The following is a 62,584-nucleotide window of genomic DNA, read 5'->3' on the forward strand; positions in this document are numbered from 1 at the left end:
TTCACAAATGCTATCGATAGCGTATATCGATTTATTAATTTGCTATCGGAACGTGGCAACACTGTGCTTGTGTTTACATATTGCACTAGTTTGCTGGCACAGTGTGGCAGCGCTACGCTTGTGATTACCATACAATATATTTTTGACAGTCTGGCAGCCTAACGCCCAACAGCTATTTCTGGCGCGTAAACTTGGGCTGGAGAAGAATAAACATAAACCAGCTAATTATGAGCTGGCGCTCACGTGTTGTATTAACTGTAAATACAGAACGACATATTCAATTAGCACCAACTCAGGCTACTGTACACCATGGTTGTCGAACAATTAACTGACTAAACCACCTGTATGAAGTTCTCTCGCACACAGCACACAGACATAACACAAACACGAACAATAATACAGAGAACGTTCGCGCGCTCTAAACTTTTACTAGCTTTCGTTTTGGCGCGTGCTTCTGCTCCGGCTCACCGTTTTTTACCGTTGCTCATTCGTATCTCAACTTTCAGACAGAGCGCACGTCCGTTTGCTCGTTGCTCGTTCGGCGGCTCGTTCGTGTGTGTGTGTGTGTTTATTTCTTTGCGTTGTTATTAACTTTTATATTTACTACGTCTACGTTCCTCGTACCTACATATGTACATACATATATATAGTGTGTGTGTCGGTTATATATTTAGTTCTCTACAATTTACGCGCTGCTATTTCAATTCGCCACGCTGCTGCCACCTGTACAGCGTTCGGCCAGTGTCTTCTGCCCGCCCGCCCGCTTGCCCCAGCCTCGCTCCAACAACAGCAATAATAATAATAATAATAATTGGAAACGCTGTCAATGCCGGCTGCATTCAAAGTCGCGTTTTGTGTACGTGTATCTGTATCTCTAACTTGAATTCGTGCAAAAAGCGTCGTCGACACCAGCTGAGGCCACCAAATTACACAAAAATTGTTTCATAAACGTATCTTTTTACAAAGCGACAACAACAACAACAACAACAAAATAGAGTGTATTATCAGTTACCTTGGCAAATGAAAATTTGTGCCAAGCAGCAGCAGTGGGGCAGCCGCGTCGCTGCCGACGTTGACGTCGCGCGTTTGCATTTGTAGTGCGTACAAAAATGTTAATTGAATGCAATAAATAAAAAGTCAAAGCAACAATAACAACAAGAATATTATCAAATTATATCACAACTAATAGTGCACACACAAGCGCACAACAACAATATAATCAAGCGAAACGGCAGATACAAAACAAACACACACAACAATAACAACCAACTAACGGCAGAACGTTTAACGTTTAAGTGAGCATCAGCAGCGACCGCCGCAGCGACAGAGGCAGCGACTGCGACAGCGAAAATAGCAACAAAATGTCGAAAAACTGTTGAGGTTCGTATATATGTATGTATGTGAATGTAATTTTAACTGTGTGTGCGTGTGCTTTATGAATGCTGAGCTCTCTTCCATGTATGTGTGAATACGTGGTTTATTTGCTGCTTCAGTGCATACGCTGGCTTCATGCTGCCCCAATCCCCCTGCGTTCTCTTGCACATTCACTCTCTCTTTCTCTGCCTCGTGCGCTCTTTCCCTCAGTCCACTGTGTGCGAGTTTGGCTTATGCTGCCAGCGTCGCAGTCGACGCAGACTTGGGGTGCTCTACTTATTCTGTTCTTTTGGCATTTTTTGCGCCCCAATAGCGACAGCGACAATGTTGATTACAGCCTATAGCCCAAAATGACCCCCCCCCCCCTACCACCACACACACGCATACAAAGGCAACGACAAGCAACAACAATGGCAGCGGCAACAGCAAAAGTGTGTTGACATTTTTTGTTGTTTTTGCTTTTGTTGTGCTTTTCCGTCTGTTTTGCTCTATATGTATGTAGCTGTATATGTGTGTGTCTCTGCCTGGCAGGGGTAGCGTACGTGTTTAAATTATCAAGCCGAGCTTGTCAGCGCTGGCAGCACGCATGCACATACACACATACGTACATATGTATATGCATGTAAATAGAAATACAGCTGTGTAGCAGTGTGTACACATGTATATAGGCATAAATACATATGTTTGTATGTAACTGTGCCGGTGGGCTGGAACTTGGACTGGAAGTGCGCATAGGGCTTCAATTCACAACTACAATTGACAAATAGACAAACAGACAGATAGACAGATAGACAGACTGACGGTGGGGAGGACGCAACCTATTGATTTTCAATCAATATTTATGGTGGCTTTCCTCACCCCTCGCTCGTGGCAACTGTGTCTTTTGCTTTGTGCTTTGGTCTTTTCAGCTTTTTGTTGTTTTTTTTTTCGTACGTTTTGTTCGATTTTTGAAATTTGTTTTGCATTTGAACTGCTATTGCTTCTTCTGTGGCTTCAGCGCCGACGCCGCTGTCGCTGTGGCTGCTTTCTGCTGCCTCTTCGTTCTCTATTCTCGTTTCACCTTTGAGCGACGCGAGACTCACTCACGCATGCATAATCAACAAATGTGTGTGTGTGAGTGCGACGGCGCTGCCAACTTTGCTGCTGCTGTTGCTTGTGCTGCTGTTGTTGTTACTGTTATTGTTGTTGCTGTTGCTGTCACTGTAATCGCGGCTTTTTTATTATCATTTGATTGCGCTGCTTTTATGGATGCCGTTGTTGTTATTTTCCTGCTGTTTGTCGCCTATTTGTGTGTGTTTTTGTTTTTGTCAATTCCCTTTTTGCAACGCAACCGCAAAACAGTTTTTGGCTTTGTTTTTGTATCAATTAGTCGCTGTCGCTGCGTTGTTCAATTTAACTTTTTGTTTTTTTTTTTTGTTTTTTAATTTGCTTTGTGGCCACGTTTGGTCCTATTTTCACCTGGACGGCGCAAATCATTTGCTGCACATTTTCTTAATTTGTATTTTGTTTTGCCTATTTGTTTGTCTGCTTGTGTCTTGTTTGTTGTTGCAGTTAACAGTTGCGCCGCTTGCCGTTCGCCTGTCGCTTGTTTGTCACGCTTCACCATCGTACCGTTAGGCAGAGTCACCAGCCGTTAATGGGAGCGTGTACTGCATTGGGGGCGACGCACAGTGGTGCAAAATTAAAAGAAATCACGACTTGCATTTTTTTTTGGGCTATGATCTTGCCAAATTAATTGTACGAATTGACGACTAAAATAATGAGTTAACCCTTATTTGTCTATGTTAAAGAACCTTCCAACTGCACCCTATTTGTTTATTCGAAAAACAACTAAATCGGCATTTTCAATGTACCGTTAAAGAGCTCTTAAGCGCTTGTGACTTAGTTTTAAAAAGTATTCAATAGTTTTGGGACTTTTTTTGGCTCGCTTATCTTCACTGTGAATCGATAACAGCACTTGGTATCGATAACTTGCAATCGATTTCGCATTTATTTATAATTATTGAATATCCGTACTCAACTATAATTTGAGATGATTATCCATTAGTCGTTCCACTGTGCTGCCATGCAACTGTCATGTTTGCTTACGAGCGTAGTGTGTCTGTGTGTATGTGTTTGTGTACATGCCTGCCTTTCATTTCCGCCGGCGCTGCAGCTGTCAAATGTGCAGAGACGTCAGGTACCAGCTATCCCTGCCCACGGTCCATTTCCCACACCCTAAACCTCATGGGCTAGCCAGCCGGCGCTTAAGTTGTGTGCGCCTTGTTTTCTCACCACGGCAACCACTTGTTTTCCCAAGCACAACAACAACGCACACACACACACACACACACACACACACACGAGAAAAAAAAAGCGCTCACTCATTCACTCTCTCACACACACACACACACAAACAGTGAATGCCTTGTCATGTGCCAGTGTCCCGTTTAGCTTCAACCCGCCCTGCTTTAAGCAGGACTTTCCGCTCTGTTTGTATGCGTCGCCCGCGTCGGCAGCGGCGCCAGCGTCACAGCTAGCGCCAGCATCTGCGTCGACGCCAGCCGTAGCGGCATTCACATTCCGTTGCGTCTCTTGCGCCGCGGCAACAGATGAAAAAGTTTCACGCGCGCACGCATCGCAAAGTTTAAATAGAATTGCTTTGTTTTTTTGTTTTTAGTTTCGGGAATATTTAATTAAAATTACGCATACGCAGCGCTGCCCGATTCTCAGCCCGTAACTATACTACACTATCGAGCGCGGTCAGGCAACGAGCACGTGCCCATAAACTACAGTAATGTGCAACGAGCTATGCCTCTCTCTCTCTCTCTCTCTCTCTCTACCTCTTGGTGTGCATCTGTGTGCATGTGTGTCTGTGTGTTTGTGGCCGTGTGTGAGGCTGTTGCGCGCGTTTTTTTTTTCTTACTCTGCCGCCTTGGACATCAACATATGGCAGCATAATTGTGTCGATTCTGAAGTCGCAGTCGATTTGTGCATAAATTTTGTTGTTTGTTGTGCAGTTTTGTTGTTTTATTCAACACGTCGTTTATGGTGTTACCCAATTGAACCCAACATCTGGCCTGGTTACCGTTACATACATATGTATGGGGATTGAAACCGAATGTGGAAATTCCCTTTTCGTTATTCAAACTTCCGGTTAAAACTCTGATATTTGACGTTTCCAAACTAAAAAATAACACGTTTCTTAGGTTTTCGTTTTGGGTTTCGATCCATGTGACCTATGTTAAATAAGCTCTTTGTGATGCTATCCCGCCGAAATTTGGTAGACACATTTTTTATACCCCAAATCCATTAAAAATGGGTTAAAAGGTTATAATGTATTTGTGTAAATGTAAGTTACAAGCAGAGGAAGGCATATCCGACTCCATAACAAATATATATTCTTGATCGGCAGTCCGACCGTCCGTCCGTATGTATGAACTCAGGGATCTCAGAACCTATAAGAGCTAGAGACTTGAAATTTGGATCGTAGCTCCGCCAAGCGCCCGCGCAGTACTAGTTTATTTCCGATAATCGATAACTTGCCTCTTTTCCAAGTAATCGATGAAAATCGATATCGAAATCGTGTTTTTTGAGCAAATCTCGTAAGTTATAAAAGCTAGAGTCATCAAATTTGGCATGTAGCTTCTTGAATAGAATATATATATAAATTATCTTTCATTTTATAGCTAAGCTGCTGCACATATCCAAAGATAATTGGATCGAATTGGTATATCATTAAGAGCGATAGGTCGTAGGCTATTTATTCCTCCAGAAATCACATCCAAAATTATCGATACCTAGACACAGTTTTATAGAGATCAGGTATAACAAATACTGTGGCTTAGTATGTAAAGCAATTCGATTTTAAAAGTTCCAAAACTCGACTTAGCATCTATGAGTTATATAGTATAATGTATATACCATATATGAAATACGTGGCTACTCGAGTTAACATTAACCAATTACAAGCTTTGCTGTGTTTTCAGGATTTGTCAATGGAAACTGAGAAAATTGAGTGCGGAGTTCAGAATATTATATTTCGCATTTCTCATATCGCAGAGTATTTCGTTTTGTTTGTTTTCATCTTTATTTTACTGTCATTTCGATTTTCGATCTCACTTATCGATAAACATAATGATGATGATTTAGTCAATTCGATACGCTCAATTAGTCTAAAAGCCCATCAATGGGTGATTAGTGCAGGGTATGCGATCGGAACCCAACCAGCCTTCCACATATCATAACAGACGTGTGTTCGCGAACAAACGAAAGTGAATTAACATAATGAATTCCGTGTACTTTAGTGGAGCTGCGCCGTCGTGCATTTATCATGACAATTGCCAGCGGAGGAGCACGGGGCGTATGCGTGCTGCGGCGGCAGCTGCTGCAACTTGTGCTTTCGCTGACCGCTGCCTGCTGCGCCTGCTGGTCACAGGTGGTCAGCGGCGGCGTCGCCGTCGGATTTCGTGTCAGTCAGTGGGAAAACCTAAAAGCAGTACATTTCATATGCAAGGCTGTCTAGCTGGGGGCGTGGTCGCCACAATTAATATTTTTGCTTTGAAGTACGTGTGTGTGAGTGTGCGTGTAAGCGCGCGCGCTCGTGTGTGTGTGTGCGGCACACTTTGTTGTGGGCGTTGACATTGAGCGTCGTCCGGCGTCACGCCCAACCGTGTACTCCAGACGTGCTGTCGTCGGCCCACTGTCCCTTTGCGACACTGCACTGTGGCTGAAATGTAATCGGTCTCCGTTAAAAACAATAACATTCGAAAGAATTCATTTTTGTTGCAAAAAAATATATTTAACATTACCAGTTTCTGTTAAGACAACAGCTGTTAATGCAAATACTGTAAAATAACAAAATGTTGCATATTGCATAATACATTTAAAAACAAGTAAGAGGTTCTAGTCGGGAGCTCCCGACTAGGGGATACCCTAAACCCTCTTCTTCCAACATCAAATGCATATATATTCTATTTAAGAAGCGATATGTCAAGTTTGGTGACTCTAGTTCTTATTATTTACCAAAATTGCCCAAAAACAGGATATCGATATAGATTTTTATCGATTGCTTGGAAACGGAGTAAGTTATCGATTATCGATCTGCGCGGGAACTAGGAGCATCTACATCTAAAAAATTTCAAGTCTCTAGCTCTTATAAGTTCTGAGATCCTTGCGTTCATACATACGGACGGACGGACGGACAGACAGACGGACATGGCTAGATCGACTCGGCTATTTATGCTGATCAAGAATATATATACTTTATGGGGTCGGAGAAGCTTCCTTCTGCCTGTTACATACATTTGGCTTTCGCACAAATACAATATACCCTTATAATGGGTTCAGGGTATAATAATAAATTTAACATAGCCAATTGCTGTTAAAAAAACAGCTGTATGCTAACATATGTTAGCTTAATATGTTCAAATAAAAGCTGTTAAGCGAAAGGTTGAGAAAAATATTGACAAGCTGCTCTCTTGATGAAATACAGAGAACATCAAACTTGCTTAACAAAGAAGAAGTTAACTTAGCCAATTTCTGTTAAGATAATTTACAGAATTCCTACAAATTGCATATATTATACAATTCTTTTGTTATCGGATTCCAATAAGATACGAAGTCGGCTGTTTGTCAGCCAGAAATCAGGAACTCCGTCTTAAAGTAAATGCTTGAAAAGAGAAACTTTTCAAAAAATATAAACAAAGTATAATTGTTTCGTTTTTTACCCCGTTTATGCCATTGTGCATTGTCCATGTTTGCCCTGCGCTGGGTGGCGGCAATCGTTAATATTTAATGAACAATCGCATTTCACAAAGTTGAAGCGAGTTCGTTTTTTCATTTTCTGCTGGCCAGAACGGGTTGGTTCTAAAGAGAGGGAAGGGGGGGGGGGGTGTTATTCCCATCCAGCTAGCCAGCATTTAGACATCAACCCCATTGACACACTTGAAAGAGGACCTGCGCGTGGCTCGTCGTGCCGCGAAATGCGACATTTATGACCATTAAAGTCGCCAGCTACAACAACAACAGCAAAAACAACAACAACCCCAATAAGGGTTGGGGTTGGGGCTGGAGGGTGGCTTGGGGCTTTTCCATTTTTCATTTAAATGCCATGGAATAATTGCTTTTTCCTGTAGTGCAGCGCACATGTGTTTGTCTTTCTCTCTGTGTGTGTGTATTGGCAAGCGGGGATGGGGCATGTGGACGGGGGAGGCACTGTAAACAAAGCATTACTTGCACACACACACACGCACACGCTTATACACACACACACACACAAATATACCTATATAAAGGTTAATTGTCAACTCTCGTTTTTATGCCCTTCAAAAAAACCGCATAAATATGTTAACTATGTTTCAATCATGCATAAAAAAGAGATTAGATCCCAACAGAAATTAGAGAGTTTTATGTTCCATATAGAAAGCGGTTCTTAGGCGACATCCATATTAAAAAAAATATACAATGTTCGACCAGGAGCAATTTATGATAAAGTATTTCAACTTTAGTCGAAAGTGAACATCAATTTTTGCCAGCTTATTTACATTTTTTATAGTCCTGGAATCTTCAGTTCATAATATATATGACATTAAAGAAGATCAAACAAAAGCTCCCATTCCAGGTCTCTCAAAAAGAGAAGGAAGAAAGAGCAGGAAGAATGTGGAGGAAGAAATAGATGGAAGAAAGATAAGGACGAGAGGGAAGGAAGAAAGAGATGGAAGATAGAGAAGGGAGAAAGAGAAGGAGTAATGCGAAGGAAGAATGCGAAAGAAGAAAGAGAAGGGAGACAGAGTAGAAGAAAAAGAAGGGAGAAAGAGAAAGAAGAAAGCGCAGAAAAAAGAGAAGGAAGAAAGAGAAAGTGGAAAGAGAAGGGAGAAAGAGAAAGAGGAAAGAGAAGGAGGAAAGAGAAAGAAGAAAGAGAAGGGAGAAAGAGAAGGGAGAAAGAGAAGGAAGGAAGAGAAGGAATATGTGTGAGGGCTGCTTGGCTTTAGGGCATCTGCTAGTCGTGCACACCCTGCGGGAGCACTCCCACTTTTCGCAGCTTTTATTTATGTGCCTTCGCACTTGACTTATGTGGCTCGACTTTTTGCATTTACAGCTGGCAACATGGACTCGGCCGCCATGGCCATTGCTGTGGGGGGCGGCGGCGGCAACTCTGGCCCTGGCAGCAGCAGCAGCGCCAGCAGTGGTTATGGCAGTGCCACAACCACGCCCACAACGCCAATAGGCACAGGCGGCGGCCATTATGAGGGAACGGCAACGCCAATGGCCACCATCGCCACGGTGGCGCCCTTCTACAGCGAAGCCCTAACCAGCCTGGATGCCCATCATCAGCGACAGCAGCAGCAGCAGCAGCAGCAACAGCAGCAGCAAACGCACTTTTATCATCAGAATTATAATTATGGAAGCCTGGATGCGTACAACTACAGTGCCTACAATTACAATGCGGCCAGCAACTATTCGAGAAGCTACGAGAAGCTCGCGCCCAAATACAATAACAACAGCAGTGTCGGGGGCGGGACCGGGAGCGGAGTCGGCGGCGGGGTCGGGGTTAACATGATGAGCAGCAGCAAGCCACAGGCGGCAGCCACGCCCTTTTATGCACAACCCCAAGCGCTGGGCATGGCCATGTCCATGCCGAGCAGCTATGCCTACGAGGCCTACAAGTACAAGATGCCGCCGCAGCAGCAGCAGCAGGTGCAGCAGCAGGTGCAACAGCAGGTGCAGCAGCAGCAGCAGGTGCAATATCAGAGCATGGCCATGCAACAGCAGAAGCCAAGCCAACAGCAGCAACAGTTGCTGCCACAACAGCAGCAACAGTTGCAGCAGCAACAGTTGCAGCAGCAACAATTGCAGCTGCAACAGCAACAATTGCCGCCACAACAGCAACAGCAACAACAGTTGCTGCCGCCGCTCGAGCCCAACTATGCCGCCATCAAGCCGAGCAGTCGCTATGGTAATATGCCGCCGGCAGCGGTCTATGCCAGTCCGAACGCACCTGGCAGCGTACCGGCACAGGTAGCCGGCGGCGCCTACTACGACAAATATGCCATGTCCCTTTACTCGCCGAACGGCGCCGGGCTGAGCTTCGGTGCGCCCGCGCCGCCGCTCTACAGTCCGCCGGAGCTGCAGTCGGCGGAGTCCGCCTACCGCAAGTCCAGCTGGAATGTCGACTACAATGCGGCCAATTGTCGCGCCGCGGGCAACGGCAATGGGAATGGAAATGGAGGCGCCTATCATCATGGAACTGGCAGCGATTTGTACTACAAGTACGAGAAGTACCCAACGGGTCAGACGTCGTCGTCGTCGGCGGCGGCGGCGGCGGTGGCGGTGGGCAGCAATCCGTATCAGGCGAACCTGAGCTATGGCGCACGCGGCATGTGGCCGGCAAATCCGGTGGAACAGGCGCCTCCGCCCAGTTCCAGGCAGAGCTGCTGCACGCAGTCGTATCCGCAGCAAAGCTGTTATTATCCGCGTAATGGCTATGGAGCACAGCCGCCTCCTCCACAGTATCCCAGCCAGGTGAGCGGCAGTCACAAGCTCAAGCATCCGACTGATCTCTACGGCAGCTACGAGCCGCTGGGCTATGGCTATGCACAGCCGGGCGGCAATGGCGGCGCGCCCAATCCTGTCACGCCCAGCAATAATAGTCGCGGCTATGTGCCGCAGCTGGGCGTGGGCGTGGGCATGACCATGGGCATGGGCGTGGGCATGGGCTTGGAGGCGAACGTGAGCACCGCCTACTACAATGATCTCGGCAGCCTGGACAGCGGCTATGGCCAGCAAACGCATCGAACGCCGCCCTATCCCCCCGCCGCCGCCGCCGCCGCCGGCTCGCTGGAGTATGCCTATCGCAAGCGGGCAAATCCCAGCAGCAACTGTTATCTGGAGGCGCCCGTGGACAGCTATGTGGGCTACGATCTGCACGCAAACTCCGCCGCGACACATTATGCGCCGCAGCCGCAGTTGCCGCAGCAGCACAAGCCGGAGTCGCCGCCCAGCTCGAATAGCTCCAATATACGTGACTTTCTGTCCAGCTGGAACGATGACGAGGAGGAATTGCCGCCGGCGCCCGTCCGACTCGAAGCTGAGCTACAGCAAACTACGGCAGTTGCTGTGGTTGCGCCCGTGGCAGCTGCTCCAGCTCCGGCTCCATCACTTGCCACGGCGTCCGGCTTTATGTACGAGACGCTGGCGCCAGCTGGTCCGGTGGCCACGCAGGTCAATGATTGCCCTAGCATGAATCTGCCGGACATCATTATCGATCATCATCATGAGAAGTCCAACGTGGGCCAGGTGGAGGACTCCTTTGGCAGCTTTGATGTGGAAAAGGAACTGGACGAGCTGCGCCTGAAAAAGTGCGGCATCGAGGCCAGCGAATCGCAGCCGGGCGACACGGATGCCCTGGCCGAAATACTCCGAGATCCGGTTGTGGCGCAGGAGGAGCCGAGCTTGGAGCTGCCGCTGGCCAGCCCGCTGCTGGACCCGCCCGCCATTGAGTTCGATCAGAGCAACAGCAACTCGAACGGCTCCACGTTCGAGAAGGAGTACGAGACGTTCATACACAAGATCGGCGGCAGCGACAGCGAGGTGGAGGAGCCAAACAATGCCCAGGACGACAGCGAGTATCGCCACAAGTTCTACAAGCGCAAGCGCCGGACAACGGAGCCAGCGGAGCCGACGGAGCTGAGGGAGCCAACGGCTGATGTAGCTCCTGTGGAGTCCGCCCCGGCAGCTGCTCCGATCTCGCTCTCGCCGAAGGCCTCGGCCCGGGCGAGTCGCCAACGGGTGGCGCGACGTCGTCGCAATCGCATCAAAATGCTGAAGATACTCGAATTCGAGAGTCCCAAGATCAAGCATCGCTTCTATTTCCGCACGCTGAAGCTGCTCCGCCGGAGATATGCCCTGAGCCGGATGCGGGAGCAGCGCGGTCAGCGGATGCGGCGACAGCTGGCGCTGCGCACGGCGGAGCATCGCCTGCCGCTGATCAAGCGGCAATATGCCAGGCGGAGTCCACGCAGCCTGAGGGGCTTGGGCGGTACGGAGACCGCCGTTTCGGATCGGGAGACGGTCATCAAGCGTGGCTATGCCTTGCGGGAGCAGCCACAGATCTTGGAGGAACAGCAAAATGGCTGCGACTCGAATCATACGCTGCAGTCCGTGGGCAGCTTCAAGGGCTTCGACGATGTCGAGAATACGCATCTGTCGCCGAAGGCCAAGCTGTGCGCGGACACGGAAACGAAGGTGGATCGGAATGTGGACAAACAGCTGGAAATACAGCGCTGGCTGCATCAGAGTACGGAGCAACCGGCCGCGCAAGAAGTCCCGAGCAATATCCGCTTGAACTCAGCCGCTACCTCCTCCGCCTCCTCCTCTTCCTCCTCCTCCTCCTCTTCGTCCTCGTCTGCCAGCTCGAGCAGCTCCTCGTCCAGCTCCAGCACGAGCAGCAGCAGCGGCGGCAGCTGCTCCGGCGAGGAGAGCGACTTCAATGAGATGGCCGCGCTGGAGAAGGAGCTGTCGCTGCCCAAACCGACGCCGGAGCCGGAACCGGCGCTGCTGCCCAGCAGCAGCAGCGACAGCCGGGCGCAAGTCTCCAACAATGACATAGCCAAGCTCAAGCAAATTCTGGAGAGCGATGACGACCTCGAGGAGGAGCAGCAGCAGCAGCGGGAGCAGGAGCCGACCAACAACGTACCAAAGCTAAGTGACCTTAGTAAAATTGCCTTAAATAGTTCCTTAAAAGTTAGCGACTTAGTCATAAGTGAGCCGGGTGTGTCCATGGAGGCGACGGCGCCGGTTACGCGCGAGCTGAGCGTCGAGGAGGCGCTGGCCGAGATGTATCAGCAAATAGGCGTCACCTCCGATGCGGACGAAACGGAAGATGAAACCGAAATTGTGGCCAAGCAGCTGGAAGGCGCCTCCGCCGCCGCCTCCGTAGCCAATGGACAGGATGTGCTGCTCATTAATCTTGCCGAGATTTTCGATAACAACAGCAGCGATCTGTACGTGGTGCAATGCGACATGAATGAGAACATATTGGGCGTGGTAGCGGACGAACTGCAGCCGGAGCAGCCGGCTCAGCCGGAACAGGAGCAGGTCAATACGCTGCAGCTAATCGAGCTGCTGGCCGAGCCGGAGCCACAGTTTATTCACCACGAGGAGGTGGTGCCGGACAACTACAAGAGCTTCGAGCGGCGACAGTTCCTCAAGTATCTCCACGCCAAATATGTCCAGAACAATATCAGTCGCTTCTACCATGCCCAGCGCGTGCTCAAGAAGTACAGAAGGCGACGCCTGGCTACGTCCAGGAAGACGCGCTGTTAACCAAAGATAGCTGCAACACACACACACACACACTCTCACACAAACACCCGAAATACCCTTCATCAAACGGAGCACTGGGAACAGGATTTGGCGACGGAGTCGTCGGACTTGTCGTTCTAGCGTGAAAAATCAACTTGGCGTGCCTAATGGATTAGAAATTTGAATTCAAATTATCCACACACAAACAAACACACACCCTCACACTCACACACACCCGTACATACCCCTCACACACCCCCTCACACACACACATTTCGAGAATCTCAAAAGACTTGTTTATGTAAAATCAAATTTGTTGGCATTTTTTCAATATGCATATACCCTATATATATGCGCGCATATACCCTATATGCGGGCATATATCCTATATATATTTAACTTATTTTAATAGTTTTTCGCTTATTTAAATTGTATATACATATGAAATAGATATTTCTCAATGCAAATATGGGCATATCCAGAGCCAGGCATTAATATAATGTTATGAAAAAAGGAATTGAAAGGAATTGCTAACTACGGCAAGCCGAAGTTTGTATACCCTAACAGCTTGCAGTTAAGCGAGACAAATTGTTGCAGCTCGTAATATCCATTTATTTGGTTGAGCTACGTTAAAAGACAGCAAAGCCAGATAAACCTTAAATTCTAATTTGCTTTTGCTTAAGCCTAAATTAGTTAATTTCATACTACAACAATTGGTTTTATTGAGCTCTTTAGCCTAACTAACTGAAGATATATCCTATATAATATAATCGCAGACTTTGCCAAAAATTTAAAGCAGGAAAAGCTCTTTCATTTATTTCTAATTCGTTCTGAACATGTGTTTTGCACGCTTTGCTTGCTTTTCTCTAACTTCTCATTGCTTGCCGCTTGTAATTCTCAACAAGTTAAAGCTGTGAAGGCATAAGAACTTGCTTGCAAAAAGTCGTCAGCAAAGTGTGTTGATGAATGAAAGTTTTCCTACCTTGATTAATTATATATATATAATAATCAATATTGATAAGTTGTCTTTGATTGATATTACAATATCTACTCAGATTGATTTTATTCAATTAAATGTTAAATACTTGAGCTTTCTTACCCGTAATTTTCTGATCCATTCATAAGCTGACAATTTTAATTGATTTGTTCTATGTTCACAATGGAATCTGGCCTGGTCTTGCCCATATTTGTCACCCTATATTTGAATGTTAAGCATATAGATTATATATTATTATATATATATATATAAATACTTTAGATAATTGTGCAATATTTTGACATGCAATTAACGTGTTTTTAAATTAATTTTAAAATTACAAACATTACAAATTCGAATCTCGTGCAGCTTAGTACCGGCCAGAGGGCGGGCGCGTACACCTGGCGTATACGCAATTAGCTACCTATGCTTATATGTGTGTTTGTGTATGTGTGCTTGTGTGTGTTGGTGAAGCTCGCGTGCAATTAGGTTTTAAAATCGAGCGCATATGTCATTTCAGCCATATATTAATACTTATCTATGTATACTTATAAATTTGTACGAGAGCGAGCGAGACAGAGAGAACACTAAATATATATTTTTGTTTTTTTTTTTATTTTTTTATTATGTTTTTATCAGTTAAGTGTAACAGCATTTTAGTCGGTGCGGTTAAATTTAAAGTGCCGCTCGTCAGAGGTCAAACAGCAGATAGCGAGAGATAGAGACAGTTACAGATACAGCCAGAGATATCGCGAGAGAGATATATATATATAGGGTATAGTATACTCTGTATGTGTGCGTGTGCGCGTGTGTGTGTGGTCTGTTCCTTGCGTGTTGACACACAAATTGTGTGTAATTATGACCAGGTATAGCCCTTTTTTTTCTTTTTTATTTCAAGTTGATGGCCATGTGGTTTTAAAAAAACAGCTAAGCAGCAATACGCCCCGTTTCCCAGCTGTATACCCTGTTCGGTTAAGTTCAAAGCGAGCTTGTTGCGCTGTCGCTTTTATTTGTGCTGCTTTTAGCTTAAGCTTTACATTTTCTCTAAGCTTTTGATGTTTCTTAAACATACAAAATGTAAAGAAAATATAAATATCAAATATTTACACACACAGACACTGCAGCCAAACAGAGTATCTAGCAGTCGGCTTGCCTCGACTCTCGCATTTTTACTTAGTTTATCATCGTTTTGAAATAGTTGCCTTCGATTTAAGTTAAGATTTTCGCCAACTGCCTTTGTTCAATGAAGGCCACCAAAATGCAGCCTAGACCAAAAATATAAAATTAAACAAAAAAAAAAAAAGAAAAATCAAGAAGGAGGAGAAGAAGAAGAGGTATACAATATATATATAGAACGAAAAACTGTTAGAGTAGCAATTGGTTCAGTTAGTTCTGTGCTTAGTTCAAGACTTTGTTTTTGTTTTAGTGCAATTTATGTTAAGTTGGGAATTGTTGAAAATATAACTAAATATATATATATATATACATATACATATATAGAAATACGTGTATATTTAAAGACTCTTAAATGGCCTTGTTTTTCACAGAGAATCGTTTACAAATATTTACTATATATATTATATATAGTATATGGAGAGCGATCCGGAACTGTAGATAAACCAAATGATTTGTTAATAGAATTCGCAATGCAGCTGCTATTTCGATATGCTATGGCTTATATAAGACTAGAACAGATCGAATATATATAGCTAAACTGCAACAAATCTCTAGCGAAACACACACATTCCAAAGGACCAAAACAATTGAAAAACAAAAACCAAACACTAAGCAAATGTTATTTACATAAATCTATAATTATTATATAATATATTAAGAGGAAAAACTTTCGAGTACACGTTGTTTTTTTTACCTCCTAATTCATCCAAAATTGTGCAATATTTTATTAAAAAGAAAAAGAAGAAAAGCAAATCAAATTAAATAGTTTAATGTAATACGCTTAATTTTAGTACAAAAGCAAATATCAAATGCAAAAATGCCCACTAAATGTAATAATATTTATTCTACTACGATATGATCTATGCAAGCTGTAATATGTATGCCCCATATTAAAACTATATATATAACAACAGTTATATTTATATATGTATATCATCTAAATGTCCTTCACGCCCACATTCTATATCTATATCTATATCTATATATATATATGTGTAAATTTTAATCTATGACTATTTATATGCCGTGTACATCTCGAGAGTTTTTTTGTTCATTAATAGCCTTTTTTAGACCCTAAGCATTATACGATATGTCCAAATTGTGACTATATATATATATATATATATATATATAAATATAAATAATTTTCTGTAAATCTGAGTGTCTTTTTGAGCGTATATTAAAAAAAAAAATATTCAATATATTAGTTGGAAAAATGGAAAAATCCACTAAAAAACAATTGATTGAAATAAATGTTTTATGTACATGTTATTGCAAAATGAAAAAAAAGAGTCTTATTCTTCCTAGTTTTTCTTGCCAAATTGATTTAGAGTCCAAACCATGAACAAAAAGCCAAATCTCGTGAAAATCGGATGAGATTTGACTGAGTTATGGGAGTGGGAAATTTGACCAATGTCTATATGGGATATTTTGGGGTACGATTTACACATGAATTTCGACCAAAAATTATGTTGCCAGATTTTGATGCCAAGTTGATTAAGAGGCAAAATCATGAACAAAAAGCCAAACCTCGTGAAAATCGGATGAGATTTGACTGAGTTATGGGAGTGGGAAATTTGACCAATGTCTATATGGGATATTTTGGGGTACGATTTACACATGAATTTCGACCAAAAATTATGTTGCCAGATTTTGATGCCAAGTTGATTAAGAGGCAAAACCATGAACAAAAAGCCAAACCTCGCGAAAATCGGATGAGATTTGACTGAGTTATGGGGGTGGGAAATTTGACCAATGTCTATATGGGATATTTTGGGGTACGATTTACACATGAATTTCGACCAAAAATTATGTTGCCAGATTTTGATGCCAAGTTGATTAAGAGGCAAAACCATGAACAAAAAGCCAAACCTCGTGAAAATCGGATGAGATTTGACTGAGTTATGGGGGTGGGAAATTTGACCAATGTCTATATGGGATATTTTGGGGTACGATTTACACATGAATTTCGACCAAAAATTATGTTGCCAGATTTTGATGCCAAGTTGATTAAGAGGCAAAACCATGAACAAAAAGCCAAACCTCGTGAAAATCGGATGAGATTTGACTGAGTTATGGGGGTGGGAAATTTGACCAATGTCTATATGGGCTATTTTGGGGTACGATTTACACATGAATTTCGACCAAAAATTATGTTGCCAGATTTTGATGCAAAGTTGATTAAGAGGCAAAACCATGAATAAAAAGCCAAACCTCGTGAAAATCGGATGAGATTTGACTGAGTTATGGGGGTGGGAAATTTGACCAATGTCTATGTGGGATATTTTGGGGTACGATTTACACATGAATTTCGACCAAAAATTATGTTGCCAGATTTTGATGCAAAGTTGATTAAGAGGCAAAACCATGAACAAAAAGCCAAACCTTGTGAAAATCGGATGAGATTTGACTGAATTATGGGGGTGGGAAATTTGACCAATGTCTATATGGGATATTTTGGGGTACGATTTACACATGAATTTTGACCAAAAATTATGTTGCCAGATTTTGATGCCAAGTTGATTAAGAGGCAAAACCATGAACAAAAAGCCAAACCTCGTGAAAATCGGATCAGATTTGACTGAGTTATGGGGGTGGGAAATTTGACCAATGTCTATGTGGGATATTTTGGGGTACGGCTTACACATGAATTTCGACCAAAAATTATGTTGCCAGATTTTGATGCCAAGTTGATTAAGAGGCAAAACCATGAACAAAAAGCCAAACCTTGTGAAAATCGGATGAGATTTGACTGAGTTATGGGAGTGGGAAATTTGACCAATGTCTATATGGGATATTTTGGGGTACGATTTACACATGAATTTCGACCAAAAATTATGTTGCCAGATTTTGATGCCAAGTTGATTAAGAGGCAAAACCATGAACAAAAAGCCAAACCTCGTGAAAATCGGATGAGATTTGACTGAATTATGGGGGTGGGAAATTTGACCAATGTCTATATGGGATATTTTGGGGTACGATTTACACATGAATTTTGACCAAAAATTATGTTGCCAGATTTTGATGCCAAGTTGATTAAGAGGCAAAACCATGAACAAAAAGCCAAACCTCGCGAAAATCGGATGAGATTTGACTGAGTTATGGGGGTGGGAAATTTGACCAATGTCTATATGGGATATTTTGGGGTACGATTTACACATGAATTTCGACCAAAAATTATGTTGCCAGATTTTGATGCCAAGTTGATTAAGAGGCAAAACCATGAACAAAAAGCCAAACCTCGTGAAAATCGGATGAGATTTGACTGAGTTATGGGGGTGGGAAATTTGACCAATGTCTATATGGGATATTTTGGGGTACGATTTACACATGAATTTCGACCAAAAATTATGTTGCCAGATTTTGATGCCAAGTTGATTAAGAGGCAAAACCATGAACAAAAAGCCAAACCTCGTGAAAATCGGATGAGATTTGACTGAGTTATGGGGGTGGGAAATTTGACCAATGTCTATATGGGCTATTTTGGGGTACGATTTACACATGAATTTCGACCAAAAATTATGTTGCCAGATTTTGATGCAAAGTTGATTAAGAGGCAAAACCATGAATAAAAAGCCAAACCTCGTGAAAATCGGATGAGATTTGACTGAGTTATGGGGGTGGGAAATTTGACCAATGTCTATGTGGGATATTTTGGGGTACGGCTTACACATGAATTTCGACCAAAAATTATGTTGCCAGATTTTGATGCCAAGTTGATTAAGAGGCAAAACCATGAACAAAAAGCCAAACCTCGTGAAAATCGGATGAGATTTGACTGAGTTATGGGGGTGGGAAATTTGACCAATGTCTATATGTAATATTTTGGGGTACGGCTTACACATGAATTTCGACCAAAAATTATGTTGCCAGATTTTGATGCCAAGTTGATTAAGAGGCAAAACCATGAACAAAAAGCCAAACCTCGTGAAAATCGGATGAGATTTGACTGAGTTATGGGAGTGGGAAATTTGACCAATGTCTATATGGGATATTTTGGGGTACGATTTACACATGAATTTCGACCAAAAATTATGTTGCCAGATTTTGATGCCAAGTTGATTAAGAGGCAAAACCATGAACAAAAAGCCAAACCTCGTGAAAATCGGATGAGATTTGACTGAATTATGGGGGTGGGAAATTTGACCAATGTCTATATGGGATATTTTGGGGTACGATTTACACATGAATTTTGACCAAAAATTATGTTGCCAGATTTTGATGCCAAGTTGATTAAGAGGCAAAACCATGAACAAAAAGCCAAACCTCGCGAAAATCGGATGAGATTTGACTGAGTTATGGGGGTGGGAAATTTGACCAATGTCTATATGGGATATTTTGGGGTACGATTTACACATGAATTTCGACCAAAAATTATGTTGCCAGATTTTGATGCCAAGTTGATTAAGAGGCAAAACCATGAACAAAAAGCCAAACCTCGCGAAAATCGGATGAGATTTGACTGAGTTATGGGGGTGGGAAATTTGACCAATGTCTATATGGGATATTTTGGGGTACGATTTACACATGAATTTCGACCAAAAATTATGTTGCCAGATTTTGATGCCAAGTTGATTAAGAGGCAAAACCATGAACAAAAAGCCAAACCTCGTGAAAATCGGATGAGATTTGACTGAGTTATGGTTATTTATATAGGTGTGGAAATATCTATATTTGTCTGTGTGTTTGCATGCGTGTGTGTGTATGTTTGTATGTGTATATGTGTGTGGGCGTGTGTGCGTATGTGTATGCATGCATGTATGTATGCATTTGTGTATATATGTATGCATACATGTTTGTTTTCTAATACCAAACGCAGACCAAGCTCATTTGTCGCTGTGCTGCAAATTTAAATAAAACGAACTTCTACCAAGTGCTCTACTCCTCGATTCTCAAAAGTTCAAGTAGGCTCTGCAGGTTTTCATGCTTAGCTAGTAGTGTAGTGCCTTTTTTTTTGGTGTTTTTTTTTTGGTGTTTTTTTTTGGTGCTTTTTTTTTGTTTTTTTTTTGGTATTTTTTTTTTGGTTTTTTTTTTGGTGTTTTTTTTTTGTTTTTTTTGTTGTTTTTTTTGTTGTTTTTTTTTTGTTGTTTTTTTTTTGTTGTTTTTTTTGTGTGTGTGTGTGTGTATGTATGTATGTATGTATGTATGTATGTATGTATGTATGTATGTATGTATGTATGTATGTATGTATGTATGTATGTATGTATGTATGTATGTATGTATGTATGTATGTATGTATGGTATGTATGTATGTATGTATGTATGTATGTATGTATGTATGTATGTATGTATGTATGTATGTATGTATGTATGTATGTATGTATGTATGTATGTATGCATGTATGTATGTATGTATGTATGTATGTATGTATGTATGTATGTATGTATGTATGTATGTATGTATGTATGTATGTATGTATGTATGTATGTATGTATGTATGTATGTATGTATGTATGTTTGCATGCTTGTCTGTATGTATGTATATGCACCAAGGAGGGATGCACTTTTCGGGAAGTGTGAAATGATTGGACGGTATTCAAAGAAATTTCTTACAAGCGTTTTTGCGATTTATCCACACATGCAAGTGGAATTTCCTGGAACTCCGCCTTAACGTGCGCCATCATCACACGAGGTAACTACAGTTATATTAATAATAACAATAATTTCACATTTTCTTCATAATATAGCAATATATTGCGATTTTATTCGATTGTTTTCTTTTTTTGTAGAATTCAAAAATACAGCACAGTTCACAAATCTAGAATTTGCAGGCTAAAGTAAAAAACCAACTGGGTTTAGGTTGTTCTCTCGCTCTATCCTTCTCTCTCTCTCTCTCTCTCTCTCTCTCTCTCACGCTGTCGCTCTCTGCAACTCTTTGGTCTCTCTTTCTACTCGTACTTGTCGAAGTAGCGCTTCTTCAGATCCGGCGGATAGGTGACATATATGTAGTGCTCATTCTGTCCACCTACCTCGCTCTGCACAATCTCGTGCGTGGAGGAGGAGCCACGCAGCGATTGCTGCGAGGCGCCCACATGACGGTGTCGCGTGTCCAGCGGCCGCGGATGCGTATTGTAGTGACGCGGCGGCTCACCAGAGACACCACCAGACGTGCTGACATTGCTCACCACGCTTGTGGCTATGGGCCGGCCGGAGCTATTTGTATAGTCGCGTCGGTCTAAAATGTCCTGTGGGTAGACCAGGCTGGTCGAGTGTCGATGCAGCGGCGTGTTGGCGTTGGATGACGAGCCCCCCACTTGCCGGCCGCCTGCCGACGAGCTGGTTGGCGTGCCCTGACCCCCCGACGCCACCACCGACCCCGCCGCTGGACACTGATCGGCGATGTACGTGTGACGCGGACTGTGCCGATGATATTGCACTGGTTCGGGGTACAAGTCGCGCGCCTGCTGCTGTTGCTGTTGCTGGTAGTAGAACTGTTGCTGCTGCTGCTGCTGCTGTAGGTCGGCAGTCCGACCAGGTGTCGCGCCGGCGTCCAGCTGCAGCTCTTGCTGGGTGGCATAGTCGTGCTGGTAGTGGTGCGAGGGATGGGGCATGTATATGCTGCCGCCGGTTCCGACGCCGGCATAGTGGTTGGCATTGATTGTCGTTTCTTCGGAGCTGAAACAAATGACTTGGGGTTGGCTCAATCTCAAATGGGCTGGGGGCTATTGCTGCGGCCGTGCCACACTTACTCAAACAGTATCCAAATGATGTAGTAGCAGAAACAGATGCCCGTCGATAGCACGAATATGAGTATGACAATTAGACCCCAGGGAAAGGCACGTGGTTCCAGCGGGCCATCCTCCCAGTACCGATCGCATGTCAGATACCAGCAGACCGCCTTGTTCATCTCCTCCTCCATCTCCTTGAACGACTGATCCGACATAGCCAGCAATAGGCCGCCAATGCAGCTACGTAGCAGCAGCTCGCAGCGTGCCTTCAGCTTGCTCAGCTCCTCCGGCTTGCAGTTGACGCGCACCTTGGCCTGGCCGTTGCCAGCGTCCGAGCTCTTGGCGGCATCTGGCTGACCGCTGCCCTCTCCGTCGCCGCTCTGTTCCGCTTCCGCTGTCGCGTTCTTCTTGGACTCGGTCGCCGGTGCGGCCTGTGCCGCACGCTTCAGATGCGTCTGACTCAACTCCTTTAGCTTCATTAGCAGCTTCTCACCGGCGGATTTGGGCTTAGCCGCAGAGCCATCCTCGGCGCTGTTGGCATCTGCGGCCAACGGTTGCTCCTTGCTGGGACTTGGCTTCTCTTGGAGTAATTGACGATTTTGTACTTTAGCTGCACGTGTGGCACTCAATGTGGAAGTTCTGCAAGGAATTGGTTCAGCAAACAATTCTATTGAAATATCTGAGACTTGCCTTGGTATTAAACTCAAGTATGCGGCATTCGCTTTGGCCAGTGCGGAGTTCTGACCCAGAGAGTCACCCCAAACTTCGATATCGGTGACAATGTGCTGATCCCCAAACTTAAGGCTAGAAGCGTCCTCCGTTTGGAATACCTCGCAGCGCATTATATCGCAAAAGTCGGCCAGGCAAACGGCCTCCTCTGCCTAAAAGGAGTTGAACTTTAGATGGATACACTTTCCCAGTTAATCAAGCCTTACCTCATTGATGATGTGCTTGTGGCGCGTATCAAAGTGCAAGTCCAGATACTTTTCCTGATAGAAACTCTTGCCACAAAGCCGACAGGTCCACTGTGTGGGCCGATCCCGCTGCTTCTCATCCTGACGCGGCGCAAACACATCTCTCAGCGGATGCAGCGGACACTCCAAGGGCAGCTTCACCTGTGCGAAACACCTGCATCAGTACGGCTCTTTTTAATATTATTTTGTTTATCGACTTTACCTGATGCTTATCCAATATGGGCGTCCACTTGGAGCGCACAATCTTGCGCACCAGACGGCTGTTATCTCGCGAGCAGAGTATCTTGATGACGTTGGATGGCGGCCATGGTAACAGCAACAGAACAAAGATCAGAAATTGCCTGGATGTCATCAAGTGGAGCAAGTGGACGAATGCAATCTGTAATGGTTGGGCAAATGCAATGCGGCTGTGGGCCAGGACCTACTGACCAACTGGCCAATTAATAACGAATGCCGCCCACTTAGTAGCCCTGGGCACGCAATTGCCGCCGGTTGCCACCCCTGGGCAGCCTGCCTGCTTCTGAGTCTTTACTTTTTTTTTGGGTCAGCTCAAGCAAAAGGGGCAACGCGCACAGAAAATCGATAAAGGAATGCGGTCGAGCGGGTGAAAGCGGGCGGGGGGGTGGGTGGACTGGCAGGCAGGCAGGCAGTTAAAGCCAAGCGTTACTTGGCAGGCCTTTAAAAATTGGCATCGACTAGCATAAGCACTCACCTTGAATTGGTGTATAATCAGGCGACATGCATTACTTTTATGCAATTTGTTGTTGCTGCAGAATGGTTGCTCTTGAATTTTTAATGCAAATCTTGAGCAGCCCTTTTTTTTGAGGTTAGGTGCACTTGTAACGGTACTGCCTGCCAAATGCAACCAAGCCACTTAAATGTTTACGACAAACTAATTCAAATTAACAGTTGTTAAGTAGCGTTTTCTTGTTTTTCTTTTTTCTTTCGTTCTGTTATAAATTAAAGCTGCAGCGCCGTTGCTGAACGTCCGCACTGCTGAAAATTTCTGCGCTCTTTAGCCCGCAAGCCGCGCGCTCTCTTGCCCCCCTCTCTCACACTCTCTTACTCAAGCTCCAGCGCCTTTTTGTCCTGCGCCGAATTTAACAGCTGTTGGCCAGCGTTGCCAGAAAGTTAGCGCAGCATACCCTGTACACGAAAGTCAGCATACCTTGCATACTCTCAGGCCTCACAAATGAAATAATTTTTTTTTTTAATTTAATGTAATTTATTTTGTTTTTTTTTTTCTGTTCATGTTGCTACAGTCGTTTGTGGCTTGTGGAACGACCCCGAATCGATTTATATTTTACAATTACTAGACTATATTAAGGTTTTGCACACAACTTCTACTGGCAACAAAAGTCTTCGACACCTACAATAAATACTACTTAAAGTATAGCCCTGGTTCAAGTCCGAACGATTCACAATCCATTGTAGATCCGATTTATGGACGACTGTTGGAGTATTTTCTTGAGCGCTGCAAAGAGAAACAATACAAGTTTAGAAGTTGCTGTCGTTAATTAGAGATTCGGATTTGGTCGCCTACCTTCTTTGTCTTCCTCGGTCAAGTCTTGCTTGGGGAACTCCACATCGAATGTTATGTAAAGATTGCCCGTCAGATTGTTGTTCTCAAAGTTGGGCATGCCCTCGCCCTTCTTGCGTATGCGTGCGCCTGGCCAGGTGATTTTCTCGCGCGTCACGCCCACACTGTGCCCGTCCAGATGCTTAATCTCCATTGTAAAACCAATGAGTGCATCCTGCAGGCTAATGGTCACGTTCGTGTACAAATCGTCGGCCTTGCGCAGGAAACGCGCGTGTGGCATCTGCTGCACACGGACAATGAGATCGCCGGGCTCGCCGTCAATATGGGGCTCACCCTCGGCTACGAAGCGTGTCTCCTGGCCATCGACCATGCCCTGTTCCACCTCAATCTCTAAGGTGCGCTCCTCGTTGACCAGCTTCACGTTGGGGCACTCATCGCAAACGGTTTGCTGTATCATTTGGAAGCGTCCGGGACCCAAATTGCGGGTGACCATCTCCTGCCGGCAATTGCATTTGCGCGTGCCGGAGGCGGGCTTCATCACTGGCTTGTTGCGCACAATCTCCACAAAGTTGCCCGAGTAGAGTTCCTCGAGGGAGACATACAAGTTCATCACAATGTCGGCGCCGCGGGGCGTATCATGCTGGTGCGGATCACCGTTGCCAAAATGAAAGCCAAAATCGCCAAAGAAACTGGAGAATGGATCGCCGCCATGGTCCATCATGCCCTCCTTCTTCAGGCACTCCTCGCCGCAGCGATCGTAGGTCTTCCGTTTGTCCGCATTCGAGAGCACCTCGTAGGCTGCGCCAAGATCCTGAAATTTGGTGGACGCATCCGGATCATCTTTGTTTTTGTCCGGATGCAGCTCTTTGGCCAGACGCCTGTACGCCTTCTTTATTTCATTTGTGTTGGCATTTCGCTTCACATTGAGAATCTTGTAGAAGTCTCGCCCCGCCAGCGCCTCGTCTATCAGGAGGAGCGCCAGCTGCACGAGTAGCAGGCCCTTGATTAGCTGCATTCTGTGTGTGTGTTAATTAGGCTACGTGGTTAGTCTTCGCTGTGTGTGGTTTTATTCAATTGAACATCATTTGCTGGTCTTATGAGTGAATTTCAGCTCGTCAAAATAACACGGCTGGCAAAAATTATCAAAAAACTATCTATGATTGTGTGTGTGCGTCGTGGTTGCCGTTGATTGGTCGAAACCGGCGTGGCGGTGCTGCCACCTAATCATATATTCCAGCTGTTTGTGTTCTTAGTATTTTCACTTGTCTGCGGTCACACTGAAAACACATGTGCAAAAATAATCGGTAAAGCTTAAAACAAAAAGATTAGATTTACAAAGAGAATTTTTATTTTGCTATAAGCTTTCTCTGTGCTTACTATATATTAAATGTAGATGTACTGCTTTTCAGCTGTTTTCTGATTAAATTATCGCAAAATAGAACCTTCACTTGCATGCCTATGTGATATTCTCTAACGATAAATGACATAAACACTTAACAGCTGTTTTAACACAACAGCAATTAAGTGGCTTAAGAACCTGCCATTCTAAAAATAAAAAGTCGAATCGGAAATATATAATGTTAATTCAGCTGTTTCTGGTAAAGCTGTTTAGCACATCACAATGTGAGCTAACTATTACTCATCTCTAGGAACAGTGCTGGTAAACGTTGCATGTTTTTGCAGCAGTGAGCGCGAGTGTTTTTTATTAATTTGTTGATTCTGGCGTCTTAGTTAACTTTAGCTGCTGTTCCAGAGAGCGCGCCAAAGCCAAATAAGTGTCCTTATATATAGTTGTGGTTGTTTGTCCTTGTTAAAGCCAAGGAATTTCAAAGCCAACCGCAAATTATGCTCAAGGCTGTCTATGAAACGCAATAATTAAGACGACGAAGAAGCGGGTCGAGGATAGCGGGCGGCGTCTTCTGTGTTATTGTGTATAAATTAACAAAAGTGGTGAGTAACACTAGTTAATGAGCTATACATATATATATACATGTGTGCTGCGATTAATTGTGCAACTTAAGCTGCGAGCTTGCATTATTCTCAATGATTCATGTGGCTTAGAGTTCGATATGGCGGCGCACCCTTGTCGGAAATGGTTATCTTTAGTTTTAAGCAAAGTCCAAGCGAACAAAGGAGTCTATTTAAATATGTACATTTATTGTATTTACAGATTGTCGCACTTTGTTTACTTTATTTCTAAACGCACAAAGTAACAGTTGTGCATGTACAGTTAAAGCTTCAATAACGGGCAGCCTGCTTGGCTTGTTCCATTATCATCATCATCTTCTTCTTCATTATCATCATCTTCATTATCATACTATTTGAGAAACTTAGGAATGTGCCAAACTTGTGTAGACTGTTAAAATCGCGAACTAACTTTATTTTTTGATTATTTTTTATTTATTTTTTCTATATAATACACATTACCCGCAGATACAGCACTTCGATTAAGCTTAGGATTAGCTGTTAACTTATCTACTTGCATGCTTTAACTGTTAACTTATCTGTATATACAAGTGCACGTTTATGTAGTTAACGCTCCCATATCGAAATAATCGTTAATCAGCGAAATGTTTTTAGCTACGCCTATCTTATCACGGCTATAAATAATGGCCCTTGCCTAGAACTAACCCTGAACTTAAACGGGGGGTCGACCCCGCCCAATATTGTATATATGTATATCTTGGTGAGGGCGGGCGTTTGAGGGGCGAGCTGTGCTGATGTGCTGATCCCCAAACTTAAGGCTAGAAGCGTCCTCCGTTTGGAATACCTCGCAGCGCATTATATCGCAAAAGTCGGCCAGGCAAACGGCCTCCTCTGCCTAAAAGGAGTTGAACTTTAGATGGATACACTTTCCCAGTTAATCAAGCCTTACCTCATTGATGATGTGCTTGTGGCGCGTATCAAAGTGCAAGTCCAGATACTTTTCCTGATAGAAACTCTTGCCACAAAGCCGACAGGTCCACTGTGTGGGCCGATCCCGCTGCTTCTCATCCTGACGCGGCGCAAACACATCTCTCAGCGGATGCAGCGGACACTCCAAGGGCAGCTTCACCTGTGCGAAACACCTGCATCAGTACGGCTCTTTTTAATATTATTTTGTTTATCGACTTTACCTGATGCTTATCCAATATGGGCGTCCACTTGGAGCGCACAATCTTGCGCACCAGACGGCTGTTATCTCGCGAGCAGAGTATCTTGATGACGTTGGATGGCGGCCATGGTAACAGCAACAGAACAAAGATCAGAAATTGCCTGGATGTCATCAAGTGGAGCAAGTGGACGAATGCAATCTGTAATGGTTGGGCAAATGCAATGCGGCTGTGGGCCAGGACCTACTGACCAACTGGCCAATTAATAACGAATGCCGCCCACTTAGTAGCCCTGGGCACGCAATTGCCGCCGGTTGCCACCCCTGGGCAGCCTGCCTGCTTCTGAGTCTTTACTTTTTTTTTGGGTCAGCTCAAGCAAAAGGGGCAACGCGCACAGAAAATCGATAAAGGAATGCGGTCGAGCGGGTGAAAGCGGGCGGGGGGGTGGGTGGACTGGCAGGCAGGCAGGCAGTTAAAGCCAAGCGTTACTTGGCAGGCCTTTAAAAATTGGCATCGACTAGCATAAGCACTCACCTTGAATTGGTGTATAATCAGGCGACATGCATTACTTTTATGCAATTTGTTGTTGCTGCAGAATGGTTGCTCTTGAATTTTTAATGCAAATCTTGAGCAGCCCTTTTTTTTGAGGTTAGGTGCACTTGTAACGGTACTGCCTGCCAAATGCAACCAAGCCACTTAAATGTTTACGACAAACTAATTCAAATTAACAGTTGTTAAGTAGCGTTTTCTTGTTTTTCTTTTTTCTTTCGTTCTGTTATAAATTAAAGCTGCAGCGCCGTTGCTGAACGTCCGCACTGCTGAAAATTTCTGCGCTCTTTAGCCCGCAAGCCGCGCGCTCTCTTGCCCCCCTCTCTCACACTCTCTTACTCAAGCTCCAGCGCCTTTTTGTCCTGCGCCGAATTTAACAGCTGTTGGCCAGCGTTGCCAGAAAGTTAGCGCAGCATACCCTGTACACGAAAGTCAGCATACCTTGCATACTCTCAGGCCTCACAAATGAAATAATTTTTTTTTTTAATTTAATGTAATTTATTTTGTTTTTTTTTTTCTGTTCATGTTGCTACAGTCGTTTGTGGCTTGTGGAACGACCCCGAATCGATTTATATTTTACAATTACTAGACTATATTAAGGTTTTGCACACAACTTCTACTGGCAACAAAAGTCTTCGACACCTACAATAAATACTACTTAAAGTATAGCCCTGGTTCAAGTCCGAACGATTCACAATCCATTGTAGATCCGATTTATGGACGACTGTTGGAGTATTTTCTTGAGCGCTGCAAAGAGAAACAATACAAGTTTAGAAGTTGCTGTCGTTAATTAGAGATTCGGATTTGGTCGCCTACCTTCTTTGTCTTCCTCGGTCAAGTCTTGCTTGGGGAACTCCACATCGAATGTTATGTAAAGATTGCCCGTCAGATTGTTGTTCTCAAAGTTGGGCATGCCCTCGCCCTTCTTGCGTATGCGTGCGCCTGGCCAGGTGATTTTCTCGCGCGTCACGCCCACACTGTGCCCGTCCAGATGCTTAATCTCCATTGTAAAACCAATGAGTGCATCCTGCAGGCTAATGGTCACGTTCGTGTACAAATCGTCGGCCTTGCGCAGGAAACGCGCGTGTGGCATCTGCTGCACACGGACAATGAGATCGCCGGGCTCGCCGTCAATATGGGGCTCACCCTCGGCTACGAAGCGTGTCTCCTGGCCATCGACCATGCCCTGTTCCACCTCAATCTCTAAGGTGCGCTCCTCGTTGACCAGCTTCACGTTGGGGCACTCATCGCAAACGGTTTGCTGTATCATTTGGAAGCGTCCGGGACCCAAATTGCGGGTGACCATCTCCTGCCGGCAATTGCATTTGCGCGTGCCGGAGGCGGGCTTCATCACTGGCTTGTTGCGCACAATCTCCACAAAGTTGCCCGAGTAGAGTTCCTCGAGGGAGACATACAAGTTCATCACAATGTCGGCGCCGCGGGGCGTATCATGCTGGTGCGGATCACCGTTGCCAAAATGAAAGCCAAAATCGCCAAAGAAACTGGAGAATGGATCGCCGCCATGGTCCATCATGCCCTCCTTCTTCAGGCACTCCTCGCCGCAGCGATCGTAGGTCTTCCGTTTGTCCGCATTCGAGAGCACCTCGTAGGCTGCGCCAAGATCCTGAAATTTGGTGGACGCATCCGGATCATCTTTGTTTTTGTCCGGATGCAGCTCTTTGGCCAGACGCCTGTACGCCTTCTTTATTTCATTTGTGTTGGCATTTCGCTTCACATTGAGAATCTTGTAGAAGTCTCGCCCCGCCAGCGCCTCGTCTATCAGGAGGAGCGCCAGCTGCACGAGTAGCAGGCCCTTGATTAGCTGCATTCTGTGTGTGTGTTAATTAGGCTACGTGGTTAGTCTTCGCTGTGTGTGGTTTTATTCAATTGAACATCATTTGCTGGTCTTATGAGTGAATTTCAGCTCGTCAAAATAACACGGCTGGCAAAAATTATCAAAAAACTATCTATGATTGTGTGTGTGCGTCGTGGTTGCCGTTGATTGGTCGAAACCGGCGTGGCGGTGCTGCCACCTAATCATATATTCCAGCTGTTTGTGTTCTTAGTATTTTCACTTGTCTGCGGTCACACTGAAAACACATGTGCAAAAATAATCGGTAAAGCTTAAAACAAAAAGATTAGATTTACAAAGAGAATTTTTATTTTGCTATAAGCTTTCTCTGTGCTTACTATATATTAAATGTAGATGTACTGCTTTTCAGCTGTTTTCTGATTAAATTATCGCAAAATAGAACCTTCACTTGCATGCCTATGTGATATTCTCTAACGATAAATGACATAAACACTTAACAGCTGTTTTAACACAACAGCAATTAAGTGGCTTAAGAACCTGCCATTCTAAAAATAAAAAGTCGAATCGGAAATATATAATGTTAATTCAGCTGTTTCTGGTAAAGCTGTTTAGCACATCACAATGTGAGCTAACTATTACTCATCTCTAGGAACAGTGCTGGTAAACGTTGCATGTTTTTGCAGCAGTGAGCGCGAGTGTTTTTTATTAATTTGTTGATTCTGGCGTCTTAGTTAACTTTAGCTGCTGTTCCAGAGAGCGCGCCAAAGCCAAATAAGTGTCCTTATATATAGTTGTGGTTGTTTGTCCTTGTTAAAGCCAAGGAATTTCAAAGCCAACCGCAAATTATGCTCAAGGCTGTCTATGAAACGCAATAATTAAGACGACGAAGAAGCGGGTCGAGGATAGCGGGCGGCGTCTTCTGTGTTATTGTGTATAAATTAACAAAAGTGGTGAGTAACACTAGTTAATGAGCTATACATATATATATACATGTGTGCTGCGATTAATTGTGCAACTTAAGCTGCGAGCTTGCATTATTCTCAATGATTCATGTGGCTTAGAGTTCGATATGGCGGCGCACCCTTGTCGGAAATGGTTATCTTTAGTTTTAAGCAAAGTCCAAGCGAACAAAGGAGTCTATTTAAATATGTACATTTATTGTATTTACAGATTGTCGCACTTTGTTTACTTTATTTCTAAACGCACAAAGTAACAGTTGTGCATGTACAGTTAAAGCTTCAATAACGGGCAGCCTGCTTGGCTTGTTCCATTATCATCATCATCTTCTTCTTCATTATCATCATCTTCATTATCATACTATTTGAGAAACTTAGGAATGTGCCAAACTTGTGTAGACTGTTAAAATCGCGAACTAACTTTATTTTTTGATTATTTTTTATTTATTTTTTCTATATAATACACATTACCCGCAGATACAGCACTTCGATTAAGCTTAGGATTAGCTGTTAACTTATCTACTTGCATGCTTTAACTGTTAACTTATCTGTATATACAAGTGCACGTTTATGTAGTTAACGCTCCCATATCGAAATAATCGTTAATCAGCGAAATGTTTTTAGCTACGCCTATCTTATCACGGCTATAAATAATGGCCCTTGCCTAGAACTAACCCTGAACTTAAACGGGGGGTCGACCCCGCCCAATATTGTATATATGTATATCTTGGTGAGGGCGGGCGTTTGAGGGGCGAGCTTGTCTATGCCAAGTTTTGTTAAGATATCTGAAAAACCAGACCGTATTATTCGCTCTGACCTAGTCCAACATATGAATCGTTCCGAGATTTCCCAGCCCAGTTTTATCTGAACAGCTTTTCTCAGCGCTTAGTTGAGTAAGGTCCAAGCTGAGCCAGAAATGTGACAATATTATAATACTTGTATTCTCTTTATATTATATCATTTGAATATTCGTACCGCATGCACTATCAATTGCATTCACAAGTGCTTCTTGGCACACTTAAGATTAGCCTTAGTCGCTGATTAAACAAAGAAAAATACCCAAACTAGGGCTAATCGAGCCACAGTCGTTGCTTGCCTTCGAGAGCGTGCGCTTGTGGATAACGCACTGTCCAGTTTTTCCCCGGTCGGGTACTCTACGTAAGCGCCTAAAACCATCTAAGTAAAGCACGCAGCACAGAAGCCACACAACTGCCGCTGGGAAAGCTAAGCAAAGGCTTTCGTTTTGCTGGCACTCGAGATTTCGCTAGTCGTCTGTGTGAACGTTAGCTATATATTTTGATCATTTGAAAAATCTGACTCTAAGAGCCGAAATTAATCAAGAATGGATTTCCTATACACAGAGCTGGACTCATGGACAGGGTGTCTGTCAGTCGTGCACGCCCGACACGTGTACTATTTATTGTTTTGTTTTTTATTTTTCGCACTTCCATTCAAGAACTAAAAAGAACTCTTGTACTCAATAATCTGCCTGACGGATATGTCAATTTGAAGATATGATAAAGACTATTTAAATTGTTGTGAACCTGAGTCCAAGCGATAAGCACGGCCAGCCGTGGAACGCTTTAAAGCTCGGCAGGGGGGCGTGGGGCATTGGGCTCATAAAATGCAGAGTCTATTAAAATACCGCGATTAACAGCGCAACGATTAGGTTTATTGACCAGCTGCTTATGCAACGGTTTAACCCAACAGTTCTCTGTCCCAAATGCTCTTAAAATCATTTTTCAGGCAACGACAGTTTTTGTTTAGCCCGATTTCATCATGTGCTGCAAGTGCTGCGGCGAAACGCAGCGCAAATGTTGGGTCTTTGGCATTGGCAGCGTCTTTGTCATCCTGGGCATACTACTCGTGGTGCTCTGGCCCGATCTGGCTGACAAGCTTGTGGAGAATGTGAGTACATCAAATATCTATTCTTTTCTTTACCTTACAAGTTCTCTTTAATTTGGCGGCAGGGCTTGAAACTGGAACCCGGCACCGATACCTACGACAGCTGGCTGGAGGCGCCCATACCCATCTATCTGAAGTTCCACATGTTCAACTGGACCAATCCGGAGGATATACGCAATCCGAACATTAAGCCACACTTTACCGAAATGGGTCCATATGTCTTCCTCGAGAAGCACAAAAAGGAGAACTTCACCTTCTACGACAATGCGACGGTGGCGTATTATGAGCGTCGCACCTGGTTCTTCGATGAGGAGCGCTCCAATGGCACGCTGATGGACATGATAACCACGGCGCATGTCATTACCGCCACCGTGGCCGATGAGATGCGTCACGAGCGAAAGATTATCAAGAAGATTGTTGATTTTATGCTAAATACCGAGGGCGGCTCTTTGTACACCACAAAACCGGTGCACGAATGGATATTCGATGGCTATCAGGATGATCTCACCGATTTCCTCAATCTGTTCAATACCAGCAAAATCGACATACCCTATACACGTTTCGGCTGGCTGGCGGATCGCAACGGTTCACTGGAATACGACGGTCTCTTTACCATACACACGGGCACCGATGACTTGTCCAATTTGGGTCGATTGACGCACTGGAATAGAAAAAACGAGACGGGTTTCTATAAGCTGCCGTGCGGCATTGTTAATGGCACCACGGGTGATCTGTTTCCGCCCAAATTGAATACACAGGAGGAGATAACCATATTTGCGACGGATGCGTGTCGTTTTATGAATCTGCGGCCCCAGGGCACCATGGTTATGCACGGTCTAACGGCCACACGTTGGGTGGGCACCGAGGAGACACTCGACTCCGGCGAGAACTATCCAAATCAGGCCTGTTTCTGTGATCCACGCTTGGAGGAGTGCCCCAAAACGGGCGTTGTCGAGTGCAAGGCATGCCGCGACAAGGCGCCCATCTACTCATCCTTCCCGCACTTCTACCTGGCCGACGAGTCCTATTTGAATGCGGTCAGCGGCCTGAAGCCGGACAAGTCGCAGCACGAGTTTGTTATGGCCGTGGAGCCAAGGACTGGCGCGCCCGTCCAGGTGCACGGACGCATACAGATCAACATGATGCTGGAGCCGGATGATGATTACAAGTACGTCACACATTGCCACAGTTTGTTGAATTTCTAACTTTCCTCTTCTGTTATATTCTAGGATTTACCGTGGCGTGCAAAAGGTTTTGATGCCCATGTTTTGGTTTGATCAGTTCGCCGAGCTAACTCCCGAGCTGGCCTCCAGGGCCAAGGTGAGTGCGTGCTGTACTCAACTTGGAAAATAGTTGCTAAGTTGGCTTTGTTCTTTGCTTTCAGCTGGCCATTAACTTATCGGACTATGGCTTCTACACGGGCATCGGCTGCATTGTTTTCGGCGGCATCTTTTTGACCACCGGCATTGTACTTACCCTGACCAAGCGCTGGGTGCGGCGACCCGTTGATGATGAGGATATGCTAACCAATTAGTGGCCGCAGCTTAATACACTAACTAAAATGCCAAATGTGCCAGGACACAAGTTAACGTTTGCTAGTTCATTATTAAGTCGCGTTGTTGTTGTTTTTTTGTTACATCAGTTGCCATTTTAAAATTTGATAGCAACAGATTAATATGCCGATTGTGTGTATAAATATGTGCTATATACAGGCATTTGTGATAAACACACACAAACACACCCTATTGTTAAGTACAATATATACATGGACTCTTTGATGTATGACTAAAACTGACTCCCACCCTCCCAAATGTTATGAACTTGCCTCAACATTCCATCGTCTGTTCGAAGCAACAATTTGTAAATTAACTATAAACAATAGAAATAGAATTTGTAACACGCTCTCTCTCTGAGAAGCAAGTTTTAATTAATCATGATTTTTATTACTCATATATATATATGTATATATATATATAGTACACATACACGTATAGATAGTTATTTCTATTTTGGCACCGACTGCTGCACATATATATATATATGTATATATACAAGCAGTTGCCAGGATACATATCGTTAGATTCCATAAGAAAACTTGATTGGAACCTAAGCGTTTTGCTATAGCTCTATACTATATGGCCGATTTTGATAACATATAGCTGCAAAGGTGTGTGTGTGCGTGTGTGTGTATTTGTTGTGGCATGTGTGTGGGTGCTTGTGTGTGTAGTTTTCTAGCTGCTGCCACTCGTTCATTTAGCCATAGGCTTTTAGCCGAGAAAAACCTACGCAAATATATGCGACAGCAGCTAAAACATGCACACACACAGTTACACACACACGTGTACAAGCAACACACACATACACACACACACAGACAGTGGTTAATATATAAACATAATATGAATATGAATATGCATCAAAATCATTATCAACTTAAAAAACGAAATCATAATCAAGAAATAATAATTAAAACAGAAGCGTCAACGCTCACTCGCTAAATTCAAAATCAAAATATTAAAATAATAAAACAAACGGTGGGGCAAGGCCTAGGCAATTATTTTTTAAATGGCATTCCGAGGGCGCGCACTCGATTATTATAAACAAATTCTTTAGTTCAGCAGCAGGCAAGGCCAAAGAGCAGGGCAATCGATGCAAGAGAGATGCAACAAATGCTCTGCAGAGCGCTTAACAGCTGTCTATGCTCTCACAAGAGCGTGAGACAGCTGTCTGTGCTCTCACAAGAGCGTAAGACAGCTGTCTGTGCTCTCACGAGAGCGTAAGACAGCTGTGTGCGCTTTCTCGATAAGACACAGCTATGCTCTCTCAAGAGCACGCTGCGTGCTCTCTTTTATCTAATGCCGTACGTTCATTGGCTCGCCTGCGCTTGGATGCGTTTTGTGAGTATGCGTATGTGTGAGTATGTGTGTATGGTAAGCATAAGTGGATTACATTTGTGTGTGTGTATGGGGGGCGCTTTCTTTCTCTCTCTCTCTCTCTCTCTCTCTATCTCTCTCTCTGTGTTTAAATGCGAGTTTTGTCTATATACTAAAAATTTGCATAGTTTTTGTGCGTTTTTCTTCTCATTGCTGACTATTTTAAGAGTTTTGTAAAGTAAGTTTAGTTTTAAATATAAAAAAATATCAATCACAGTTGTTTTGGGCGGAAGTAGTTAGTTCTCTCAGCGTTTTAGTTTTAAGTAATCGCGACTGGGCCTATCTAAGTGTTAAGCGGGCTCTCAGATACTGAGAGCCGGTCACTAGCTAGCTAAACTAGACTAAGTAAGTTGTTTGTTTTGTAGTTTGTAAATTAAGTAGTTCGTATTTTATACTTGAGTATTGTTGCTTCCTTTTCGTTCTTTTGTTTCTTTTGTCTTTTGATTCCTGTTTTCTGTTGCTAGTTTTTTTGTTTTTGTTTTTGTCATTGTTTATTTGAGTTTCTCTCAGCAATCCCATACCTAAATTGACTAGACTGGGTTCTGTGTAAGTGTGTGTGCTATTTGAGGTTAGTTATGTTTCGTATTCCCTTTTGTTACTTTGTCCTTAACTGTTGCACTGGCTGTTGTTTTTCTTCTCTTTTCTTTTCTATTCTTTTTTCTCTGGAAGCGCGCCTGTCGAACCTGGTCTTGGAATCTACCTTCCGGCCGTCAACATACTGTGATCGACACCTTCGCGCACTATGCAAATTCTCAACTCTGGACTCGGCTGACCCACCAACACCACCAATCACCAACCACCAAAATGCCACCAATTCCACCAAACACATTCACATTCACATTCGCATTGTTAACTAGAGAATTGAGTGTCTGCTCTGCCTATTTTTATGTTGTTGTCGCTTAGGTCTGCGATTGCGTTTGGGTTTGTGACTGCGAGTTGTAGCTTTTGTGGTGCTTCATGACCACGGCTGGATCCATGACATAGTTGTTGGCCTCCGCCAGCTGCACGGGCAGCGGCGGCAGCTTGTCCTGCGGATGACGATGACTGATCGTTGCGCTTTTGCGTCCCTTGCTCAGTGTGCCCGTAGGCGTGCTGCCATTCGTGACCTGTGTCTGAGCCAGGGATTTGCTGGCGCCGTGATGACCCACACCGCCGGCTGTGGATGTGGTTGCGGCAGGCGCAGAGCCAGCTCCGGCGGCGACGGCGGCTGCTGTGGCACTCGTCGTTTGCTTGGCGTTCTTGGGATTGACTGCGACCTTGGTCTGCTTGAGCAGCGAGCGATCGTTGCAGAGCGCCGAGATGAGTGGCAAGTCCAGATGTTTGCTCTTCTCGCGCAACAGCGCAATGTCCAGCGGATTGGCCTGGGCATTCGACGCCTGCGATTGGCTGTTGGCGGCAATGGATGCCTGCAGCTGGGCCAGTATGCTGTTGCTGTTGCCGCGATTCAGGCCCAGACTCAGGTCGGGACGGGGGCGCTCCCCCGCCCACTGGGCGCCGCTGGAGGTCTTGATCAGCGGACTGTTGGACTGGTGCGGATTCAGGGTAAGCGGCTTGCGTGGCGGCAGCATGCTGGGATTGGGATTTGGCTTCGAGGGAACTGTAAGAGCAAGAGAAAAGTGAATGGTTAAAAGCTGGTCAAATTCAGACTATCAGATTTTATTGTTAGTTCGTGGAGTCAATCAATCAATCATTCACTTAATAATTCAGTCAGTCAATTCATTTGTAAGTCGGTCAATCAGTCTATCAATCAATTAGGAAGATATTCAGTCAATCAGTGGATCAGTTAATCAATCAGTCTATCAATCAGATATTTAGTCAATCAGTCAGGAAGGTTTTCAATCAGTCAATCACTGAGTCAGTTAATCAATCAGTTAAGAAGGTATTCAATCAGTGGATCAGTTAATCAATCAGGACAACTAGTTAGCCATTCTATCAGTGGATGAGTAGCTATTCAGTCTGTCAATCAATCAAATCAAAAGGTCGATAATGCGTAGTCAATCAGCAAAACTAGTCAGCCGTTCATCCAGTCAGTCAGTTAGTCAATCAAATTAATTTGTCAATGAAGTGTACTCAATCAAGTTAACTTATCAGCCGTTTAATCAGTCAGTCAATCAATCAATCAAATTAATAATTTAGTTGATCAATCAAGACAACTAGTCAGCCATTCTATCAGTCGGTCTGTCAAGCAATCAAACCAATTAGTTGGTCAATCAGGGAACGTAGTCAGTCAATCGGTCAATCAATCAAATCAATTACATCGTAAACTTACTTGGCGGCGGCTGTTCGCTGGGCGCCGGCATTGGCGGCTTCTTGAGCCGATTGACGTACGGCGGCGGCGGCGGTGGCGGCAGACGCTTCACTTTTGGCCTCGGCATCGAGTCGAGCGAGTTCAGAATATTATCGTCTGATCGCGATCGTGCAAAGAGGCTGGAAGCGTTTGCCGCTGCGGCCGCGGCCAGCGCTGCCGGATGCAATGGCGGCGGCGGCGGCGGCTCATACGAGCTGCACATGCTGGCCATGGAGGGTGAGTAGAGGGGCGAGTAGCCCGGCCCGGGCAGCTGAACATACGTATCGGACAGATTCTGTGTGGAGGCATAGCGCGAGTGCGTGGACAGCGCCAGCGGCAAATACGGCGTGCTCCGGTAAATGGCATGACCCTTGCATGTGTCCCAGCCGGCCGGATAGGCCAAATAGGAATGCGGATGATGAGGCGTTGGCGGCTGCGCCTGCGCCATGGCAGCCAGTAGCGAGCTCTGCTTGGCATCCAGATACTCCTGCTGGCTGACAGCCGGATCCTGTATGGGATAGATGACATAGTCCACGTCGCTGTACATCTGCTGCTGGTACAGCTCCAGCTGATTCCGAGCCGCCAGCTGGCTGCTATACAAGCCCGCCAGATGATGCGGATGCGTCGTCGGCGGCGGTGGCGGCGGCTGTCGCGGCAAACTAGGCGGCGGTGGAGGCAGAAACTGACGCGGCTTGATCACGGGCAACAGGACGCAAGCCTGCTGCGGCGGCGGCGCCTGCTGGTGATGATGATGATGGTGCAGCGAGGCGGTGCTCTTGTGGTGCAGACCGTAAGGAACAATGGGTATGCCAATGGCCGCCGAGCCCGAGTGACGATGGTGCGTCTGGTGATGGGAATGATGATGCTGCTGCTGCTGGTGGGGATGATGCTGCTGGAGCGACGCTTGCGAGCCGCCGGCATAGTTGGAGTTGTGTAGGGATTGCTGCGATAGCTGATGGCTGCACAGGGAGCCGCTGGAGCTGGCCGCCGAGGAGTAGTGCGCCGCATAGCTGGGCTTGGCGCCGTCGGGCAGCAGGCTGGTGTGCGCCTTCAGTATGCTGATCTGTGGCCGTGTCGTGATAAAGCGCGCCGTTATCTCCTCCGACTTCAACGAGCTCATCGAGCCGGCGGCACTAGGCGCTGGCCCCGCCGCTGCCGAGGAGGCCACCGAGATAAGCGAGGTGGGTCGCGGCTTCATGGATGTGGGATAGGGCGGCGGATCGCGTCGACGCAGCGCAGCCGCAGCCGGCGCAGTTACAGCAACGGGCGCGACCGCGACGGGCGGCGGTGGTGCAGGCGTCGGCACGGCCGGCAGCTCCGGCTTGGGCTTGGGCTTGGCTAGGCTGATGGGCTTGGGCATGGGCGGCACAGGCGGCGGCGGCACCACGGGCGGTCCGCACAGGCCCGTCTTCTCGTGCCGTGCGTTGTAGGGTGGTGGAGCAGGCGGCGCCACCTCCGGCTCCAGCTGCTGCTGCTCACTGGAGGAGACACCGCCCGGCAGCGTTACGTAATCGCAGTCCGAGTGCAGCGTGCTGGACACGGTCTGGCGACTGGGATAGGTGCCGCGGCCCACAATCAGATTGGTCAGCTCCTCGGCGGAGAGCAGCGTGTGCTTGTTGTCCGTGGGATCGCTGCCGTCGCCGCGAAAGCTGCTGCTCGTGCTGATATTGGAATCGGAGCGTAGTCGGAACTCGTTGCACTTCTTGGCGGAGCCGCCGGTTAGGTTAACTGCACCGCCAGCTCCTCCACCGCCATCCACCGAGTCGCCGGGCGCATGGCCAGACTCGCCCTTGGCTGGCTGAAAGATGCCGTAGTGCGAGCTCTTCTCGGACTCGGCCAGCTCCGAGGATTGGCCGGTCAGCTCGCTGCTGTGCATGGTATAGACGCCAGATGTTTCCGTGGGTGGTGCGGCCATGCCGTGCGCCAGCGTATACACGCCGGACACACCGGAGACGCTCTCCGTGTCGTCGCGCACGGAGGTGGCCAGGAAATCGTCATCCGGATTGGATTCGCTCAGCGTCGAGTTCTGTGCCGTGTGACTGAAGCCCAGCTCCAAGCTGGACGAGGTGGAGTGCAGGGCAGCTGGCAGCGGTGCAGCCGGCGTGGTGACCACCACCGTGCTGCACGTGGAGGAGCACTGCGAGCCAATGTTGTGCTGTGAATTGGGCGAATCTGTGGTCGTTGTAGAGGAGTCGTTGGCGTTGCCGGCGTTGGTGTTGAGGCTGTTGCTCGCAGCTGTGGCGCGTGGACCACTGACCGCTTCAGTGGGTCGCACATTAACGACGCTCAGCGCGGCCAGCTGCTCCTCCAGATCCTTGAGCGACATCTGACCCACCGACGAGGTCTGCCGACTGACGCTGGGTCGATCCAGCAGATGAGCCAGGGCCAGGCTCTCCGTGGAGGGCGCGGCAAGCGGCGCCGGCGGCGTATTGATCATGATCTCCAGCTCATCCTCGGAGTGGACGCGATCGCTGACAATGCCCGAGGTGGTGTTCGAGCTGGTACTCGAGATGACCGAGATGCGCTGCTCGTTCTTGCTCTTGTACGGCAGCATCAGGCTGCGCGAGCAGGCGTAGCTGGCGTGCAGGCACTGCGATTCCGCCTCCTCCTCCTCGCGCTTGCTGACCTCCTTGAGGCGGGCGGCCAGCTTCATGCTCCACTGATGCGTATCCTTGCAGAGCGTGAGCAGCATCTTGTTCTTCTCATCGGACGCGGCGTACAGGGTGATGCGACTCTCGCCGGAACGTATCTCGAATTTCTTGCGCTCAAACGAGAGCTTGGTTATGTTGGGCCACAGAAAGGTCGACGGCTCCGAGGCCAAAATCTTAATGCCCCGGGCATAGATGACAAACCAGGCGCTGCCGACGCCCACCTCGCTCTTCGCCAGCCGCATACGGAACGTGTGCGCATTGATCGTCTCGTGCAGGCTGCACGCCTGCTCTATATACAGGAGCTCCGCCTCGGCGGCGGACAGGCCCTGATGCTCCCGATGGCAGGCGCGCAACGCGCTCTTCGCCTGCGCCGTGTGCAGCGTGGCCGGCAGATACTCATCCAGGCGAAAGTAGTCCGTGGAGCTAGCAATGGCGGCTGCTTCATTCGCTGACGCCTCGCGCTTCCCTCCAGCCGCCGCCGCCTGGCTGGTGGACGTCACGTAGGTGGAGAGGCGCAGCATGCGCTCGTTGTAGCTGCTCAGACGCTTTCGAATCTTGGGCAATGTCGTCGTCATGGCCAGGGATCTGCCGTTTCGGGCTGTGCCAGCTGTCGCCGCCTGCTCCTCCTTTGGTTGATGATTTGTGCTGGGAATTGCTTGAGTTGTGGTTGTGCTTGTGGCAGATGCTGCTGCTGCTGTGGGCGCATCTCCCAGGTCCGCCTGCAGGGCGAGACCAGCGAGCAGGACCAGCGCCTGGTCGGCATGGTCGCGCGGCAGCTCGCGGTGCAGCACATTGTGCCGCAGCTGCAGGTAATAGTTGTGCCTGGACGTCTCATCTTTCAGCATGAACGGGCTCTCGATGTAGAACTGCACGCGAAAGTGTAGCTCCAGGAGAGGACGTCCATTGGCATCCAGGCCCTGCATTAAATAGATAGGATTAGGAAGATGGATGGATGGAGACTTAACGAGTTGGTAACTTACGTGCGTGTGCGAGGAACGCCAGCTTTTCGGGCCGTATTTGGAGAGCTTGCTCTCGGGATCTGCAAACATGTACTCGCCATCTGCAAGAGCGAAATAAGCGGGGAAAAAAACCTTTTAATAAAAGAACCACTCGAGGGTCTTCCCGCTTTTCCGCCTGTTTTCCACAGTGGAAATTCTATAAACGCCGAGACATGTTTCCATTATGAATTTAAGTAGAGCTTCAATCTGAGCCCAATCTGATGATAAGTTTAACCCAACCAACATGTTCCATCAAGGAGTTGCGGATTTTCCTACTATGGATCTTGGAATTTGCAAGAAATACCGTCGAATCTTTGCGAGAACATGAAGAAGTATGACACAATAGGGTTTGGTAGTATGACCCCTAAAGTTAAAGGCTGACTTCGTACGCTAAGAACCTGGTCAGGATCCAGCTATGCTTCCTTGTGGCTGATGAACCTAGACCCTCAGTGCACTTGAGCACGTTTTCTCATAACTATGTAACATATCCTACAAATTAGAGAATTTATAGACTTCATTTAAAGTACGCTTTTAATATGTTGACTTTTTCTAGTCAGGCCTCAGTTATGATTCCTTGCTTCCGGTCAACCTAGACCCGTCGCGAATTCCTTAATACCTAACTCACATATCTCTAATATTAAAGAAATTATAGACTTGAGGAACTGGCTAAAACTCCCTTTTAACAAGTTGTACTCTTCCAAGCATTATCCTTAATCCAAACGAGCTCTGGCATTTGCTTGGTTTTGACGGAAGTCCTGACGACGCCAAGGTCGCATTCATTCAGTTGAACTAATCAAAATTTTAAATGAACTTTCGGCTATGCCGGCACGAATTCTTTCCTGCTAACCGTGCAGCTGCATGCTTCTCCCCCCCCCCCCCCCCCCCCCCATTCCCCCTAGCCCCAACTGGCCCAATCTCTTGTCAGTTTTTTGTCAGGCAGCAAACAAGCGACCCATTGACGTCAACAGGGCCGATGACGACACGTCCACGTCAGGTTGTCAGCCTGTGCCTGCTGTCGTCCAAGTTGCCAGTGCATCACAGTCCGAATTCGAGTTCGGGAACTCGACGCGACTCGGAGACTTGGCCCAAGGGCATGCCGCGTGCTCGAGAATCAATGTGCTTGTTGTTGTTGAATGTCGGTTGCATGCTTGAAAAACAAAATCAACACACACTTCATCATCGAACGAAAAATTGGAATTCCTGCATACGAAATGAAGCAGCAGCCGCAGCCGCAGCAGAAGATGAAAAATAATAATTATGAGCAGCCTCATAAAAAAAAAATAAAAGTGCTGTAATCCGAAGTGCTTGACTAGGCGATACCCTGTAGCTTGACAGAGTCATCAAATTACACTCCACATTTTAAGAAATGCATTCTTAAATAACTTTTACGTCTATTTTCAAGCAAGGTTAAGTTGGGCATAAATATTTATCGATTGATTTAGGAAAAAAGTTATTCAGTTATTTTCCTTTCATAGTGGGGCCTTTCATATGTTGGGGGGGGGGGGGGTCTTCCGTTCACAATGTTACGCTTATTTGGACATCGATATTTATCGATTCACTTGGGGAAAATAAAGGTTGCCTCCTTTCACAATGTTACGCTTATATATATCGATAAAATTAACAAAGCAAACATAAGCTGTGATTTACAATGTGAAACTACGTTGAGCATGGATATTTATCGATTAATTTGGGCGAAGCATTCAGCTAAGCTAGTAATCGATAGCTATCGATTGATCGAATTTAAGTTATGCATCGATATTAATCGATTTATTTAGACAAATGAATTGATATATTTAAAAAACATATATTTATCTATTGATCAAAGTCAAGTTTGATTAGACAGCGATAAATATCGATTAATTGAGTGAATCAAAGGTTCGCTCTGTTCCAAAAAGTAAGGCTAAGTTGGGCATGTATATCTATCGTTATAGTTACTACCTGTTGCAAACATTTGAGCGACTTGATAGGGTATACAACAAAAAAGAAGCAGAAAAAGATGAAATGGAAATATGTGGGCACACAAGCAGCAGCAGCAGCAGCGGCAACAATATCATAATAATCATCAGCGTCCGAATAAGTGCCTATCAATGACGACGACCACGACGACGACGATGAGGCCCCAACGGAGTCCAACTCCAAGTCAAAGACGGAGTCGCAGCGAGTCGCATACCAAAGAGACCCACCAAGCCCAAAACGCAGCTCGATCAAAAAAAAAAGAAGAAGAAGAAGAAGAGAGAGAGAAAAAACAGGTAGAAACGACGGGCCGAGCGAGACAGACAGAGCGGACAGGTAAGAGCGCAACGTTGTGCTGTGGCAGCTGAAACCCAAGTTGAAAAAAAATTAAAAAAAAAATGTATATATATATAAAAAAAGCAGACCAAGACGAACTCAAAGTCAAAGTCTTCAGCGATTTCTTTTCTTGTGCGTGGCTGAACCCAAACACAAAACCCCAAAAAAAAACTGAACCCAAAGCAAATGCAACGCATTCAAATTTCACCTCAACAGTTGCAGATCAGGAGCTGATGGATGGCTCGGCTGCTGCTGCTGCTACCTCTTCTTGTTCTTCTTCTTCTAAGCGTGAGCAGGTGCGAAGGCTTCAAACCTGGCCCCAAGCAGCACGCAACGTGCAGCCTGGCGTTGGGCACTTTAGGCCCAGCGGCAAAAAGCCTAATAATTAACATATTTTCCAACGCATTCCACAGCGCTTACAATTAACACGCACGCACACACACACACACAGGCATTTAGGGTATAGGGATGGAGGGAGGAAGAAGGAGCGCGGGGAGGCTAAATAAATCTTCAATTTGAAACACATGCAACACAAATTACAGACTCGAATGCGTTGGGATTCCGGCAGCAGGGCAGGCAACAGGCAAACTCATCAAGTGGCCCAGAGAGACAAATAGAGAGAGAGAGAGAGAGAGAGAGAGAGAGAGAGGGTGAGAGAGAGGGAGGAATTTAACAACAACAAGCAAGAACAGTTAGTTGCAGTTCAACGAAAATGATATACCCTATCAGTTATATAGCAAAAGATACGATATGTACATGCTTAGATATACATACATAATCGATACCTTCCATATATATGCTTCTAGGTAGGGTATATCCTGCGGGATATGCTGTATAATATAGTTATCCATTTCGGCCTGGCTCGACATATGAGAGAGATCTAGGTGCCCATAGGCACAGTCAAATAGAGCTGTGACCCCGTGAACTCAATTGATTAAACACTATGCGTTACATATTGCTTGACGCAACTAAAATACCCTCGAGCCAAGGGTAGAGCAGAACTGAAGCCCGCGCTGGGCAGTGCCTGGTCAGAGACCGTTGTCCAGAGACCAGAGAGACAGCTGCAGCAGCCGTCGCCGAGGCATTCTTCAGATTTATATTCCAAAGGTTTTGAGTAGGCACGCCACAGACACAGCCTCAGCCACAGCCACATCCACAGTCAAAGCCAAAGCCATAATAACCAAACCAGCAACAAAATAACCCAAAAAAAACAAAAACAACAGTGTGTGTGTGTGTGTGTGTGTGTGGAAACAGGCTGGGAGGAGGAAAAAAATGAAAAAAGAACGAAACAACATAAAACCAAAAGAATTTTAATTTCCGATGTTATCAGATGCACGCAGCTTGGGTTGAGGCAACGGCTGAGGCAGCATGTGGCTGCAAGGCCGGTCGTCACATCAGCGGGGCAGAAGGGGCGTGGCCAAGCGGGCAGGGGCAGGGGCTATAGAACCCGCAAACGACGAAGACGAAGATGAACAAGCCAACGCCATATAATAATGATTATGAGCCATTAACATTAAATGGAAAAGAAAATGCTGGTCTAAAGATTACAACAGCAGCAGCAGCAACATCAAGAAGAAGAACAACAACAACCAGCAACAGGCCAAGGAATGCGGCACTGGAATCCAAGCAATGCGACAGCTAAAAATAACACCAGCAGCAGCAGCAGCAGCAGCTACAGCAGAAGGAGGAGGCGTAAAAGGCGCAGCCGCAGCAGGAGTTGCAGCCGCGTAGGAGCTGCCCAAGGCGCAGCAGCAGAAGCTGAGGAAGCACGCGGAATGGGCGAGAGTAGCAGCAGGAGCTGTAGCTTGAGCAGGAGAAGAGGGGTAGAAATAACCACAGTAGCAGGCAGAGCGTGCATAGAAGCAGCAGTTGCAGCAGGCAGAGAAGGAGCAGGAGGGGGAAGCAGGAGGAGGAAGCAGCAGGAGGAAGCAGCAGGAGGAAGCAGCAGGAGGAGGAGGAGGAAGCAGGCGGAAGCAGAAGGAGCAGTTGGCAATGATATGGAAGGAACAATAGCGAAGCAGAAGGAGCAGTAGTAGTTACAACAAGGAGGAAGTGAGTCAGAAGGGAGAGGTTGACCAGAGCAAGAGCAAAAGATGGAGCAAGCACGACAGGAGAAAGAAACCCAGGGAGTTATATATATAGACCAGGGGGAAGGCGAAGAACAGGGAATGTGATCAGAGAAGAAGGAAAGGGGAGAGCAGGAAGTGGAGATAGGTTAGAAGGAAGACCCAAGAGTTGGAGACAGACCAGGAGGACCCGACTAGATGAGCAGCAGGAGGAGCTTTAGCAGTAGGAGCAGGAGCAGTGCGAGAAACACTAGCTGCAGGGAAAACGGGAGTAGAGCAGCAGGGACAGCAACAGAAGGAGCAGGCGGAACTAAAAGTAGGAGCAAAAGATAGAGTCGGAGCAGCAGAGCAGCTGAGCAGTTAGAATGACCCGATCTGCTGGAGAAGCATGCTTAGTTGAGGCACGAGCAGCAGCAGGAGAGAAGCTAAAGCAGCAGAAGGAGCAAAGAGGAAGAGGAAGCAGCAAAGAGGAGCAGAAATAGAAGATTGGAACAGTAGAGAAGAGGAACAGTCGGAGCAATAGCCGGAGGAGATGGAGCAGCAGTTGGAGATGCAACAGGATGCCGGCAACTGCTTAATGGCCAGGCGGACCAGAAATGCGAGCAGCAGCAGCAGCAGCGGGAGTAAGAGTATGAGTGGAAGCAGCAGCCAGGAATGTTGACGCCCATTGTGTGGCCATGGATGGAGCAGCAACAGTTGCTGCTGCAGCAGCAGCTGCAACAGTCGGTGACAATGTTGCCAAATTGCCAGGCAGCGGACCAGGAGCAACTGCAGCAGCAGAGGACCAGAAGACAACACACACACACACACACACACACACACACACACACACACTTTGACTGCGATTTTCATGTCGCGCGCAAAAATTTGCATAAAGATGAAATTTATTGACGGCTGCGTGGCCATAAAATTGAAATTCATTGGCGACAAAAAGGCCAGCGACAGACGCAGACGCGCAGAATGGACAGCGCCTGTAAAAGGGACAGCAGCAGCAACAACAACAACAACAACAACTGCGGCAGCGACAGCATCCGCTGGCTACACTCTAATACGAAAGACTTAAGCAACAAACTGGCCAAATAAAAAAAAATAATACAAAAAGAGGGAAACGGGCGCGCTACATTTTTAGCGGTGTTTGAACTTTTTGTGCAACGCAGCTTTTGGCCAAAAGCTAAACTGGCAAATGCTATCTATAAAGCAACAACAACAACAAACAGGCACCAACAACAACAACAACAACAACTGCTGCCACTAAAGGCAATTTTGGTGCAGTGAAAGAGCGCGGCGTGAAATGCTCGAAAGTATGCGGAGGCAACGACGACGGCAATGGACGCGACACAACAACAACAACAACAACTGCTACAGCCGCATGCCAGTCATGCACACACACACACACACACACACAGGCACACTCTCGCACACACACACACACACTCCAACTGGCGACTGACATTGGCAAAAATCCTTGCGAGGCAACGCAAAATGCAAACGGCCAATTTCATAGCTAAGGCCAAGCTGAGGATTCTTGTGCTGCCCATTTAGCTATTTTCTGGCTAGCTCTGCTGCTTGTGTCAGCCGCAATCAGCTGAAATTAGCTTTAAAAGCCCCAGCTATTACCCTTTCTAGTTATTTTGAAGCAGCATACGCTTTTTTTCTAGCTAAATTAAGATGTTTTGCCGCATTCAGCTGAAATTTGCTAAAAACCTAGCTAATATCATTGCAAGCTACTTTAAAGCTGAATTAGCTTTATGTTTCTTTCAAAATTATTCGCTCAAATAACGCTAAAAGGCTTAGAAACAAACGCTTCGCACAGGCAGTTTTTAATTTAGCCATTTTTAGCTGTTTTTGCATTGAATACAGCTATTTTTGCTTAACGACAGTTGGCAACACTGGCTCTTGCTTATTCTTCTCGTTCTCCTCGTGCTTCTCTCGCTCGCTTCTTGCTCGCCAGCCACAGCATCAGGCAATGTGGCAGGGCAGCTTGGCAAAATCTGACGACGCGAACGTTCTTCTTCTTGTTGTTGTTGTTGTTGTGGCTGGCATGCCCCCAACTGCATACCAAATTCTTTTTCGCTGAAGATGTTTTGTGGCAACTTCGTCTTCCCTGTCGCCAGTCCACGTCGAGTCCCCTCAGTCTCAGCTCTGGCTGCCCCTCAAAAGTGATGCCAACTTCTGCTGGCGACCAGATTCGAAAATTTACGTCTTCTGCTCTTCTCTCCCTCTCTCTCTCTCTCTCTCTCTCTCTCTCTTTCCTTTTGTGTATACCCTAACTGGTATGTGGTAAGACTTGCGAATTGAGCTGTTTTTTTTCTTCTGATTTTCATTTGCGTCATTGCGAATGTTGCCACATTCCACTGCGAGCAGTTGCTTAGATTTGTATTTTGAGAAATTCATTTTGTCAGTCTGAATGACAACTCCAATGCGCTGGATCAATCAGGCGATCTAATCCAAAAATATCCGTATTTGTCATTTTGTATGTCACATTCTAGTCATTTGTCTATGAAGTTGATTAACTTAACATATCCTTCAGGTTCTCTATTATTCATATTCAAAATTGTCACAGATCTGAGGGTTTTCTTGTTGACTAATTCATTCAAATAATAGAGTTCTATATGGCACATTTATTGCATTCAGCTAGCGGAATTTAGTATGAACCATACATTCCAACTAGTAGCATAGTAAATAACACATTCATTTCATTCAGCTGTGGCAACTTTTAACATACTTCAGCAAGTGGAATTCAGAATGCAAAATTCATTTCTTTTGGCTGACTGCATTCGGAATGACACATTTCTTACATTTAGCTAGTGGAATTTCATTTCATTCAACTTGTAGTAAAATAAATGACACATTCTTTTAAATCGCAATGACACATTCAGTTCGTTCGGCTTGTGGAATTCGGTTACATTCAAATGCATCATCGAATTGTTTCCTCTAACTTTAGGTACTCTAGAGTTCTGTGAGCGTATTCATAGTTGGGCTTTCCCTGCACAGTTGCCGTACAGATTGTGTGTGTTATATGTGTTGGTGTGTGCTGCGTGTGTGTGTGTGTTGTGTTTGTGTGTTTATGGAGGACGCATCTGAGGCCAATGCCAAAGACGTCTCTTGTGCTGCAGCCAAGGCAACTTGCCTACCAACCAGGCCTGGATGTTGCCTCTCGGCTGGCTGTTCCTGCTGCCTGTTGTTGTTGTTGTTGTTGTTGTTGTTGTTGCCTGTGTGTTGGCTCCGCTGGGGCCGCATCGTCGTCGATTCGTTTGTGTTAATGCAACGCGCGACGGCTACCTGAATTACTGAACACGCGTCTTGTGTCTTCTGTCGGCCGTTGCCTGAAATTGTTTGTTCGCCATCGACGGCGACGCGTTCCTGGCTGCCGTCCTCCATCTTCCCCCTGCCACTGCCCCTCTCCTACTCACGCTCCTTTGCGTTGTTGTTTTTGCTGCGTTTTTTATTCGTTTTAGTGCCATTTTGTTGTTGTTGTTGTTGTTATTTTTTGCTGTTAGTATTTTTATGTGTTTTGGCATTGCTGCAGCAAACAACAACAAAAAAAATACGACAAAAAATTGTGCTCTTGTGGATAGTGCACGACTAAAAGATATCCTAGACACAGCTCTGAGTTGCCAGCAGCTATTCTGCTTTTTCCTTATGCTACATATTATTCAAATTTTATTTTTGAAAAACTTCTTGAATTGAATTTTCGATTATTTTCGTTTCTGACATCTTAGATTATGGTATTAAAATGTGTTTTTGGTATATACCAAACTTGATATTACCAGAATTCTTTGTCAATTTTTGAAGGAGGTCGAGCAGGTTTCCAAAAAGAACCCACATAAAAAATTATCTGTTGCAAAGCGTTATTTATCGATTTTTATCGATATATCGAGTTGTTATCGATTTATCGATTTTGGAGCAACAAGAGTGTTATCGAAAAGATATAATAATTTTAAGCTCTACCGATCTATAGATAACAACTATCGGAAATCTATAACTATTTTGTTTTGGGAAAATGCGTTATCGATAACATGAAATATAGTCGTATATTGTATATATTCGCTTCTACCTCTTAACATTGCCGACTATCCACGCTTGATCTATTCGCACAACCTACCCCCTTGTTGCAATGGTTACAGGGTACACAGAAATAATATTAAAATAAAAAAAAAGAAGCAGAGTTTGTGGCCAGGCAAGGAGGCTGCCACTGCCACCGCTGCTGCGGCTGCCACAGTTGCGCGGCTGATGATGATGAGCAGCTTTTAAAAAGACTGGTTTATGTTTATTAGTTGTATTTTTCATGCCTTATCGCATGCCACGACTAGCCAGCAGCAGCTGCCCAGTTGCTGTTGCCAAGTGGCCGGCCAACTAGTTGGCTGTTTAGGGCGTTCCACAAACCCAATTCGTGACCCCACCGCCCCACCCCCCAACCCTCTTCGCCCACAGTGCACTCACCTATGAGCACGGCCAAACCAAACAGCTCGGTGTCCTGCATGCCCTGCGTGGCAAAGTGCAGACATGTCTGCGTATAAACCTCTCGGACGCGACTCTTTGCATCGACTAGGAAGTAAAGGGTTTTCGGCTGCTGTTGGCCGAGAAGTCTGCAAAATACATCAAATGTTAAATGTCTAAATATATATTGAGTGGCCGTTGCGTGCTTACCTCAGTGCCAGAAATCGGGAGCCGGGTGACAGTTGCTCGGCTGAGGACGCGCATACTTCCAGGGGCGCGCTGACGGTGCAAAATGCTCGCATGCTGCATCATTTTCCGTATCCAGCGCGCGCGTTCGAAATACGTTGCTGCTGCAGGGGGGAAAGAGAGAAGAGGGCAAAGCGTGAAGAATATGTAGTAAAAATGACAGGAAAGCGCCTGCATTTCCATTCTTAAGAAATTAACAGGTGTAGAGGGCAGAGGCGTACATAGAATATAACAAGTAAAAGTGCTCTAGTCGGCAATGCACGACTGGCCAATACCCTGTACTCAGCCTAACGATGTCGTTAGTATGCTTCTAACTTCTAATAAAAAGATTCTAGCTGCACATAAGCATTCTATACAGCCGCTGTGCATCTTGTTCCCTTTGCTCTCGCACTATTTATGGTATAAGCTTCGGTCTTTGTAGTCCGAGTTTAATACAACAAAATTCCATTACACAAATATGGCATACTTTGGTTTGTGTATGCCAAAGTGAAGAGCTTGATCTATCCAAATTTATTTTATTTAGCCGGCTTAAAGGGGAATGGGGAAAGGTATGCCAAATGTGAAGTATGTTTAATGTCTGTAGCTCTCAGAGTCACCTTATTGACATGTCAAGCGTGAATTATGCATACTCCAATCAAGTCTACATTCGAGGTGTGATCTATATAGCTCGCATAGTCTTCGAGCTTTGCTTACGAGACCATATGACAATATGACTATATGTGGGAAAATGTATATAATGAAAAAGTGGGGCGATCTAGTGAAATATACATTTCAAATATCAAGACTCAAGCGTTTGTAGTTTCTGAGAAGTTCAGACAGATGAATAGAGTTAGATCATAGGAGTTCGTCTTGCTGATCAGGAATGTATGCACATCTTGAACTTTACAAGTTCATTAACTGCAAAACATTCTTAACATTTCTTACATTTGTGCATTTCCTAAAATCTCTGAAGACTTTTCACACACAGTTTGAAAATGCAGCGCATGGAATTTAAGCAGATGGCGCCGCGTTTTTGTTTGTGGAGTTGAGACTATTTTTGTGTATTTATTATTTTTGTATTTTTTATTTGGCTGGCAACAATTTCACCAATCAATAACGAAAGACTTAGGAGACAAACTTGATTAGGCGGCGGTGCGTGCGTGCGTTGCGCATAAAATTATTAAAATTCAGTTAAAGAAAGTTCCAAGCACACACACACACACACACACACACAAACACACACACACACACACACACGCTTCGTGATGAAAGAAAAGCATTTGATGCATAAATTAAAATCAAATCGAATCAAATCAACTTATGCTGGACTAGCCTCCAAATGTCTGCATACATATATATATATATAAACATATATATATATGTATATATATGTATGTATATATATATTTATATATATGTATGTGTCTGGTCTTTGGCAGCGTCTGCGGTTTCTACACGAACCGCGGCCGCATAAATTTCAATATTGGCGCGCCGCAGCCGTCTAATAAATTTCAACGTTCCATAAATTTATTCAGAGTCAAGTTGAGAGAGTTGAGAGCGAGACTTTATCTAAAGAAGTATATATATATATATATGCAACTGCCAGACACTGGCTGCCGCTGCTGCTTTTAGCCACAATTCAAGCGGAATCGCCCTGACTTATTATTAAGATCGGGTCTCCGCTTGCTACCTCCACGCCACCTGGCATTTCCAGTTGCCCCAAAGTCCAGCTCAATCCAAGAGCCGCCGCTGATCATCACATCAATCAAAGCGCGCATTTGACATAAATTAGAAACCAAGAATATATGTATATGAGTCCGGCTCGGCACGGCCAAATATATTCAAACAACAACAACGAATAGTAGAAAAAGCTGTTGAAAATCAATTATAACTAAGCCGATTTTGATGGCACAGAAATAGATACAGAAACCGAAAGAGACACGCTTAGCTGGTATCTTTTACGAAATAGCAAAGCAATCGCTGCTCCAGAATTCATTTAAATGTTTGGAATTTATTGGCCATCAACTCGAAGTGCAAAGGAATGCAGACGTAAGCTTTAGAGTAGGGCCGCAGCTCGACAAAGCTTCGCTCGTTCAATTATGACAAGAGTTTTGTACTTAAATCAAGTTCCAATTCTATATGATTTCAAAAACATGTTTAATAGAAAATACTTTCTAGATACAGTTCCCATTTCAGGCTTGGTAAAACTTTGCTTATGTGTACTTAATTCAAATACTTTTCTTTCCCAAAACTTAACGTCAAAGTTTCAGGTAAAAGGAAAACAGTCTCAATTCCATCTAGCCTCGATTTCAGTTAAGAACTTTGTTTTTCTCTGAGTGTATTTGTCTCTGTTTGAGGAAAGTTAACTAATCGTAAGCTCATAACAACTAGAAATAGAATATATAGCACATATATTTGCTATTTCTGAATAACATATGCTGAGGCTCTGGTTTGAAAAAGTTTTCCATGCAAAAATTAGTAAATTATATTATTTTAACTATTAACAAAAATCTAACAATATGTAAATATGTGAGAGTTCATTATTTTGGGCTAATTTCGAGGGAAGTTCAAGAACATTTGCCCCAATCTCTGACTCTAAACTGAACTGGGACTCGAACCGGAACCCTCGCTCCATTAAAATAAAGAACAACTTAGTTAAAGGTAAAGCACATTTAAGAACTAATATGCAATAAGTGTACGCAAATAGCCCACCTCCAGGTTAAACCCCGCTGCCACCCGCGGCGACCGCCCCGCTCAATAAAGATATGTGAGTGGGCATTATATAATGATAGCTGCTGGCAATTATCATTGTTAGCATTAAGTAAGGCAGTAGGCGAGCAGGTTGAAGTCTCTGCGAATGACTCACGACAGGCAGAATAGAGACAGCGAGAGCGAGAGAGGGGGAGAAAGAGAGACAGAGATAGAGAGAGAAGTGGTAGAATGTGTTTTCTTAATTTAAAATGTAAACAAATAAAAAGCATTCAAGAATTTCAATCATGGCAAATTAACCACATTCCAGTGTATAATGAGAGCGGGCGACGACAACAACAACAACAACAACAAGAACAACAACAACATGATGATAATCAAGAAGAAGAAGCCGAAAGACAGTCGAACGCTAATTATAAAAGTCAACAGCAAAAGCAAAGCCAAAGACTTGTGGGAGTTGGCAGCACGGGGCGTGCCCGGCCAGAGACAATGTGCGAGCGAGAGAGAGGGAGGGGGGATGGGTGGGAGAAGGGGGGGAGGGGACAGGAAGAAAGGTAGAGCAACACGCTAAACAACAATTAAGCGCAGAGCTAGGCGCCAGCGGCCAAGTTAAGCTGGCCAAGCGGCAAAAAAACAAACGCCAAAAAAATAAATGAGTAAGAAGAGGGCACGCCGAAGATTTAATACCCTGCTTTTCTTCGTAAAAGACAAAAAGTGTTTTCCATACAACAACTTAAGTTATTGGCAGCCATATGTTAAAGACGTTCGATCCGGCCGGACTAGGCATATATTTATTCATTTATTGATTTAAAGATCGACAAATCAAATGTTGAAAATTAAATGCCCAAAGCCAAATTAGTATAGACAATTTCCTAACAGCATCACAGTCTGTAGATCTGCTCCATTATATATATATATATATATATAGTTTATGGAAAGATATATTTCACGACAAAATTGATATGCCCTCTGTGCAAGTGTATAAAAACATAAACGAACAAAAGCGGAAAAAGCGCAAAGCCGAAACGAAACGTTGCGCATACGCCACGTTGTGCCAGCTAAAAAAACAGTTGAACACGCCCCCCGCCCCGAAACACCTCGACACCGTGCCACAACAGCTGCTGCGACTGCGACTGCTGCTGCTCCAATCCAATCCCGTGTCAACTGCATGCCATTGCAGTGAGCTCATGCGGGGCGTGTGTGTGTGTGTGTTTGTCAATCGAGGGAGGGGAGGCGGGGCGCTTGGGGGTGATAAACTGTGATAAATGCCTAAGCCGCATGTGCAAAACGTTTATTAGCAATGCCCAACGAATCGGAAAATAGATACAAATATATATACATATATACAGGCATATATCTGGACATATCTCTGGCTATATATCAATATATATATGTGCATATATGCTTGTGCCCGCATGTATTTCATTTTGAAATTGGCATCGGAATGCGCCAAGTGCTTTTAAGTGCGCGAGTCCGCGAGTTGTTCAATAAACATTTCAAATATCATTAAAAAAAAAATGAGTTTAACAACATAACGAAGCCGAGATGCCCTAATAATTGTTGAAATCAATGGGAAATTAGGCTCGCACATTTATTAAGACTTCAAGCGGGCATTTTTTAGATTTTAGCTTGGAATTTATATGTCCAGACAGACATACCTCTATCGATCCAGACATATATATATCCAGACTTATACCGATATAGCTTTTATGATATTAACATAGGGCGGCTATTTACAATGAAAGGGTAAGGAGGTATTCTCTCTCTCTCTCTCTCTCTTTCTATCTCTCTCTCTCTCTCTGATAGGTTCAGCCAGGCCTGGCCAGAATTCTGGCAAACTTGCCTCTTCTAGATAGCCAGAGGCAGCTAGCAATTCGTCAAGGCACATACCCAGCACAGCAGCCAATTACAGGGTAACTATAACCTTGATTAAGCTGAATACGGGGTATCTTTCAATCGTGCGTCTAAAGGACTCTAACGCATAATTGTTAACATAGTGAATCAACTTTGGCCAAGCGTATTATGGCCTAATACACAAATACAAGAGCAGCTAAATCTTTAAAACACACACAGACACAGACTCACACACTCAGACACACACGCACACACACGCAGAGCTAGAGTTCTGCCAAGAGTGTTGCGATTTTGATGCCGAGTGACTGTTAAAACTGGATTCGTTTTGATTCTATTGAAAGTGTTGGCTCTCGAGCAAGCCCGAGCCAAAGCTGGAGCTGAAGCTGAAGCTGGAGCTGAAGCTGGAGCTGAGCTAATGAATGACGACGTTTGACGTGGAATTTTTAGCTCATGAGCTGGCGGCAGCGGCGGCTCGCATTGACGCGTCTAAAAAAACGTGTGTCTGGCTTTTATTTTTCTTTTTTTTTTTTTTGTATTTTTTTTTTTAATTACGACAAACGGCAAATTGACGACGTTCGACAGTTGGCGTCAATGGAGGAAATAGTTTAGAGCGTTGGCATTTTCACACGCTCAAACGGAACAGTTGTTAAATTATATATATCTATATATATATATATAGATCTGTAAATGTATTTGGCCAGCGGATGCGCGTCATGGCAACAAAAAACGGGGCGTGGCTTGGCCAATACGTAAACCGAATTCGTAGCATTTAATGCTAATTGGGCTACCTGATTGACTGAGCAGCGGGCGAGGCACATTTCTATAATTATTATGCCGATTATGAAGTCGGTTGTTGTTGTTGTTGTTGCTGTTGTTGTTGTTGTTGTTGCTGTTTTTATTGTCTCCCGTCAAATAAATAACTTGGCGTTTTGTTGGCAAACACAAAATCGAATGTGGGGAGAAAATGAAACAAAACAATGCGGCAAATTGCTGAGTTGTTGTTGTTGTTTTATTAGTATTAGTCAAAGTTGCTGTTGTTGTTGTTGCTGTTGTTGTTGTTGTTGTTGTTGTTGCCCGTGCCAGTTGGGCTAAGCAAATTTTGACGTCTTTGCGCATGCGCAAATTGTCCCAGAGCATGCCTCAAGAATATCAAATAAGAGTATTCTCATCGGGAGTGTCCGTCTGGGAGATACCCTGTGCCCAGCGCCACCTGTGGCAAGGTAGGGGGTACCCAAAATAAATTAAATTCTAGCTTCACATTCCTCTGAGTAATGTCCCAAAATCGATATTTATCGATGTTATGATCAGAGGTAGAGGGTATCGTGAACAAAATTAGAAACGTCGTATGATCCAAGAGAAAATACATTTCAAATTCCTGCTCTTAAAACTTATGATTCTGCATTTAAAATTTCCCTGCACTTGCATAGAAAGAGCGCAACAACATGTTGCCGTAGCACGTATAACTCGTAAGCTTTCGATACATGCTCTTAATAATTTTGCATAAATATCCCTAAAATCCCAAAAATATCCCTTGGAAATTGCACAGAGAGCGAGAGATCGCGCATGTTAGCATGCCAAATATGCAGACTTAAAAGAGAGCAACAGTAAATATGCAAGGAGCAGCCAGGCACAGGCAAAGGCGCAGTCACAGCTAGGCGAGGCCGCTCTATAATGAGAGCAAGTGCTCTGCCAACGTCAACGTCGACAGCGGCAGCAACGTGCGACGCATGCTAAATTTAAAGGCGTGCGAAACAACTTGTGCGTGCGTGCGTATGTGTGTGTGTGTGTGTGTGTGTGTGTGTGCATAAATTATGCTGCTTTGCGCGCAGTCTGCGTCGCTGCCAGCCAAATAGCTGAGCAGGCTTCAGGGTGAGCGATCATATCAGCGACTGCTGCTTCCTCTTCTTTTCGGCTTTGTCATTCAACATTTAATTTGCTGTACATTTTAATTGCTTTAAAGCATATTATATTTTTGTTTTCAATGCGCACGCATGCAGGAATTTCGGTATTTTCGAAGTTGTCAACTGTTGTTGTTGTAGCCTAAGGTCAAGCATGCTTCAGCTCGCCCCTCTCTTCCAAGTGGGCGGCTGTCAATTGTCGCAACCGCAAAATAAATAAATATGAAAAAAAAAACACACACATACACACACACAATAAACAGCAAAAACAACAACGACAACAGCACGTAGCAACAAAACAAAACACAAGCAACACAAACAGATAAACCGATAAACAACTGTGTATCGATATCGCATCTTTGCGGTGGCAAATCGTTTAACGTTTAACGTTTACCGTTAACAGTTTTTTTTTTTTTTTTTTAGCGTTTAACGTGTGTTTCTGCTCATTTGTTTATCATTTTGCAGCTTGCGCTGCAACACAACACCACGAGTATCAGCTATGACAACCCCCCGCCCCCTTCCCATGCCGCACACACTGCACCTACGCCCATGGCGGCACACGCTCAATTAGTCGCCTGTTTGTGCCTCCAGCTCCCATTTCCATTTAATTGTTGTGGGCAAATCAGCTGCTCGATTTCAGCGGTCGCCATTTTATAATTGCCTCTCCCATGCTGTTGTTGATGGAATCGCTGTTCCCGGTACCCGCATAAAAAGACATAGCCGCACATGTGTAAGAGTGTGTGTGTGCGTGTGTAGCTATTTACGACACCTGCTATTTACCCCGTTTGCCGACACTCCCCTCGCATTTGTTGCGCTGATTAATTGCACAATGAGTGCGCGGGGACGTGCAGACTTTTAAGACTTTTTTTTTTTTTGAGAGCCATTGGCGAGTTTTATGATTCAGATAAGACATTTTGCTATATTGTTGTTGTTGCCCCGTCGAAGGGCAATTAAAATTCCAAAGAAATGCCCCGATCGAAAAGGCCCCAAAAAAAAAAAGACTTCCTTCATTTGGGATTTTGTCTCTTTGGCTTACCTTATGCACTGCCGATGTTGGCCGCAACAGTTGTCGGCATATTTTCGTGTTTGTTGTTGCCAGGGGTGGTGGTGTGGGAAACAGGGGGACGCCTTAGGCGCGTAATCCAAAAATTAAATCGCTGCGCTTTGATTTCTATGCACAAATTTACTTTTTTTTGTATTTAAGAGCGAACTTTCTTTGTTTTTCTTTTTGCACTGAGAATCGATTAACGCCGTTGAATGCGCGACGTCAAAATAACAGTAAATTGTATTGTTGTTTTTAAATTGTCGTTTGTTGTTGTTGTTTTTGTTGTTGTTGCTGCCCGAAAGCTTTTGCTGACCTCTTCGTCAAACACTAACAGCGCGCTGCGACTGCGCAGTCAACGGAGACGGCAACGGCGGGCCGCATTCCAATGGACGGCTCGCGGCTCACGCGCTCTCTCACTGGCGTTTGTGTGGGCGCTCGACGCGATGCGGCGGACACAAGAAAGGGGCAGCGGAGTTTGGGGACCAGTACGATTTAATCAAACGGTCGCTGCAGCTCCGTACACACACACACACACACACACACGCATACACAAATGTATGCACACATGTAAATAATACAGCGGGAAGAGAGCAAGCGCGATTGAGCGACAGAGAGAGAGACCGACCTGCCGTTTACAATGCTTGTGTTTGTATTGGTGCTGTTCTCTCTTTGGCAACTGCTTTTTGTTGTTGCGCGAAAGAATGCCGTTTGCTTGGTTGTCGTTGTGGTTGTTGTAGTTGTAGTTGTAGTTGCTGTTGTTGCTGGGTCGCAACTTTCTGTGTGGCTATTTGTTTTGACCAGCAGCAATTGTTGGGAGTCGCTGCAGAGAATTTTTGTCGCTGCCCAAAATATAAAAAAACACAGCACACACAAAAAAACACAATGGAAGTAAGCACTTGCGCTTGTAATTCAACGCCACACTTTGAATCTGAATTCGAATCCGAATCCGAATCCCAAAAACCCAAAATCGAAACGTAACGTAACGAAACCGAAGCGAAGCGAAAAACGCTTAACGAAACGCGCACACTGCGAATGCGACTCCGACTGTGACTGCGGCAGCGACAATCACCAGAGCTCCAATGGGGCCGCGCAGTCGTTGCTGTTGCTGTTGCGATCGCGACTGAGCTGGCACTGCGACTGAGCGTGTGTGTGTGTGTGTGTTTGAGAGAGCGGATTCAGCGTATGTGCAGTTGTGTGTGTGTGTGTGTGTTTTACTTTTTTAACACGACGCGCAACCTGCTGCCAGTTCAACTGCTTCGTCCAGCTACAAAAATCAAACTAAAGTCCGAGTCGAGAGAGTTTCAGTATGAGAGCGCAACTGTATTACAGAGCATGAGCGTGTGCGTGTGCGTTAGTGTGAGTATCTCCCACTGAGATTTAAGATTGGAATGCGCCGCGTACATGATAGCCGTCTGTGTGTGTGTAAAAGAGAGAGCCGATCGTTTTGTAGTTGTAGTTCCAGCAGCGGCGACGGCAGCTCAGCGGCCAGGTTGAAATTGCTGGCAAAGAATTTGGCTGCGACGGCAAACGCTGCTTGCGTTGCTGTCGCTGTCGCTGTCGGTGCTGGTATTCTCTGCCTGGGCTTATAAGCAGCACAGCATAAAGAATACAATAGAACAGCACACAATTCTCTGGCAGCACACACACAAACACAAACACACATACATACATATATTGTATGTACATATATATGCATACATACGCTGGAAGCACCTTTTTCTCTTGCACCCCTCGAAATGCGGCTAAAGCATTTGCAAATCTTCAACTAAGATGCGAACTTGAAGCCGCAGCCCAAAAACAAAACACCAACGAAATCAACGACAGCGATAACAACAACAACAACAACAACACAAGAAAGGTAAATACTGAACAAAATAAATAAAAACTTCAAAGGAGAATCCCAGTAGCTAACTGAAATGTCAGTGTGTAAGTGAAATTCCAATGTTTTATCTTGGCAGCAACAACAACAACAACAACAACAGCAACTATTTGGAGCCCGACACGAAAACAGCGAACAAGAACAAGACCAAGCGTACAATAAACGACGATCAAGAGATGCCCTTATCAGGGTTGCCAATTTGGCTTTTGACAGTGAACATTTTAATACAGAACACGCTTTAAAAACTGGAATACTGGAATACTTTAACTGAACTGAACTAGAACTTTAACTTAACTGTTATTAGCTATATACCCCCCTTTTCCGCTGACCTGCGCACAGAGTGTGCAGCATAGCTGATATGCTCGCCTTACAAGCGCAGTGTGCGCAAAGCAAAGGAGAAAAGCGCGACGCAAGGCCGCGGCAAAAGCTGAGACGACGACGATTTCAGCAGCGAAGAACGCGCAAAAGAAATACCAACACACTCACACACATACACACACACACACGCTCACGGGCAAGCCTTGGTTACTTTACTGGAAGGGGGCTGCGCTGCCCGCTGTCCATTTGTAGGAGCGCGGCTGCGCCGTCGCCGTTGCCGTTCTCTGCTGCTACGATATCGTCACTTGGGCGCATTCCTCAGCATAATGTGAGCTTGATTTGCTGGATTCTTTTTGCCTGTTGCGCAGCCACTCGCACTGCCGCTCTAGGTCCATCTATTCCAGAGCCCTTGTCTCGCTCGCACGCACGCACACTCGAAATTATTTTGTTGCCGTTTTTTTTTCTGCCTTCCGATTTTTAAGTTTTCTCAAATATGCCGCACACACACACACACACACACACACACACACACACGTACACGTACGGAGTCGGACACGAAGCTGTAGCCATGTTCTTGACGGGTCGAGGGTCGGGGGTCGCCATGGCCATAACTTGTTGGCCGCGCGGCGGGAAAGCAGCGCTGGGAACCTGGCGCGAGCTCTTCGATTTCTTCGAGTGTATTTGCTATGCGCCGTTGTTGTTGTTGTTGTTTCTGGTTCTTTGGTTCTAAGACCGGTTGTTGTTGTTGTTGTTGCTACGTTCTTGGTCAACATAGTTTGTGTGCGTGTGTGTGTGTCTCTGTGTGTGTGTGTGTGTGTGTGTTGGATGCTGGAGCCTGTGCCTGTCGAGGCCGTGTCTTCAAAACAAAAATATTTTATGCAATTCCTTGAAGGCGATTTGGCGTTGTCGTTGTTGCCTTTTTTGATACCCTGTAATCATTGAAAATTACCAAAACTGAAGGGTAGATTGGTTTTGTGCACAGGCATGTAACAGACACACACAGATGAAGTTTATTTCAAATAAACACTATTTTAACCGTTTCACGAAATTGATAAAAACCGTTATTCAGCATATCCCGAAATAGGCATATCTTATACAGCCCAAAGCTGCATACAGGGTATCTGCTAGGCGGGCCCTCTGGTCTAACGCGCTGGATTTTTTGCTTTGGGATTTTTGTTTTGGAAGCTGAATCCGAATCTTGACCGAATCTTTGGCAGAATTGGCGCGCAATTTGACAGGGCCAGAGCTCAGCTTTTGGCCATTTTTTTTTATTTTTATAATACTGCCTGCAGCCTGTGCTTAGCATATGGGAAATTCCAATCTTTGGCAATCTTCTCTTTAATGCTAAAATTACAACTCTTAGCACTGGCTGTTAGGAATTTCGAAAGCAAAAGAATAGCAACAAAAATGTAGTTTCTGTCATTTGTGGCTGGTTGCGATATATTCGCCTGGAATTTAAACGCGTTTTCTGGTTCTTTTTCTTTTTTAGAGGTATGTGTGTGTGTGTGTGTGTGCTGGCTGCGTATGCGTTACGCTTCATTGGCGTCTATGTCGCATATTTTGCTTTTATTATGACCGAAAATTATTGACCAGTCACGTCCTCCCTTCTCTCTTACACTCTCTCCCACTGCACTGCAACTCAAGCGATAATGTTAATATCATGGACATTCCTCTCTATCGCTGTCTGTCCGTCTGCGCCTCTGCTGTCACTCTCTTAAGTGCTTTAGGTATTTTTATTACTTTTGTTACACTAACTTACTTCCTATTTAAATCTTTTTGTTGTTGCTGCTGCTGCTGCTGCTTATTGTTGTTCTCTTATTTGAATGTAAATAAGAGAACACATTAGGCGGCTGAGCATTAGCTTCCCCTCGCCGTCGACGTTGCCCCTTCGCCCGTTGCCCTTCTTTTACTTTGCACGGATGAGCGACATTTCCAGTTGATTATCGGTTTGTTACTTTGGAAGCTCTCAACCCTGACCGCGAGCTCAGAATCACTGGAAAGCTCTTGCCAAGGGATTAATCTAAATTGAAAAGAGTATTGGAAGTGAATGCATTGAGAGAGCGTTAAAAATAGAGCTGGAGAAAAAAAAAAAACTTAAGATATTGGCAACACATTGGCCAATCGCTGCGATTGTGGAATGTGAAGTGTGTGTGTTTGTGTATGTGTGTGTGTGCAATGTCCACTAGCAGAGAGTCAGTCGGTGTCTAATCTGCCTACCCTACTTTCACTCCAATTCCAGTCATCGGCATCGGCATCTCGCTCAATTCAATTTATTCGAGCCAAACTTTTCTCTAGTCGCATACCAGTAGCAATAACGACAACAACAACAACAACAACAGCAACAAAGTTTCAATGGAGCTGCAAACTGGCGCCGTTGTGGTTGTAGTTTGCTGTGGGTGGAGGGGGAGGTGGGGTGACTGCTGCTGACTAAACTGCAATGAAATTTCGACTGCCTTTTGTTGTTGCTGCTGCTGCTGGCTGCTGTTGGGGGATTTGCCTTTTTTGGCATTGGAATGCAGCCTGTCTGTTGTTATTGCTGCTGCTAAGCCCATAACAACAATGCAACAAAAAAGCTGCCTTTGAAATGTGTTCTAAATAAATTCCAATGAAATGAAAGAATCGAAGCTGCGCTTAGAGATGAGCGTGTGACACACTCTTAAAAATACCAAAATACTTAATTGTCAT

At 45.2% G+C, this 62,584-nt stretch overlaps 6 protein-coding genes and 1 long non-coding RNA gene across 10 annotated transcripts; 2 read left to right on the forward strand and 5 right to left on the reverse strand.

Moving 5' to 3' along the window:
* The first annotated feature begins 8,269 nt into the window (after nt 1-8,269).
* LOC115765863 lies at nt 8,270-12,994 on the forward strand. The gene is made up of 3 exons (XM_030709593.1): nt 8,270-8,862; nt 8,935-9,051; nt 9,247-12,994. The coding sequence occupies exons 1-3, from the start codon at nt 8,461-8,463 to the stop codon at nt 12,676-12,678; spliced, it is 3,951 nt and encodes a 1,316-aa protein (XP_030565453.1). The 5' UTR covers nt 8,270-8,460; the 3' UTR covers nt 12,679-12,994.
* Nucleotides 12,995-20,511: 7,517 nt separating this feature from the next.
* LOC115765922 lies at nt 20,512-27,898 on the reverse strand. 3 transcript variants are annotated; one of them, XM_030709668.1, is made up of 7 exons: nt 27,619-27,898; nt 27,109-27,285; nt 26,868-27,047; nt 26,715-26,813; nt 22,169-22,260; nt 21,500-22,117; nt 20,512-21,425 (listed from the first exon to the last, which is right to left on the reverse strand). In XM_030709668.1, exons 2-7 carry the CDS (start codon nt 27,256-27,258, stop codon nt 20,699-20,701), a joined length of 1,866 nt encoding a protein of 621 aa, XP_030565528.1. In that variant the 5' UTR covers nt 27,259-27,285; nt 27,619-27,898; the 3' UTR covers nt 20,512-20,698. The 3 variants fall into 3 exon arrangements, with proteins under 3 accessions (XP_030565528.1, XP_030565527.1, XP_030565529.1); XM_030709667.1 differs by lacking the exons at nt 26,715-26,813; nt 26,868-27,047; nt 27,109-27,285; nt 27,619-27,898 and adding exons at nt 22,414-22,593; nt 22,655-22,831; nt 23,165-23,444 and having other exon boundaries at nt 22,169-22,359; XM_030709669.1 differs by lacking the exons at nt 26,715-26,813; nt 26,868-27,047; nt 27,109-27,285; nt 27,619-27,898 and adding exons at nt 22,414-22,593; nt 22,655-22,831; nt 23,165-23,444 and having other exon boundaries at nt 20,888-21,438; nt 22,169-22,359.
* LOC115765924 (dnaJ homolog shv) lies at nt 23,775-25,316 on the reverse strand. The gene is made up of 2 exons (XM_030709671.1): nt 23,996-25,316; nt 23,775-23,926 (listed from the first exon to the last, which is right to left on the reverse strand). Exons 1-2 carry the CDS (start codon nt 25,005-25,007, stop codon nt 23,871-23,873), a joined length of 1,068 nt encoding a protein of 355 aa, XP_030565531.1. The 5' UTR covers nt 25,008-25,316; the 3' UTR covers nt 23,775-23,870.
* Nucleotides 27,899-28,228: 330 nt separating the features above from the next.
* Nucleotides 28,229-29,770, reverse strand: LOC115765925 (dnaJ homolog shv). The gene is made up of 2 exons (XM_030709672.1): nt 28,450-29,770; nt 28,229-28,380 (listed from the first exon to the last, which is right to left on the reverse strand). The coding sequence occupies exons 1-2, from the start codon at nt 29,459-29,461 to the stop codon at nt 28,325-28,327; spliced, it is 1,068 nt and encodes a 355-aa protein (XP_030565532.1). The 5' UTR covers nt 29,462-29,770; the 3' UTR covers nt 28,229-28,324.
* Nucleotides 29,771-30,140: 370 nt separating this feature from the next.
* Nucleotides 30,141-34,234, forward strand: LOC115765923 (protein croquemort). Its single transcript, XM_030709670.1, has 5 exons — nt 30,141-30,396; nt 32,149-32,310; nt 32,373-33,475; nt 33,537-33,627; nt 33,692-34,234. Exons 2-5 carry the CDS (start codon nt 32,182-32,184, stop codon nt 33,839-33,841), a joined length of 1,473 nt encoding a protein of 490 aa, XP_030565530.1. The 5' UTR covers nt 30,141-30,396; nt 32,149-32,181; the 3' UTR covers nt 33,842-34,234.
* On the reverse strand, nt 30,583-31,559 carry LOC115765926. Of its 2 annotated transcripts, none has more exons than XR_004018164.1 (2): nt 30,874-31,559; nt 30,583-30,822 (listed from the first exon to the last, which is right to left on the reverse strand). It is a non-coding gene; the product is annotated as an uncharacterized LOC115765926 (long non-coding RNA). The 2 variants fall into 2 exon arrangements; XR_004018163.1 differs by having other exon boundaries at nt 30,583-30,818; nt 30,874-31,551.
* Nucleotides 34,235-34,320: 86 nt separating the features above from the next.
* On the reverse strand, nt 34,321-58,085 carry LOC115765921 (protein expanded). Its single transcript, XM_030709665.1, has 6 exons — nt 57,694-58,085; nt 50,182-50,321; nt 49,975-50,120; nt 41,159-41,238; nt 37,510-41,095; nt 34,321-36,837 (listed from the first exon to the last, which is right to left on the reverse strand). The coding sequence occupies exons 2-6, from the start codon at nt 50,271-50,273 to the stop codon at nt 36,140-36,142; spliced, it is 4,602 nt and encodes a 1,533-aa protein (XP_030565525.1). The 5' UTR covers nt 50,274-50,321; nt 57,694-58,085; the 3' UTR covers nt 34,321-36,139.
* Nucleotides 58,086-62,584: the final 4,499 nt, after the last annotated feature.

This window comes from Drosophila novamexicana, unplaced genomic scaffold, assembly GCF_003285875.2.
Source record: "Drosophila novamexicana strain 15010-1031.04,08,12 unplaced genomic scaffold, DnovRS2.1 tig00001059-arrow-arrow-pilon, whole genome shotgun sequence".
In the NCBI taxonomy this organism is placed as follows: domain Eukaryota; kingdom Metazoa; phylum Arthropoda; class Insecta; order Diptera; family Drosophilidae; genus Drosophila; species Drosophila novamexicana.

What these genes read in the sequence shown, in the direction of transcription:
- LOC115765863 (XM_030709593.1), top strand. Translation starts at nt 8,461, where the DNA reads ATGGACTCGGCCGCCATGGCCATTGCTGTGGGGGGCGGCGGCGGCAAC. An exon ending in AATACAATAACAACAGCAGT is followed by an intron (nt 8,863 to 8,934) that starts GTCGGGGGCGGG and finishes AGCAAGCCACAG; the next exon opens with GCGGCAGCCACGCCCTTTTA. An exon ending in CGCCGCAGCAGCAGCAGCAG is followed by an intron (nt 9,052 to 9,246) that starts GTGCAGCAGCAG and finishes CAACAGCAACAG; the next exon opens with CAACAACAGTTGCTGCCGCC.
- LOC115765924 (XM_030709671.1), bottom strand. Translation starts at nt 25,007, where the DNA reads ATGCAGCTAATCAAGGGCCTGCTACTCGTGCAGCTGGCGCTCCTCCTG. An exon ending in GACCGAGGAAGACAAAGAAG is followed by an intron (nt 23,927 to 23,995) that starts GTAGGCGACCAA and finishes TTCTCTTTGCAG; the next exon opens with CGCTCAAGAAAATACTCCAA.
- LOC115765922 (XM_030709668.1), bottom strand. Translation starts at nt 27,258, where the DNA reads ATGACATCCAGGCAATTTCTGATCTTTGTTCTGTTGCTGTTACCATGG. An exon ending in TACTTGAGTTTAATACCAAG is followed by an intron (nt 22,118 to 22,168) that starts GCAAGTCTCAGA and finishes AATTCCTTGCAG; the next exon opens with AACTTCCACATTGAGTGCCA. An exon ending in ATCATTTGGATACTGTTTGA is followed by an intron (nt 21,426 to 21,499) that starts GTAAGTGTGGCA and finishes CATTTGTTTCAG; the next exon opens with CTCCGAAGAAACGACAATCA.
- LOC115765925 (XM_030709672.1), bottom strand. Translation starts at nt 29,461, where the DNA reads ATGCAGCTAATCAAGGGCCTGCTACTCGTGCAGCTGGCGCTCCTCCTG. An exon ending in GACCGAGGAAGACAAAGAAG is followed by an intron (nt 28,381 to 28,449) that starts GTAGGCGACCAA and finishes TTCTCTTTGCAG; the next exon opens with CGCTCAAGAAAATACTCCAA.
- LOC115765923 (XM_030709670.1), top strand. Translation starts at nt 32,182, where the DNA reads ATGTGCTGCAAGTGCTGCGGCGAAACGCAGCGCAAATGTTGGGTCTTT. An exon ending in CTGACAAGCTTGTGGAGAAT is followed by an intron (nt 32,311 to 32,372) that starts GTGAGTACATCA and finishes ATTTGGCGGCAG; the next exon opens with GGCTTGAAACTGGAACCCGG. An exon ending in AGCTGGCCTCCAGGGCCAAG is followed by an intron (nt 33,628 to 33,691) that starts GTGAGTGCGTGC and finishes CTTTGCTTTCAG; the next exon opens with CTGGCCATTAACTTATCGGA.
- LOC115765921 (XM_030709665.1), bottom strand. Translation starts at nt 50,273, where the DNA reads ATGCGAGCATTTTGCACCGTCAGCGCGCCCCTGGAAGTATGCGCGTCC. An exon ending in GGCGTTCCTCGCACACGCAC is followed by an intron (nt 41,096 to 41,158) that starts GTAAGTTACCAA and finishes TATTTAATGCAG; the next exon opens with GGCCTGGATGCCAATGGACG. An exon ending in CAGCGAACAGCCGCCGCCAA is followed by an intron (nt 36,838 to 37,509) that starts GTAAGTTTACGA and finishes TTGCTCTTACAG; the next exon opens with TTCCCTCGAAGCCAAATCCC.